General features: G+C 49.8%; 2 protein-coding genes and 1 long non-coding RNA gene across 4 annotated transcripts; 2 read left to right on the forward strand and 1 right to left on the reverse strand.

Annotated features, from left to right (window-relative positions):
* Positions 6,482 to 22,512, forward strand: PRELP (proline and arginine rich end leucine rich repeat protein). 2 transcript variants are annotated; one of them, XM_005656649.3, is made up of 4 exons: positions 6,482 to 6,663; positions 12,450 to 12,579; positions 14,820 to 15,804; positions 19,919 to 22,498. In XM_005656649.3, exons 3-4 carry the CDS (start codon positions 14,835 to 14,837, stop codon positions 20,092 to 20,094), a joined length of 1,146 nt encoding a protein of 381 aa, XP_005656706.1. In that variant the 5' UTR covers positions 6,482 to 6,663; positions 12,450 to 12,579; positions 14,820 to 14,834; the 3' UTR covers positions 20,095 to 22,498. The 2 variants fall into 2 exon arrangements, with proteins under 2 accessions (XP_005656706.1, XP_003130154.1); XM_003130106.4 differs by lacking the exon at positions 12,450 to 12,579 and having other exon boundaries at positions 6,486 to 6,663; positions 19,919 to 22,512.
* Positions 6,673 to 11,661, reverse strand: LOC106507842. The gene is made up of 3 exons (XR_001304135.2): positions 10,664 to 11,661; positions 8,758 to 8,800; positions 6,673 to 7,722 (listed from the first exon to the last, which is right to left on the reverse strand). It is a non-coding gene; the product is annotated as an uncharacterized LOC106507842 (long non-coding RNA).
* OPTC (opticin) lies at positions 26,981 to 36,486 on the forward strand. The gene is made up of 8 exons (NM_214008.1): positions 26,981 to 27,023; positions 28,464 to 28,701; positions 29,724 to 29,859; positions 32,447 to 32,611; positions 33,440 to 33,642; positions 35,012 to 35,107; positions 35,807 to 36,000; positions 36,276 to 36,486. Exons 2-7 carry the CDS (start codon positions 28,471 to 28,473, stop codon positions 35,975 to 35,977), a joined length of 1,002 nt encoding a protein of 333 aa, NP_999173.1. The 5' UTR covers positions 26,981 to 27,023; positions 28,464 to 28,470; the 3' UTR covers positions 35,978 to 36,000; positions 36,276 to 36,486.

Consider the following 70,456-nt stretch of genomic DNA (forward strand, 5'->3'; position numbering starts at 1 on the left):
AGAGGGGCGGGTCAGACAAATATGGAGCAGGGAGTGAGAGAGAGCGTCCTGGACCCTGATGGAGTCGTCAGCAAGACATTCTTCCAAGTGAAAATTAAAGTGCACAGTTGCTTGTACCTATCGCTTGTAGGTGCGTTAGATAGGTCTGGAAGGACACACGATGCTGGCATGCTAACTGTGTCCTGGAGGAAACTGGGTGATGGCGAGACAGGCAGGGGGAGAGGACATTTTCCTGGTACAACCTTTCCTACCTTTGGAGTTTGAATCATGAGAAGGTTTACCTCTTCATGTTTTAAAAATAATAACATTTTTTAAAAAGGGAGCGACAGAGAATCTCCTTATTCAACCCTCTTAAATGTGGTCAAACAGACTGCCACTGAGCACCCAGCGTGTGCCAAGCCCCAGGAGAGTGCTGTGGGTTATTCCGTGATGAGCAGGAGGCTGCCTCTCCCCACCGGGAGCCACTCACCCCAGACAACCCAGGCCCCCCAGGCTGGGCGGTAGGATAAGCAACCACAGGATTCCCACAGCTCCTCCCCGTTGCCTGTCTGTCCAGACCCCCAAGCACCCTGGGCTGAGAGCCTCAACTGGTGAGGGGTGAGGGTCTGCCCCTGGTCCACTGTGGCCCTGATGACCACGGAGCAGTATGAGCCAAAAATGCCCCTTCCTGGCAGAGTCTCCAGACGGGGCAGTGGGGAGAGGGGAGCCTGAGCCACCTCCCTATGGAAAAGATCATACACAATCGTGCCCTTTCTTCTCTTGCTTTAAGCACTCACGGCTTGGAACCAAGCAGCAGTTACTGTGCAGAGCAAATAAGCAGTGAGCCCTCGAGATGGGATTTCAACCTGGGTGGGAACTGTAGCTGTGATCCAACACATTGGAGAGCCAACCCCCGACTCCACCCCCCACCCCCCCATAATTTTCTGCCCCCTTCACCACGCTGCCCCCAGCCCCATCCTAGGAGTGGGCAACAACAGCCACCTGAGTAACTTGACTTCCACCACTTTCCCCAGCATTCACCTCATGTTGCCCTTGACACATCAAAAAGAGATAAATACCTCCTTTGGGGTGAAACATCAATTGGTGTCCCTAAAATTCCAGGAGGGAAAGCTCTTTCTGGAGGAGGCTAAGGTTCTGGCTGTATGAAGCTGTGAATCACAAAATGCTCTCCCAGCCAGTGCTTGCAGTGATTTTCTTGTTATCCTGGGAGTCCCCGAGGTCCTGGGAGTCCCCGAGGCAGGTTACTACCTTAGAGGCCCATATGTGTGAGAGAACCCCTCACCAGGCAGCTGAGAGCAGCAGGCCTAAAATTTTAACTGAGGTGTCCTGACCTCAGATCTCAGGCTCTCTTCACACTTGCTAGAAGAGAATTCAGACGTTACTTAGTACGATCTTGAATTTTCTTTTTTTTTTTTTCTTGTTTTTTCCTTTTAGGGCTGCAACTGTGACATATGGAAGTTTCCAGGGTAGGGGTCGAACCGAAGCTGCAGCTGCCAGCCTATGCCACAGCCACAGCAATGCCTGATCTGAACTGAGGCTGTGACCTACACCGCAGCTCACAGCAACACCGGATCCTTAACCCACTGAACAAGGTCAGGGATGGAACCTGCATCCTCACGGATACTAGTTAGGTTCGTTAACCACTGAAACACAACAGGAACTCCCCAACCTTGCATTTTCAAGTGACAAGCTGAGGACAGAACAGGAGAGGAATATTGCCAAGATCCTACAATATGGAAGAGGCAAAGCCAGGATTCAAAAACCAGCCCCCTGCCTTCCACTCTAGAGGTGGCTTGGTCCTCTGTCAGGGGATGTGAAAGGTAAGTTGGCTGAAATAGCCTGACACTGTCACTCTTAGTATAGCTCCTCGATTTGTCCCAACTCACTGCACTGCTCAGTTGCTGCCCCTAGACCAGTGGTTGTGACCCAGTCATCTTCAAAAACCAGCAGTGAGTAACTGAATGAGGTAGTCTATCTAGGCCCTCGACTCCAGAACAAGAAAGCATGGAAGGACAGTGACTGTGTTAAAATGGGAAGTAATTTCCCTGCCTAAAAGCTGCAAATTCAATTTTTAAAAATATCAATGTTTCAGGAGTTCCCATCATGGCACAGTGGAAATGAATCCAACTAGGAACCATGAGGTTGCAGGCTCCATCCCTGGCCTTGCTCAGTGGGTTAAGGATCCAGTTTTGCCGTGAGCTGTGGGGTAGGTTGTAGACGTGGCTCAGATCTGGCGTGGCTGTGGCTGTGGTGTAGGCCAGCAGCTGTGGCTCCAATTAGACCCCTAGCCAGGGAACCTCCATATGCTTTGTGTGCAGCCCTAAAAAAGCAAAAAATTAATTAACTAATTAAAAAATAAATGTTTCATAGTTCTCCTGTGGCTCAGAGAGTTAAAGATCCAGCATTGTCGTTCACTGCAGCACTATTTACACTAGACAAGACATGGAAACAACCTAAATGTCCATCGACTGAAAAGTGGATAAAGAAGATGTGGTACATAGACACAATGGAATATTTATCAGCCATTAAAAGGAACAAAATAACCACATTTTTAGCAACATGGATGGACCTAGAAATTACCATGCTAACTGAAGTCAGTCAGACAATGAGACACCAACATCAAATGCTTTCACTGACATGTGGAATCTGAGAAAAGGACGCAATGAACTTCTTTGCAGAACAGATACTGACTCACAGACTTTGAAAAACTTAGTTTCTAAATGAGACGGTTTGGGGGTGGGGAGATGAGCTGGGATTATGGGATGGAAATACTATAAAATTGGATTGTGATTATCACTGTACAACTATAGATGTAATAAATTCATTGAGAAATTAAAAAATTTCAAAAAAAAAAAAAGATCCAGCATTGTCACTGAAGTGGCTTGGGTCACTGCTATGGCACAGGTTCAATCCCTGACCTGGGAACTTCCACATGCCAAAGGTGTGGCCAAAAAAGCAAGCAAGACCAAAAACATGGGAAAAATCAATATTTCTCAATGTCTCTAATTATTAAAGAAATGCAAATCGAAACTAAAATGAGGTACCACCTCACACTGGTCAGAATGGCCATCGTTAATAAGTCTATAAACAATAAATGCTGGATAGGGTGTGGAGAAAAGAGATCCCTCTTACACCGATGGTGGGAATGTAAATTGGTACAACCACTATGGAAAACAGTATGGAGGTACCTCAGAAAACTAAATATGGAAATACCATATGACCCAGTAATCTCAGTCCTGGGTACATATCTAGACAAAACTACTATTCAAAAAGCTACATGCAGGGACTTCGCTTCATGGCTCAGCAGTTAACAAACCTGACTAAGATCCATGAGGACACAGGTTCAATCCCTGGCCTCATAGGATCCATGAGGATGCAGGTTTGATCCCTGGCCTCGCTCAGTGGGTTAAAGATCCGGCATTGCCGTGAGCCGTGGTGTAGGTCAAAGACTCGTCCGGATTCCACGTTGCTGTGGCTGTAGCATAAGCCAGCAGCTACAGCACCAATTGGACTCCTAGCCTGGGAACGTCTATATGCCAAGGGTGTAGCCCTAAAAAGCACAAAAAGGAAAAAGAAAAAAAGAAAAAAAGAAAGATGCATGCACCTGTATGTTCATAGTAGCACTATTTATGATACTCAAGACATGGAAACAACCTAAATTTCCATCAACATATGAATGAATTAAGAAGATATGGTAAGTATACACAATGGAATACTACACAGCCACAAAAAAAGAATGAAATAATGCCATTTGCAGCAACATAGATGCAACTAGAGATTCTCATACTAAGTGAAGTAAGTCAGAAAGAGAAAGACAAATACCATATGATATCACTTATATGTGGAATCAAAATGTGGCACAAATGAACCTATCTACAAAACAGAAACAGATTCACAGACATAAAGAACAGACTTGAGGTTGCCAAGTGGGAGGGGGAGGGGGAGGGAGTGGGGTGGACTAGGAGTTTGGGGTTAGGAGATGCCAACTCTTACATTTAGAATGGATAAGCAGTGAGGTTCTACTGTATAGCAAAGGGGACTATATCCACTTTCCTGGGGTAGACCATGATAGAAAATATTATTTTAAAAAATGTATGTATATGTATGCCTGAGTCACTTTGCTATAGAGCAGAAATTGTCACGGCATTGTAAATTAACTATACTTTTTATTTTTAATTTTTTCTTACAGTTGATTTACATTGTTCTGTCAAATATAATTTAAAAATACATCAATGTTTCAAAATATACCAGTGGGGTATATGACAGTGAGAGCCACAGATGGATCAAGATGGGTCATGAATTGGTAACTGTTGGAGCTGGGTATTAGGTACATGGGAGTTAGTAACACTATTCTGTATAAATGTGTGTATATTTAAATTTTTCCATAGTAAAAAGTTTATTAGTAGGCTATCTAAAAACACTATGTCCTCAAGTCATAGTAGTAGATCACCAATTAGTCAACTCTACTCTAGACATTTCTGAATATCCACCTGGTCGTCTCCACTCCTCCTTTCAATTCTCTCTGCATAGCCTCGGCCAGGGGGAAACTCTGGAGAGATGGAAGGACGCATCAGCTTAGAGTTGGTCATCATCGATGCCCAGGAACATAGACTCTGGGGATTCAGACAAACCCCACAGAAATGCATACAAATCATACTTCTGCACCCTGTCCAACCCCACCCACCCCCACCTTTGCTCATCCTCCCAGAACCTCATGGTATCTTGCTCACCTTTTATTTTTTTCTTTTTCTTTTTTTGCTTTTAAGGGCTGCAGGTGCAGTATATGGAAGTTCCCAGGCTAGAGGTCTAGTAGGAACTGCAGCTGCCAGCCTATAGCATACCACAGCCACTGCAACGCAAGATCCAAGCCACATCTGTGACCTACACCACAGCTCATGCAACACTGGATCCTTAACCAACTGAGCAGGGCCAGGGATGGAATTCAAGTCCTCATGGACACTAGTTGGGTTTGTTAGTGCTGAACCACAATGGGAACTCCTTGCTCACCTTACTTGAATGCTACTGACCACCTACCACACCAAGGGAAACAAGCAAAGCTAGGGTCTGATGTCCTCAGTCTGCAGAAGGGGACATGTACACTTTGGATGAAAAACTAAATGCATGAGTGAGTGTCCCAGCACACCCAGGGTCAATGACTATGGACAGCAGCTACACACTGTCCTCCAGCAAGACCTCACCAGCCGGTGTGGAAGGCACAAGATTTTGGGTGGAAGGGGGATGGGAAAAGAAGGTGCAGGTTTTATTTTTTCTTCCTTGTTTTTCAGTCTGATACCATTCATCATAATCCCCCTCCCAAAGCCTAACATCTTCCCAGGTTGTAAAATGCTTTCATATTTATATCATTTAATCTTCCCAACACTGTGAGGAAGGTATTATCCCCATTTTTTAGATGAGGAAATTGAGGCTCCACACGATCAAGTGACTCACTCGCCCAAGATCAACATAATTCATAAGAGGCAGAGCCCAGGACGGCTGATCCTAATTTTATTGTTCTTCCCTTTATTGCCAGATTGGGGAAGGGAGAAGGGAGTTCCCATCACTGGGCTCAGCAGCTCTCCAAGGACTGATGATAGAAAAAGTAAATCCCATTGAGTTTTTTAAGTAGTCAACTGAGGTCGCAGGAAGTTTTGATGGGCAGCTACTTAACACAGCTATAAGTGTGTTGTAGTTTTTGGTTGAGAGAACTGATAGAGGTAATGGTCTTACTTGAATGGGATGACATGGACAGGGGACCCTGGGATTCCCCCATATACTTTGTGTGATGACTATATGGCCCCCAAATCTCTCCTGAGTACAATATACATGGAGAAGCTGGCACTGTCCACATGGACAGTGACTTTAAGTCTTACAGCAAATTTTTACTCTCTTGCCTTTGCAGTATAATCCCAGGTCAGACTTTCCCTCTCTGGTTCTCAGAGCATCCCAAACCAAGGCTCAGTCCTGGGCTAGCTTGCACAGCAAGACTCCATTCCCTTAGCAACCTCTCAGAGAAGGCAACCTGGGGAAGAATTGTGTCTGCTTAAAGGAAACATCCCACACCCCTCACATCTGGGAATTGAACACGGGCAGTGAAGGGCATCAGAAGCAAGACAGTTGTTAGGAGGAGGAATGAAACAGTCTGGTGCTGGACCCAGCCATCCAGTCCTGGCCTGCACAGAAGTTGCTTTTCATTCCTTTTCCTCTGTTAATTTGGCTTGCTTTCCAAACATGGGTCAAACAATCTCCCTCCCAGAAGCAGCAGCAGAAGGAAATGTTATTAAAAACGAGTCCGTTAGTGGGCATGGTGTGTGGATGAAGTCTTTGGGAGTTTTGGCTGCTAAATAAAGACTTTATTGTTGTCATTCCTCCTTTCCCAAGCTCCCTCCCTCTCTTCTCTCCTCCCTCCCTCCTCCCCCCTCCCTCCGTCCTCCTCTCCCTCCTTACGATCTGGATCTGCCTGTCCCTCCCCCTAACCTAACCTCCCCACCCCAATAGGATCCAGTGGAAGAAAAGTCAGGCAAACTCGAGCACGAACACACCACAAGGAGATCAGAACTTCCAGCTGGCTCTCTGCTGCCACAGCTCCACCAAAGGGTGGGGGGAATCAGAGGGAGCCTTGCCGGACACTAAACCCAGAGCTGAGAGGAGAGGCAGGTGGTACAGGTAAGCCCAGTGGGAGATGGGGAGGAAGACTCCTGCCTCCAGCCAGTCTCCTGCTCCGTCCAACCTTGTTACTGATCTAGTCTCTATCTTTTCCTTCCTTCCTTCCACCCACCAAACGTCTCCCCTTTCAAAGGAACTCAAATTAATTCTTCCTCATTTGTTATTTCTTGTTATTGATCTAGTCTCTATCTTTTCCTTCCACCCACCAAACATCTCTCCTTTCAAAGGAACTCAAATTAATTCTTCCTCATTTCTTCTCCACCCTCTTTCTTCTCTTCATCATTCTCTATCCATGTCTTTGTTTTGCTGCAAAGTTAAACTTTCTTGGTACGGGTGTTGGTTGTAGGGCAGACAAACACCACACACAGCATTTCTACAAATCAGGTTCCCAGAGAAACCCTACTCTAGAACCCATTTCTCTGAACCTTTCACGTTTTGTCACACACCATCACAGGCATACACACGTGTCACACAGAGGCTACGCTTCCACTCCACATGCACACACACAAACTACACACACAGTACAAAGGCATCCTGTCCATTCACCTCCACTCTGGCTGCACAGGAGGTGCAGCGCTAGACCACATAGTGACCAGACACCAGGAGGGACACGCACACGCACACACAAACACACACACACACTGCCTCTTGTCTCTCACCCTCTCACACACCTCCCCAACTGTACAAGGAAAGGGAAAGTGCATTTTCCCACTGTGATGGTGGAGCCAAAAGAAATCATGTGTCCTGCGTCCAGCCTGAGCAGGAAGGGGATGAACGAGTGCAAAAGCTGGAAGGATGTCTTTGCTCTTTAGAACTTAATTAGGCAGGGGAGGGAAAAATAGCTTTCCCATCTGCACAGTGTCCTCCCTGTACCTCTGACTTTCTCAGTCTCACTGGTCCAAGCCACTTGTCTTTTGGAAAGAAAGAGAAGAAAGCAACCCCGCTCCCAAGCTTTGGAGGTCATAATTCTCAGCTCTGGGGGCAAAGCATTTCATTTTTATTGCAGGCATATTTCTTTTTAAAGCCACTTCAAAATCATCCCAGGTTGGCAAGAGGTCCCTGTGGGAGAGAAAAAGGGACAGTAGTTCCTTAATCAGTCAGGGAGGGGAAAAACTAAAGTGGGTAACTGAATGGAGCTTGTTTCCAAAGAGGGTGGACCTTTTCTACCCACCACCTCACTCCAGGAGAAAGAGCTGTCCCATGGCAGGCAGGGCATGGGCCAGATTAAGTTTTCTCAATACAGTTGATCTGGGGGCAGGGGTGGAGGAGAGGGGTGCGTACTAAAAACATAGACCCCTTGCTCCAGAACCACTGCATCGAGACCCAGGAATCTGTTGTTGTTTTAGGACTTGAGAGCATCTGAACCAGGGGCCCGAGGGAGTCCCATGTGGGACGGAAGAGCCCAGGACTTCTGGCAGTCTTATCTGGGCAGAAGGCCTATGTGGCATCCTGGACAAGGACTGTCTGATGGAGGAGCTCCAGAGTGCTCCAAACGGGCCACCCTCTTTTGCGGAGTAGAAGCAAGCACCTGAGGGAAAAGGGAAGCTCTCTTGTGAACATCCCACCTCCCTTCTCCAGGCAAGCATTGGCAGCCAGATAAAGGGAGAACATTCCAGAAAGAAAATTCCCTCAAAGTAGTTCCAAAGAGCTTATGTTTCCCCTTGCCTACTAATCTGCCTGCCCTGGGCCCCCATCCCTTCTGGATCCCCCCAAACAGCTGTCTGTTCTGGTGGCTCACACAGGGTAGAGGGGCAGCCCCATTTATGGGGCCCATGTGGGAGGCTGGAAGGGCCAAAAAGCCAGGTGCAAAGGGTTGGGAGGGGAAGTCATGAACCGCAGTGGGACACCATGGCCACCTGAGGAAATGAGACTGTACCATCCCTGGCCAACATCCTCTCACCTGCTGCAGGAAGGTCTAGTGTGGGGCTGGTGAGTTGGAGGAACAGAGTGAATGTTCCCCATTCCCCAAATGGCTGGGGACATCTATCTCTCTAATTCGTTGGTTCTGAGACCCAGGTGTCATATCACAGGCCCCGAAGGGGAAGAAGTTGCTCTGTGTGGAAGAGTTGGGGAAAATCCACGAGCTGTACCCACCTGCAAGGATCCTTGCCTTCCAGAGGGCTGCCCTCTGGCCAAGCTGAAAGGAAAGAGACTCTGTGATTTTTAAAATAATGTGAACTATAGCTTCTCATTCACTGAGCACTCATTTTTCACACATTTATGCATTTACTTCAAAATAAAATGGGTGTTAGGATGCCCATTTTACAGATGAGGAAGCTGAAGCTTGGTAGAAGTAAGAGATTTCCCAAGAGCACCCACCTAACAGCTAAAGAGTTGCAGGGTTGAGACCCAGGTCTACAAGCGCCCAAAGCACCAGAAGATTCTTACAAGCTTTCTTCAGAGGGTGGAGATGCTAGGGGATGGAAACAGAGAAAAGGATATGGTGAGGTGACAGCCTGTCGGCAAGCAAGAGACATCTCACCCTTGCTTCTTCCCCGGACCCTTGGAAAGGAAAACTTGCTCTTCTGGACTAGTGGCTTGAGGCCAAAAAAACATTCTGTTTACACTTGGCCTTGCGATAGACCCTGGAGAGACGGATGGTCCTTTCCTAAGAGTGTTATATTTATTTTTAGCACTTTTTGATCTGCAGCACATGTTCAAGTCACTTAACCCACTTATTTCTGAAAACAACTGGGTGAGGAAGAGAGGGATAGGGAAGATTTCATGACCCCCATTGTACAGATAAGGAATCAGAGGCTGAGAAGAGGGTCTCATCACTGGGTAGCAGTAGACGGGCCGAGACCCTGCGTGCCCTGCCTCATCTGAACCACGAGGCTCTCCCTGCCGCTGCCCCAATCAGGCTCAGCCTTATATTGATTTCACTCCCCAGGAAAGGGACAATTGCATCAATGATGTGTTGAATTTGTGACGCCTCCATTCAGCCCTTTCCTTACCCCAAGACCCCACCAGCCCCACTTGGAGGCCCTGGAAGAATCTCAGGCAGCCTGGGAGGACCTGCCTCACTATTCTGCTAACAAGAGAGAGAGACCACCTGATCTTCCTGGCTTCCAACCCCCTTCGGGGTTTCAGGAAGAGATCAAGGGAGGAGGATGGCTTTCAGAAGTCTGAGTTTAGACAGAAAGAGGGAACGAAAGAGGGTCATCACAAGGTCCAAGGGTGTGGCTCTATGGGAGGGGCAGCTCCATCCTCTGTGTGGGGTCACTGGTTGCATTAAGCCATGGAGGCTCAGGGTGACCAGCTAGATGGGAAATTTGACGAGAAAGAAGAACACCAAGAAGTAGTGTGGAGTCATCCTCTTCAACCCAGGGAAACACACCCAACCTCACTCCCAGCCCAACCCCAATCCCAGACTCTCCCCAAACTAAGCCAATTACCCTTAAATGTGCCCTAAGGACTTCGCACACCCGGCCCGTCCCTGAGGCTCATCATTGCAAGAGTCCCGGGTATCTGAACCTTAAATGAATGAATTGATGACCTAAACAGGGACCTGGCTATCTCACTTTAAAAATCAGTCTCTCTAGAGAATATGATCTTTTATACACGAACAATTGAATAAACAAAACCCTTGCCATTTGTAGAGATTTTATGCTCTACAGCATATGCCTTGATGTGTGTGATCTCATTGGATCCTCACATAGCTGAGGAGCCTGGGGCCTGGGAAGAAGTGTCAAAGCCAGGATCCAAGCCCAGATATCTAGTACTTGGAATCGAAATTTGAACTTAAAACTCTCTTAGGAAATGTTCTTAAATGAGAGAGTGAATTTGGGATTAGTCAAAGCAATTGCTTTTCCCCCAAGCATGAGCAGCTTTTTGAGAGCCGACTTAGGAGAACACAGGGCTGCAGGAGGCTGGTGTTTTAGCTGGGCCACGTGAGTTCATAGACCAAGCAGTGAGCACAGCCCAGCAGAAAGCTGAGAGGTGGAGAGGTATGCATGCAGAGGCACAAGAAATTTAAAAATCACACAAGCTTATAACCCACCTTAAGGGAGCTTATGACTGGACAGAAAGTTCTAGAAGACAGGAACATAAGACGGTGTGACTTCGGGCTTTGTGAGGAAGACCAGGGACCTCTTGTCTGTCATGATTCTGGTTGGGAGATTTAGACTCTGGGGGCTGCCCAGGCTCCAGCTGGAAGGGTGATTGCCCAATGAGAAAAGTCTTAGAAACGAGTGCAATTTCCTGAAAAAAGAAGCATGCAAGCATGCGCGCGCGTGCACACACACACACACACACACACACAGAACGGTTCAGCCTCAGGGCTAAGAAAAGGAGAATTGAACGGATCCAGTTTCTCCATAGAACAGGCCTGGGAGGCTCTCCTCGGGAACCTCCCCGCCTCAGCCCTGCCTGCTGCCCCCGCCCTGGGTTCTGAGAGGAGCCTGGCCGGCCCCCAGAGCTCTGGCGTGTAGAAGAGTCAGAGACTGGTGGGAAGAAAAGCTCCCCGAAAAGTCTGGTGCAGGAGATGGGAGTGAGGAAAGCCTGAGTTCACTGTGGGTGGAAGGAGACGGAGGCAGCCCTGACCTGTGACTTTGTCACCCCAGACAACAGGGCCACAGGCTGCCCAGGCCCAGAGCCACCAAGAAACGCCCCTGAGCAAGGGCCAGCTGCCTGAGTCATTCTGCCTTCCAGCGCAGGCTTCTGCTGGAAGCTCTGGACAAGTTTTGCTTGCTTCACTCAGGGCCGCATGGCACCTGGTGACAAAGGCAATGAAGGAAAAGGGTCCAGCCAGGCTGGGAAGCCTCTCGGGGCAGGGGAGAGATCTCTTGCTTATTGTCAGGTTTCTGGATGATGAGGAAATAAACAAAAGAAAGCCAAAAAATTCAAGGTCAAAAAAATTAGGGCTTTTAACAGTGTTTGTTTTTAGTATACTAATGCTTGAACTACTCCTTTAAAATCTACATGCAATATGGAGTTCCTATTGTGACGCAGCAGAAACGAACCCAACCAGTATCCCCGAGGATGTGGGTTCGATCCTGGGCCTGAACCAGTGGGTTAAGGATCTGATGTTGTCCTGAGCTGTGGTGTAGGTCGCAGATGTGGCCTGGATCTGGTGTGGCTGTGGCTGTGGCTGTGGCTTAGGCCCAGGCCCAAGGCTACAGCTCCAATTCGACCCCTAGCCTGGGAACCTCCATATGCCTCGGGTGAGGCCCTAGAAAGGAAAAAAATTTTAAAAAATAAAATAAAATTGATGTGCAATATGGCTGTGCTATTTTCAAGAAAATTACAGGACTCGTAACATGGTAATTCGTAGTTCACCCATTACGAGGGGTCTGGGGTCTGGCAATGAGACTCAAGTTTAGTTTTACAATGAATGCCTTCTCAGTCCTTTTGTTGTCTCCCCAAGACTAGGACATCCCCAGTGGAGGTAAAGCCAAGAATCTAACTGCGAGGTCCTTTGTGATGGGAAGCCCAGAGGGAATGGCACTCGGGGACCCCCTTGGAGAGGCATGCCTGGGAAGAGACCACCTTTGAGGAAGGTGGAGCAACAACAGAGGCTGCGAGGCGGTCTCCCCCTCCTCCCTCCTCATCTGTCTTCCTTCTTTCTTCCCCTCCTTCCTTCCCATGCTCAGTATACTCTCTAAGGACTCTCATGCACACAGGATAGGGGAGCATGCATCTGCTTGTGTGTAGGGTACCGAGACAGGAGTGTGGTGTGCAAAAGTGTGCAGACTGAGTGTCCAGAGGCTGTGTGGGAAGGTGTGAGGAGATGCCCTCTGTCCCTCGGGGTGAGCTCCACCCTCTCTCCTGTTTCTTGCCGTATTCAGCTCCTCCCAAGCACTTGACTGAGGACCAAGCAGCTGGTGAGGGGCCACTACGGTCTTCCTTTGAGCAAAGTCAGCAGGAAGCTGGCACTGGGTCACACAAGGCAAGAGTCTAGCTGGTGTGAGTTCCAAGGTAAGAGGGTGAGGTCTGGGATGCTGGGGACACACTCCAGCCCACTCTCTCTCTCAGGGACCTCCCCCAAGGAGCCTGCATCTCCAACACATCCCAGAGCCCAGGAGGGGGAGGGGCAGGCCACAGCTATGGTGAAGCAGGAGCTAAGGAGGCTGGCGGAAGCAACGTGGGAAGAGGGACCCTGGAGGGACACCAGAGGGCTGTCCCCGGGGATGATGGCCATGGGGAGGAGAGAGTGCAGGCAACCCCTTCCTGGGGCCGTCCAAGTCAGGCCAGGGGAGGAAGTCCATGGGAAATGCCACTTTCTGCCTGCAGCCCCGGGTCTGCTGCCATTTCCCCCAGCTTAATTCCACTCAACGCATAGCCTCATCAGGGTCATTAGGCCCATGGAAAGGGCAACCCTAAAACATCCTTCGGCAACTTATTCCACTATGTCTCTGAGGCTAGCAAGAAGTTCTTGATGTGAAATGGAAGTGGGTTTCCCACAGCTTTTTTTTTTTTTTATTGAGGTAGTGTTGTACAATATTATAGAAGTTATAGGAGTACAACATAGTGATTCACGATTTTTAATGGTTATACTCCATTTAAAGTTTGTTTTTTGTGGTTTTTTTAGGGCTGCACCCATGGCATATGGAGGTTCCCAGGCTAGGGATTGAATCGGAGCTGCAGCTGTCGGCCGATACCACAGCCACAGCAATGTGGGATCCAAGCTGCATCTGTGACCTACACCACAGCTGACAGCAACGCCAGATTCTTAACTCACTGATCAAGGCCAGGGATCGAACCTGCATCCTCATGGATCCTAGTCGAGTTCATTAACCACTGAGCCACAAAGGGAACTCCTCCATTTAAAGCATTATGAAATACTGGCTATTTTCCCTGTGTATATATATCCTTAAATATGTGCTTATTTTATTTTTTTTAATTTATCATTATATGGTTTTTTGGTTTTTTTGTTTTGTTTTGTTTTTTCAGGGCTGCACCAGTGGCATATGGAGGTTCCCAGGCTAGGGGTCGAATCAGAGCTGCCGCTGCCAGCCTACACCACAGCCACAGTGATGTGGGATCTGAGCCACATCTTCGACCTACACCACAGCTCACGGCAATGCCAGATCCTCAACCCACTGAGCAAGGTCAGGGATCGAACCTGCATCCTCATGAATGTTAGTCAGATTCGTTTCCACTGAACCACAACAGGAACTCCTATACATGCTTATTTTAAACATAATAGTTCGGACCCCTATATTACTCTCCCTGCTTCCCTCACCTCACTGGAACCGCTAGTTTGTTCTCTACACCTGTGGGTCTACTTTTTTCTTATATTCACTGGTTTGTTGTAGTCCCCACAGCTTTCGGCTTCTTCCTTGTTTATTTCCCCAGGAACCTCCACATCTGGGAAGAAATTCTTGGTCTGTCTCCTGCTGGCAAAGACCAGCATTCTCCAGAGCGGGAGCGCCGGGGGTGAGGGGCCAGCAGGGGCAGACACAAGGGATCTGCAGCACTTTCTTCTTTTCCTTCTTTTCCAAGATCTCTTTGAGCCCACGAGACCTGGGCTTTGTCCTGCATCTGCTGTTCAATAGACTCCTGGCCTTGGCAAGCCACTTCTTTCCTCCAGTTCCCAAGTTTTATAAATAGCAGAGTCTGGACTTGATTGGTGGATTTCAAAACAGTTTTAGCAATGCGACTTTTTCTTTTCTAATGAATGCTTTGGCTGAAGTTCAGTACATATAACAGATTCAAGAAAACACAGAGCTGCTCGGGTTGGCAGGGGAGTGGGTGGGGGGTACCCCAGAGCCATCCCCTTGGTCTCCCTCCATCAGGGGGACTCCACAGAAATGGAAGCAGAGTTTGAAAACCACTGAGTTATGGGATCTCTAAGGAAGCTTCTAGAGGTAAAACCCCAGGACTCTATGGCCACTTATAAGGGGAGGAATGATTTTCTCATGCTGCAACGGGGAGACAGAGGGCTAAAGAGGTTAAGGATCTTCTCCAGGAAAGCCCAGGACTCCTGATTCACAGCCCAGTGTGCTTTCTGCCAGGCAGGCTCAACCCATTCAGTGGCCTGGCCTCTGGGCAAGGGATCCAGACCTCAAGCCCTTGTTACTTTGTCACCTGCAAACAAGGAGATGCTTCCACAGATCCCTCCCACAACTGCCTCTGGAGCCCGTCTAGCTGCAAAGACCCATCCTCTCATTACTGAGGCCCAGCAGGCTGATGATTTCCTGGGTTCCTCCCTACAGGTGCGTCCCTGGATCATGAGGTCATCCCTCTGCTGGCTCCTCCCACTTCTCCTCATCTTGGCCTCAGCGGCCCAAGGCCAGCCAACAAGACGACCAAGACCCAGACCAAGGCCCCGGCCAAGACCCAGACCCAGGCCGACACCCAGCTTTCCTGATCCCCATGAGCCATCAGAGCCTACAGACCTGCCTCCTCCCCTCCCACCGGGCCCGCCATCTGTCTTTCCTGACTGTCCCCGGGAGTGCTACTGCCCCTCTGATTTCCCATCTGCCCTCTACTGTGACAGCCGCAACCTTCGAAAGGTCCCTGTCATCCCGTCCCGCATCCATTACCTCTATCTCCAGAACAACTTCATAACCGAGCTTCCGGTGGAGTCCTTCAAGAATGCCACAGGCCTGAGGTGGATCAACCTGGACAACAACCGCATTCGCAAGGTGGACCAGAGGGTGTTGGAGAAACTGCCCAGCCTGGTGTTCCTCTACATGGAAAAGAACCAGCTCGAAGAGGTGCCCTCAGCCCTGCCCCGGAACCTGGAGCAGCTCAGGCTGAGCCAGAACCAGATCTCCAGAATCCCGCCCGGCGTCTTCAGCAAGCTGGAGAACCTGCTGCTCTTAGATCTCCAGCACAATAAGCTGAGCGACGGCGTCTTCAAACCCGACACCTTCCAGGGCCTTAAGAACCTCATGCAGCTCAACCTGGCCCACAACATCTTAAGAAAGATGCCGCCCAAGGTCCCCACGGCCATTCACCAGCTCTACCTGGACAGCAACAAGATCGAGACCATCCCCAATGGATACTTCAAGGGTTTCCCCAACCTGGCCTTCATTCGCCTCAACTACAACAAGCTTTCAGACAGGGGACTCCCCAAGAACTCCTTTAATATCTCCAACCTGCTCGTGCTCCACCTGTCACACAACAAGATCAGCAACGTGCCTGCCATCAACAACAAGCTGGAGCACCTGTACCTCAACAACAACAGCATCGAGAGTGAGTGGGGGGGTTCGGGGGGGCCAGGGAGGAGGGATTGGGGCCGCTTATGCCTCCACAGGAGCCTCATGGTTGGACATGCAATAAGTACCCTGTTTGGCACTGGCCTCCAAATCCTGGTCTTAGTGCTTACTCTGTGTGACCTTGAAGATATTTGACCTCTCCGGGAAGTTTCCACATCTGCAAAATAAGAATGGCAGTAATGCCCTCTGTCACAAAGTTGATATGAAGAGTTAATAGTTTAATATGGATCAAGTGCCCGAACACCATGCTTTGAGGGTAATAGCTTTTCTTCCTCCACCCCTTCTCATCAACCCCAGTGTCTTTGCCCTCCAGATATACAGGTAAGATAGACAAGGAATAGAGTCCCGAACATTATCCTAAAAACAGAACAGTGGCATTTAAATGCCCACTCTGAAATGTCCTGGGCCTATCCAACGCAAAAGCTGGCAGCTGTGAAAAAGGGGCTTCTTCCCAACCCTGAGCCTCACTTTTTTAAAGAGTCTGTAAAAAGTACACACAGAGAGGCAACTATATACTCAGGGTATACAACTGATAAAAGTATGGCAGTCAGGAGACCATGGCAGGTCCATAAGCAGGCATTTTCTCAATCTACCTGGAAGGCTGAAAGATTTAGTCAGAATTTGCCTAAGCTACATGTACAGGCTTGAGGTAAAAAGTGCAAGCCAGAAAAGAGGTTGGAAGTCGTAGTTTTGCTTCAGTCAAAATGTCAATTCTGGGAAGTTCCCTTGTGATGTAGCGGGTTAAGGATCCGGCATTACCACCTCAGCTGTGGCACAGGCCACAACTATGGCACATGTTTGATCCCCGGCCCAGGAACTTCGATATGCTGCAGGTGCAGCCAAAAAAAACCAAAACAAAACAAAATAAAATGCCAGCTCCGAGTAAAGCATTGGCAGAAGAGTTTAAAAACAAAAGAAATTTTTTTTTTGAAATAATGCCATTTATTTTGTTTTTGTTTTTGTTGTTCGTTTAGGGCCACACCCAAGGCATATGGAGGTTGAATCGGAGCTACAGCTGCCAGCCTACACCACAGCCACAGCAATGCCAGATCCTTAACCCACTGAGTGAGGCCAAGGATCGAACCTGCGTCCTCATGGATGCTAGTCAGATTCGTTTTCACTGAGCCATGATGGGAACTCCCAAAAGAGAATCTTATCTGGTCCTTGGACAAAACCAGGCTACATCCACACAAGGAATGCAGCAGATGTAGGGATGAAGGAGACTAAGGGGAAGGAGAAGCACTCCTAAAATAATATTAGAAATCCATAGTTTTCGAGCCAAAGGATCGGAGGAAGATTTTTTTTTTCTTTTTAGAGCTGTACCCACAGCATATGGAATTTTCCAGGCTAGGAGTCAAATTGGAGCTACAGCTGCAGGCCACAATCACAGCCACAGCAACATGGGATCCAAGCTGCGTCTGTGACCTGCACCACAGCTCACCGCAATGCCAGATCAGAGGGAGATTTTTGAACTTCTGTAATCTTGAAACAAATGGATAGGAAAACAGGCTTGTTCACTCATCTGAGATAATGGCACGAAGGTAGGGGAAGGCTTTTTTTTTTTTTAATCTTACAACAAACAAGTTCTGGAAAAGGGAAAACTGTCTAATTTTTACCCTGCGGGTGGCAAACTGATAGAACACATTACCCCCAGGAAGCTGTATAGGCCCAAAATCTAGAGAGAAAGGAAACTTTGGTTAATAAATAGCTCCACTAGATTGTGGAAGACCAGGCTACAGGGGGGTTATCCAGGCTTCTGAGGTTGGGGACAGAAAGATCATATGCCCCTCTCACCATTTCACAGATTTGAGCATCAGGTAGGTAAAGCCCAAAGTCACAAAGGTCACAGGAAGAAAGACCATCTATGTCAGGGCTCTTTCTGCTACTCTAATGTTGAAGAGAGGAGAAAGGGGAGAACAAAGGCAAACGAGGAGGAAGAGGAAATAAAGAGGAGCAACCACAGGGAGTTCCCATTGCGGCTCAGCGGGTTAAGAACATATCTAGTATCCATGAGGATGCAGGTTCAACCCCTGGCCTTGCTCAGTGGGTTAAAGGGTCCAGCATTCCTGCTGGTATAGGCCGGCAGCTACAGCACTGATTTGACTCCCAGTCTGGGAACTGACATATGCCACTAAAAAGGTTCAGCCCTTGGAGTTCCCGTCTTGGTGTAGTAGAACAAATCCTACTAGGAATCTTGAGGTTTCAGGTTCAATCCCTGGCCTGCTCAGTGGGTTAAGAATCCGGTGTTGCCGTGAGCTGTGGTGTAGGTCGCAGACTCGGCTTGGATCCTGCATTGCTGTGGCTGTGGTGTAGGCCAGCAGTAACAGCTCCAGTTAGACCCCTAGCCTGGGAAGCTCCATATGCTGCGAGTGTGGCCCTAAAAAGACAAAAAAGACCAAAAAAAAAAAATTTTCAGCCCTAAAAAGCGGGGAAAAAAAAAAGGGGGGGGGGAGAAGAAGAGCAACCACAACAATCCACAGACGATAAAGGAAGCAAAGCTTAGGGAGAATAGAAAGCTTTATCAGAAAATGACATAACCTCATGTCATCTAGTAAGAGGTGAAGAAGAGGGAGTTCCCGTCGTGGCGCAGTGGTTAATGAATCCGACTAGGAACCATGAGGTTGCGGGTTCGGTCCCTGCCCTTGCTCAGTGGGTTAATGATCCAGCATTGCCGTGAGCTGTGGTGTAGGTTGCAGACGCGGCTCGGATCCTGCGTTGCTGTGGCTCTGGCGTAGGCCGGTGGCTACAGCTCCAATTCAACCCCTTGCCTGGGAACCTCCATATGCCGCGGGAGCGGCCCAAGAAATAGCAACAACAACAACAACAACAAAAAAAAAAAAAAAAAAAAAAAAAAAAAAAAGAGGTGAAGAAGAAAATGGAAACTCATTTTCCATTTGAAAGCCGACCACCATTTGGCCATAACTTGCCTTTCCAGCTCACTTTCCCCAGAATCAGTAATCACTTCAGAATCAATAGGTCCATCATGTTCTAGGGCCACATGCCATCCCCAAGCCCCCTTTCCTCTTTCTGTCATCCCTATTTCAGCTAAAGTAAACATCTTCCTCCCATCCTTGGCTCTCACATCCTATCCATAGGAAAACCTCCAGAGGAATTCTCCCATCCACCTGCTGGCTTCAGATCTTGCCTCCCCCTCCTCGTTTCTCCACACCGTGGCCAGATTCATCTTCCTACAGCATAAACCTGATCATAGACAGGATCCTTTCAGATTTAGCGCTCCATTCAGGATGCTATGGTTCATATACCCTACCATACTCTCCTAGCAGCAGTCCTGCCAAATGCCATTCCTCAGACTGGAAATCAAAGCTCCCATCCTGAATGAAATATTTGAAAGCCTACCATAATCGGTGGCCTCAACTTATGGCCACTGATTTTTCTTGTACATTACATTGTGCTATTTACTGTTCTTACACTCTGCCAGGAGCTTTTTGGGCTCCACAACATCATTCAAATAGGCCACACCATCAGAACACCATCTCTAGGTCTCTACCTGTTGTAATCCTATCTTTGATGGTTCAGCTCAAAGTTTACTTCCTCCAATATTCTTTACTTATTTATTTTGTCTTTTTTGAGAGCTGCACCACAGCATATGGAAGTTCTCAGGCGAGGAACAGCTCAAATCAGAGCTGTAGCCACCAGCCTATGCCACAGCTACAGCAACGCCAGATCTGAGCCACCTCTATGACCTACATCACAACTCGCAGCAGCAACACTGGATCCTTAACCCACTGAGCAGGGCCAGGGATTGAACCCACATCCTCATGGATACTAGTTGGGTTTGTTACCATTGAGCTATAACGGGAACTCCATAACTCTTTAGAGTGAGTTTCCAACAACAATCGTTGATCAGTTCCAACTTAATTCACTTTACAAATGGATAAACAGAATCTGGAGGTTAGGGTTGACTCATTCAAGGTCACAGGTTCCCAAAGTCAGCAGGTTCCAGAGAAGAGAATTAAGAGTCCTTAACCTCGTCCACCCTCTTCTCCCTCCTTGTCTTTGCCTCCAGCCCTGTCTGGCCTGACCCCTCCATACACACACCCCTGCTGACTTCTCCCCTCCTTTCTCCATAGAAATCAATGGGACCCAGATTTGCCCCACCGATCTAGTCGCCTTCCACGACTTCTCCTCGGATCTGGAGAACGTGCCACACCTCCGCTACCTGCGGCTGGATGGGAACTACCTGAAGCCGCCCATCCCACTGGACCTCATGATGTGCTTCCGCCTGCTGCAGTCCGTGGTCATCTAGGCCTTCCTCTGCCCCTGGAGCCCCTGTGACCACACTTGACCCAGGAGCCCATGCCCACCATTTGTTTTCTCTGTCTCCTATACTTGCTCCCACCTTTGCCTTTCTTATCCCACCTTCCTGAGGCAGGGACAGGCCACATACTCTGCTGCCCCTGCAGCTTCTAGAGCAAGACGTCTAAAGGCCGTATTTGGTCCACGCAGCTCAAAGACACACACCACACACCCAAACTCCGGGCCCCAGAAGCAACGCTATGTGTCTAGAGATTTTTATCTTCTCTTCTCCCTCCTCCTCCCCTCAGCCTTCCTGGGTAAGTCTGGGCCATGGACTGACATCTGGATCTTGGTCTTGGCCAGAGCAAGCAGAAGATGGTCAGGGGCAGCCCCGAAGTGGGGTTTGGAAAGTTCTGCTGGAAAATGCTCCATCTTCCAATAGTGCTGCTTCACTGCCCCATTCACTGGCACCAGACATCACACTGGCTCTCTGTCCACCTCTGTTCCCCAGAAAGGAAGGGCAAGGGAATGGCTGAGGGAGGGTGGAGGGTCAGAGATTTGCACAAGGGCCTGCGTCAGCTGTCTCATCATAGGGACCAGATGGAGCCCTCCTCCTCAGCACACAGCTTCCTGGCTGGGACGCTCTACTCCAAGAGTAAGAGCAGGGAGTCACAGTCAAGGAGAAGAATGGCTCAGAAAACTAGGAATCAGTCAATGGAGCCCTTAGGGGTGCAGATGGGTCCTACAGCCCCCTTGGCCACTCTGGACAAGGGGCCCAATGCCCTGGGGAACACAGTCTCCACAGTGGAGGGTATGGAGCCTTCAACCCCGACCTGCCATCTGTTCTCTATCAGTGGGAATGGCCCGGTCCTTTCCATTCCCCAGAAAAATTCCTGAGAAACTGCTCAAGAAGGGGCAGAGCGCCTGGAAATCTCCCAGAAGCCTCTTCCACTTGTGCAGATTAGCCTCGCCTCCTAAGACAAGACACAGCAGTGACACCTGGTGGCTGGTGCTGGTCATGTCTCCCCCCACCCCCCCACCCCCACCCCCGCCACCCATGCTCCTTCTCTTCTCTCTCTGGGATGATTTTCCAAGGTCAAGGAGTTGGCCTTGGGTTCCAACTTGACGAGCCATGGGCAACATATGTGGTCACTCTCTCCTTTGGGATCTAAAGGGCACAAAGGTATGGAGGCCCCCAGTTGGAGGGCCTGAGCCCCATCTTGAATCAGCACAAGTAGGAACCTTGAGGAACCCAGGTGAGGATATGATTTGTTCCCATTTGCTGCCTGACCTGCAGCCCTTTCTGCGCTCAGCTTCCAATGGTAAACCAAGGAGGTGGATCAAGTGCCCTTCCAAGGACACTTTCGTGCTCATGTTCCTGCATGCAGCTCCATCTTTCAGACCATGCTCTATGCAGGACAAGCCCGAAATAGCATCCCTCTCTCCTGCAATAATTTATTCCCTATATGGACCGTCCTTCCCTCAAAGTACCCATCCTCCCTGCCTGGCCCAGATAAGCAGGGTGACAGGCCTCCAAGGGGAGCCTGGGCGCCACAAGGCTGACTCGCCTTCACCTTCCCCTTAACTTCCCCTAGGGCATGCTGCCCCTCTACAGTCCCTTCAGTGTATGTTGGGGGTGGGGGGGAGGAATAGTCTAGAAATAAGTAGGACACAGTGCCTACTCTCAAGTTTGGTTGAGCCAAGTTCCAGAGAGTTTTAAGAAATTGGATTAAGCTGGGTCCCAAGGTCAAGAAATTCCCACTATACTCTTTTTTCTTTTCACTCTTCTCTGCTAATTTACAGAAAATGGGGCCCATTTCATCTCCTTCCCCCATGTTCCCATACAACTGGTTCGTTCTTCCTAGCTGCAGCTGGTTTCTCCAAGGCTCCTGCTTAAAGTCAATATATTATTGTGGCTGTAAGCAATCTGGTGCTATGGCCTGGATAAGCCCCCCCTTCTGCACCTTATTTCTTCCTTGCGCCCTCAGCCCTTCTGGGCAGCACAACTCCCAGGGCTCCCTGGGCGGGGAGGGATCATGCCCCTGCTTCTGCAAACCTGAACTGTTTTGTTTTGGCAGCATTACATTCATCATCATCCCATTGCCCCATCTGGAAGATGCCTGCTTCCTCCCCTGCTGCCTGCAGCTGTAAACCAGAGGATATTAAACTAGTTTTACACACACACACACACACACACACACACATATTTGTGGTCATTTCCCTTGGGATTAAGGAAGCCCCCTCCTCCCCACACACAAATTCATTCCCTCAGTGCTGCTGGCATATGCATACACAGATGTGTAAGTAGGTGTGCATGTGTACTCTGTACATATAGCTATTCTTTCCTGAAGACCATGCTAACTTTATGAAACTACTTTCACATTCCAATGTGCTTCACAGCAGAGGAAATAAAGTGATATGAAAAATACCCTGCTTGAACTTGACAATGTGAACAGGTGAGAATCATACCTTAAAGTCATCTCACCACGCTTCTCCCCCGACCTCCCACTTTTATTTGGTCTGAGAAGACTGGTGAAGAAAGGATCCTATTCATTTTTTTTCTTCGGCTGCCCCACGCCATATGGAGTTCCTGGGCCAGGGATCAGATCCAATCCGCAGCTTATACCGCAGCTGTGGCAACATCAGATCCTTAACCCCACAGCGATCAAACCTGCATCCCAGTGCTTCAGATGCTGATCTCACTGCGCCAAGCAGGAGCTCCAAAAATCCTATTCTTAAGAAACTCTAGGAGGAGTTCCCGTCGTGGCGCAGTGGTTAATGAATCTAACTAGGAACCATGAGGTTGCAGGTTCAATCCCTGCCCTTGCTCAGTGGGTGAGCTGTGGTGTAAGTTGCAGACGTGGCTCAGATCCCACGTTGCTATGGCTCTGGCATAGGCCGGTGGCTACAGCTCCGATTCGACCCCTAGCCTGGGAACCTCCATATGCCGTGGGAGCGGCCCAAGAAAAGGCAAAAAGACAAAAAAAAAAAAAAAAAGAAAGAAAGAAAGAAACTCTAAGAAAATGATTCCAAAACCTTTTCTTGGTGAATTTCCCCAACACTCACAACCCTCGGAAAAAAAAAAAAAAAATCCCTAAAGTCAGACAAGAATTCTGACAGCTATATTTGAAGCCCAAAGCTCCAAGTTCTCTTCATCTCACAGATTCCAAATTGTTAAGGGTCTCCCAAATGCTCAGCACTGAGCTGGATACAGAAAAACACAAAGCAGACACCATTCCTGACCAGATAAAGCTTTCAGGCCAACTGAGGACAAGAAGTGTAAGATACACAAAACAGTGACATAAATACATACAATAAGGCTGGAGAACAGGAGTTCCCGTTGTGGTACAGTGGAAACAAATCTGACTAGTAACCGTGAGGTTGTGGGTTTGATCCCTGGCCTCGCTCAGTAGGTTAAGGATCCAGCGTTGCTGCGAGCTGTGGTGTAGGCCGCAGACATGGCTCAGATCCTGAGTTGCTGTGGCTGTGGCATAGGCCAGCATTAGTTCTAGCCTGGGAACCTCCATATGCCTCAGATGTGGCCCTAGAAAGCAAAAAAAAAAAAAAAAAAAAAGGTTGGAGAACAAAGGACCAGCCGAATTATCTGGAATGGTCTACAGGCCATGCAGATGTTCACAGAGGGGAAAGAACAGAGTGCCCTGGAGTCTCTCTTCAGATATAAGCTTGGTTCCAGAACCAACCCTGTGATCTTTCTGGCCTATGCCACCTTCTTTTGGATAAAAACTGCCAGAAGTGGCCCTACCCCTCCCATCCGGTCTCCTAAATTCCTGCTTCAGTTCAATTCATCAAGTTTTCCACGGATATCAACTATGTGCAAAGTTCCTAGCTAAGAATTTGAGGATAGGTACTACATAGCACACACCCTTGAGGAATTCATAACTTGGTAACGAGAAAAATCCATGACATAGTAGGTGCATGTCTTAAGTGTTTGGAACAATACTGGGTACAAAGAGAGTGGTGGAGAGGGCTTCTGTCTCTGCCTGGGGGAAATGAGAATGGCTCTGATCATTTCAGCTGGATCTTAAGGTCTGAATCAGATTTTGCCAGGTGGGAAGAGGAGGAAAAAGTACAAAAGCCAGAAAGGAAGCACATGAGAAAAAGGTAGGAAGATATGGAGCCTACTCTGCATGGGGTGTGTGGGAGTGGGGTGTTTCTGAGCGAGGGAGAGGAACATGTTCCAGTCTCGGACTTTGGCGGCTAAAAGCCCTCAGCAGGGAATATATCCCTGTTGTCCAAAAAGCAGGAGGGTTCCTGAAATCTCCACCCCCGCCTCCTCTCCCTGCCCAAGAACGGGGCAGCAACAGGGTCAGCTGGCCAGACTTCTGTCCCTATGGCCTGCCACCTCCATTCCATCATCACGCCTTGTGCTTCTCCTAATGAGATTCGAATTAGACCGCATCCCCGCACCTTCTGCCCCCTTTAGCAGGCTCTCTGGCAGCTGAGCTGCCTGAAACACCAGCACGGTGGTTAGACAGTGCCCACTCGGGTCACACTTACGTATCCCATGGACCATGGGACCAAGAGCCTGTGACACGTGCGCTGGAAATGTAAGAGTAGAAACTAGGCGATTGTCTAGAATTCGCAGCTTGCGCCAGAAGCTGCTCTGTTGGCGGAGGAGTGGGTGGAAGGAAACTGGCGCATGCGTGTGAGGCAGGCTGTGCGCGTGACCGCAAAGCGTGCAAACCTCGTGTGGGAGTACTGATTGCAAGGGCCACTGAGCTTAGAGCCTGGAGGGCAGGAGTGCTGACGGCTGTGCGTCACCGAGAAAGCGAGAGAGAGTGGGAGCAGACTGCAGGGGGAATGAATGAAGAGTCGCATTTGCATTCTCGGCAAGGAAGAAATAGTGTGGGATGGGAGGGGGTGACTGCTGGGTAGAGGAGTGTGGAAGGCTTTTAGCTGCGAAGCCCAGGCTGGCTGCAGAAAGTAGGAGGATAGCCTGCCATATATGCCTTCTGATTCCTGGGCACCTCCACCCAGCAGAGCCCTTGTTTGTGTCTCTCCCCAGGTGGCCCGCGGTCCAGGGCACAGGAACAAGTGTTGCTCTGGTGACCAGGTTCTTGGGCTGGGGAAGCTCCCTCCACACCAGCTGGTGCCCAGCAGTGCTGCAGGCTAAGCACTGTCCTTTCACCTAGTGTGCCAGGGCAGAGATGAGTTCTGCCAAAGCCATCTGTTCTGAGGGCATGGAGACACATGGCCTCAGGACTTCAGGGTGAGGCCAAGAAGGGGAGGAGAAACTCTCCCACCTGAGAGCTAGGAAGTCTAGGACCTGGCCCTGGCTCTGTGTGACCCTGGGCAAGTCACCTCACCTCTCTGGGCTTGGGTTTCCCCACTTGTACAGGAAAAGGTTTGGATTAAATGATCCTAAGGGGAACCTTGTACCTGGGGTCAGTATCTGGTCAGTGGGAGGAAGCAGGGAGAAGGAGCATCGCTTAGGAACCTGGGCAAACAGGTACGCAGGATGGCAGAATCCTGAGGACGTCTTAGTCCCCTACCTCTGCCTTCAGCAAGGGCTTTCTCCTCAGCAGCCAAGGCACCAAGGAAAGGAGAGTCTCTCCTGATAAATAACATCTTTGGTAGGGACCGTGGAGGGTGAGGGGCTTGTCCTCAACCCTTTAAGGACTCTGCACAAAAGCTTTCTGGTGTTTATAATCAGGAAGGTTTTTCTAGCCCATCCTAGTAGATTTGGAGAATTTCCTGAGTTTTCATCCCCATCACCCTGGGAGAACTTGAAATCCTACCACATCCCCTATTCACCTTCTTTCTCTTTCTCTTTTTTTTAGGGCCGCAAGTGTGGCTTATGAAAGGTCCCAGGCTACCTGCCACAACCACAGCAACAGCAGATCCAAGTTGCATCTGCGACCTACACCACAGCTCATGGCAACACCAGATCCTTAAGCCACTGAGTGAGGCCAGGGATCAAACCCATGTCCTCATGGATGCTAGTTGGCTTTGTTACCAATGAGCCACAATGGGAACTCTGAATCACCTTTTTTTTTTTTTTTGGTCTTTTTGCCTTTTCTAGGGCCACTCCCATGGCATATGGAGGTTCCCAGGATAGGGGTCCAATCGGAGCTGTAGCCGCCAGCCTACACCACAGCCACAGCAACTCAGGAATCGAGCTGCATCTGTGACCTACACCACAGTTCACGGCAACACCGGATTCTTAACCCACTGAGCAAGGCCAGGGATTGAACCCGCAACCCCATGGTTCCCAGTCGGATTCATTAACCACTGAGCCCCAACAGGAACTCCTGAAACACCTTCTCTTTAAATCCACCCCCTCTCCGCCCCCCACCGTGGTGATTTTTGTTCGGTTATGGTCCTGTATTGGAGGTCCAGGTGCTGGACCAGTGGTGGTGCTGGTCAGAATGCCTCAGCTCAGCCTCTTTTAATCTTTGGATTCCGTCTATGAAGCCAAACCCTCATCCCTCTCCAGATGGAGAAAAAAGCTGGAAAGGCAAACCCCTTCCCTACATATACCCTCACTGCTGCCTTGGCTTCTTAGAGTACAGAATCTGAGGGGCAGGGCGACCTTTAGAGGGTGGTAACTGCCTGCCCCCTCAGAGAAGGTGGGCCAGAGAAAGAGAGAGGCCGCAGACTGAGAAAGAGAGGAAACGATGAGGAGGGGAGGTGGGGAGGGGTGTGTGTGTAGGGAGCTGGAAGGGGGGGTGGGGAGGGAGAAAAAGTTCTCTCCAACCAAGCAAAGGTGTGGAATGGGAGACCTACTGAGAAAAGAGGAGGGGACACAGCTGGACAGCAGGAGAAAGAGAAGTCTGATTGGCCAGACGCTCGCCTTGGCTGGCTCCTGTCCTGCCCCAGACTATCCAGGCCCCTCTCTGTGGTCGTGACTTTTCCATCTGAGTCTTCACGTCTCTGGAAGCTGTGAGGCTCCCTTTGGAACCCAAAGAGAATACAGGGGTAAGGTTAAAGGGTTTGAGGTATTAGGCTCCTTGGGATACAAATGAGGGGAGAGTTGGGGTGGGGGAGGATTGAGGTTGGGGGAGGCAGTCAAATAGCTCAGGAATTTTTCCTTCAGAGTTTTTTGATTATATACTTTGATTTGACAAAAAAATGTATATACATAATTTGATTTGGAGTAAGGTGTGAAAGGTAAGATGAAGAGACACCTCTCGCTTCCTGCCTTGACCAGCTAAAATTAAGAAATGGGAGAAACAGGAGTTCCCACTGTGGCTCAATGGTACTGAACCTGACTAGTAGCCATGAGGATGTGGGATCCCTGGCCTTGCTCAGTGGGTTAAGGATCCAGTGCTGCCATGAGCTGTGGTGTAGCTCACAAACTCACAGATGTGGCTTGGATCTGGCTGTGGCTGTGGCTGTGGTGTAGGCTGGCAGCTGCAGCACCAATTAAACTCCTGGCCTGGGAATTTCCATATGCCATAGGCGCAACCCTAAAATAAATAAATAAATACTAGAGAACCTACTAGAGACTTGTGAGCTGCCTTTGGGGAGCTGCATTATCAGAAATACCTGGGTACCTCACACGTACACTGCACCATTTCTTGACCCACCTGTGCATTCATGGATGAACTTGCAGGAATATTTCAATTCACCAGCACACAGATGCCTAAGGAACTTTCTGGGTGTGTACACACTCCCACAAAGAGCTCTTTTGTTTCTGTAATGGTTTGTTTCTAAGAAACTGCATTTATAAGTGTATTTTAAAATTGGCATTCTTTTTTCCATTGTCATCAATTTTCAAGCCCATTGTTCCTTAAATGGACTAGGTGTTCCTGGAACTAGGCATGCCTTATTTATTTCTGGGCCCCAGAGACAAGTCCAGGACCTGTAACTATTAAGATACCCCATAAATGTTTGTTGAGCAAAAGCATGAATGAATCTTTTTTAAAAAACTATAGGATCCATTGATGGTGCTGTTTCTCTAAATCTAGTTCAGCGGCTAATGGTTGGAGCCCAAGTGACTATGAGAGAACATCTGTGTAAATGCGGGAGCGTGTGCCTAGTTAGTAGGCAGGTGTGTAGACAAGGGATGGTGCAGGAGTGTGTCTGTGTTGAGCCTTTGCCGGGCGCCTGCACATACGTGCCTAAGCGAGTGAATTTCGATGTGTGGATGAGCGTGTAAAGAGACCAATGTGGAGTGGCAGTGAGGGGGGCTGGCAGGAGATACACACCTAGACTTGGCCCCTGCCTTGAGAGAGCCTTCCCACGCAGCAGAGGCATTGAGTGCCTGACGAACGGCTTAAGAATCTGTGAGTGTGGGGGTGGGAAGTGGGGTGAGTGTGTGTGGAGTTCCCACAAAGCTGTCCTCCTTCTGCCCACTCCCCGGGGCTGGCCACAGAAGGGATGCAGCCCCATTCTCATCCCGTCTCCCACCTGCAGGGCCCCCATGAAGCTCCTGGCTCTCCTGAGCCTGCTGGCCCTGATGCTGCAGGAAGCGGGCACAGCATCCCTCCCAGAGAAGGAGAGGGAGAGGGGAGAAGACCGCCTGCACAGGGAAAGCGATTCTTCCACAGCTCTGCATCTGGGGGACTATACCCTGAGCCCGGACAGCCACGATGGGGTCCTTGACCTGAGCAACTATGAAGAGCTCATGGACTACGGGGACCAGCTCCCGAAGGTGAGGGACATGCAGCAGAGGACTGCGTTCCCTGCGACAAACAGGGCCAGAGGCTCCTCTCCGCCTACCCCAGAACACAGGTGTCTCAAGCCTCCATCTTTCTCTAGGAGGTAGAAATTCTTCACTTAGATAACACTAAGAAAGGGGACACAAGGGTGCATTTGGGTTAAGGATCGGGCTTGTCTCTGCAGCTGCTCAGGTCCCTGCTGTGGCTCGGGTTCAGTCCCTGGCCCAGGAACTTCCACATGCTGCAGGCAAGGCTGAAAAAAGAGAACGAGGACACAAAATTTCAGTTCCTTTGTCTATAGCAAACTTGGTGGGAATTCCCGTCATGGCTCAGTGGTTAACGAATCCGACTAGGAACCATGAGGTTGCAGGTTCGATCCCTGGCTTTGCTCAGTGGGTTAAGGATCTGGATCCGTTGCCGTGAGCTGTGGTGTGTGGGTTGCAGACACAGCTCAGATCCAGCATTGCTGTGGCTCTGGTGTAGGCTGGCGGCTATAGCTCCAATTGGACCCCTAGCCTGGGAACCTCCATATGGAAAAAAAAAAAAAAAAAAAAAAAAAAAAAAAAAACTTGGTGGGACTTCCCTAAGAAGTCATATCTCCCTTGGAGTTCCTGTTGTGGCTCAGCTGGTTAAGAATCTGATTACTGGTAGTTCCTGTCTTGGTGCAGCAGAAATGAATCTGACTAGTATCCATGAGGATTTGGGTTTGAGCCCTGGCCTCACTCAGTGAGTTAAGGATCTGGTATTGCCACAAGCTGCAGTGTAGGTTGCAGATGTGGCTTGGATCTGGTGTTGCTGTGGTTGTGGTATAGGCCGGCAGCTTCAGCTCTGATTTGACCCCTAGCCTGGAAATTTCCATATGCTGTAGGTGCAGCCCTAAAAAGACGAAAGAAAGAAAGGAGGGAAGGAAGGGAGGGAGGAAGGAAAGGAGAAAAAAATGTTCGCTGAAGTTCCCAGAATCCAAAGTTAAGTCGCTCTCATGCAAAAGCTGGCTTACTGTGTTCTGTGCCTCCAGGTTAAAGGGGCCAGCCTGGCTTCGCCAACCAGGGCAAGTTCCACTCAGAGCATGAAGCCTCCAAGGACACCCCCTTCAAGCCCCACAGTGGCCAGGCCTACTGCACTGAGCCCGCCGGGTTCCCCAACCAGCCATGGTAAGTTCACAGGCACAGGTCTCAGTATCCACAGGTCATGGACCATGCAACTGTGACCCAGCGCCAGGGGAACCAAAACGGAGTGTAGTCAGGCCTGCCCTGGAGACAGGAAGTGGAGGGTCCAGGGCCCTTACCAGCAGGGAGAGGAGGGGAAACAGCCACGGGGAGCGGGAGGGGGGGGGATCACAGAGAGTGTCTGTCTGGCTGTCCCTTATGCTTCTGCCTGAGTGCACAAGCCGGATGGATAGGAGGCAAAGACATGCAAGAACTCCGCTGTGCCTAGCAAAGCCACCTACCTTAATTAACAACATCGCTGGGGGAGCAGGTTGAGTGGTAATTAGATTAGAGACAATTAAAAGCCTGGAGAGAAGAATAAATAACTTTGTGGATGTCATTTGGCATGGGGGCAAATGAAGCAGTCATTCTGCTGTTCAGCTTGAATTCCCTCCATAGCAGCTCTCCCCTCCCCGAGGCCCTCCTAGAGACTGGCATGCTGGCGTATCTGGCAGCAGGGGGTGGCACTCTGCTGGGGACCAGAATTAAAGCAGAGAGGGAGGCAGTTCGTTCCTGACTTGCTTGCTCTCAGTTCCTGTTCTCCTCTTGAGATGTTTGCCTGGGGCGTGTGTAGGGTTAACGAGGCTTCAGTAGAGAAAACACTTTAGTCAGGAATCCATGACCTCCCAGGCTTAAGGAGACCAAAAAGGGCTTCAGTTGGACCTGCCATTTGAGGCCTGGGGATAAGAAAGATGCTAGGACCCTCTCTGCTCCAAGTACACTGTCTGGTCATGACAGGTGAAGAAGAGCTGTCTCTTTATCTTGGGTCCGTGTCACTACCAACAGACTTCTCCCTTGAGTGGGACTTGCAGTCGCCTCCAGTAATCTCTGTCCTTTTTTTTTTTTTTTTTTGCTTTTTTTGCTTTTTAGGGCTGTGTCTGCGGCATGTGGAAGTTCCCAGTCTAGGGGTAGAATTAGAGCTTCAGCTGTTGGCCTGCGCCACAGCCACAGCAATGCAGGATCTGAGCTGCATCTGCAACCTACACCACAGCTTGCAGCCATACCGGATCCTTAACCCACTGAGCAAGGCCAGGGATGGAACCCACATCCTCATGGATCCTAGTCGGTTCATTAACCATTGAGCCACGAAGGGAACCCCACCTCTGTCCTTTCTAATAGTGAGGGATGGAAACCTCTTTCACTCTTCAGTAAAACCTTCCCCAATTTTTTTTTTTTTTTTTTTTTTTTTTAGTATTTTTTTGACCAAGCCCATGACATGCAAAAGTTTCCAGGCCAGGGATCACACTCATGCTACAGCTGTAACCAGAACCACAGCAGCAACAACACTGGGTCACTAACTGCTAGGCCACCAGGGAACTCCAAAAGCATCCCAATTTTTTTTTTTTTTTTTTTTTTTGGTCTTTTTTTGCTATTTCTTGGGCCGCTCCCGCGGCATATGGAGATTCCCAGGCTAGGGGTCCAATCAGAGCTGTAGCCGCCGGCCTACACCAGAGCCACAGCAACGCGGGATCCGAGCTGCGTCTGCAACCTACACCACAGCTCACGGCAACGCCGGATCGTTAACCCACTGAGCAAGGGCAGGGACCGAACCCGCAACCTCATGGTTCCTAGCCGGATTCATTAACCACTGCGCCACGACGGGAACTCCGCATCCCAATTTTTTAAAGCCAGTCTGAAATCAATGACCTGGCCTAAGTTTCATGTCCACTTGTCGTGGACCGAGAACAGCAGAGAGCTGTTTCCCAATAGAAAACTGAGATGCTGAGAATTCCTGTTGTGGCTCAGGGGAAACAAACCCAACTAGTATCCATGAGGATGTGGGTTCAATCCCTGGCCTCGCTCAGTGGGTTAAGGATCCACTGTTGCCCTGAGCTGTGGTTAGGTCTCAGACTCAACTTGGATCCCACGTCACTGTGGCTGTGATGTGGGCCAGCAACTGAAGCTCCAATTTGACCCCTAGCCTGGGAACTTCCACATGCCCCGGGTGCGGCCCTAAAAAGCAAAAAAACGAAAAAAAGAAAAAGACAAACTGAGATGCTGATACTGTAAGAAGGGGAAATGAATCCTGAGCAGACAGTGTCCACTCCACCTTGGCTTTATAATCCTTTTTGGAGCCACACAGAACATGCCTAAGTCCTCGCCCACAAGGCAGGTAGCAGAGTCAAGAGCCACTGGCCACTCCACTGAATTCTGGCTTTATTCCATCTTCAGTTCACCTTTTGGGATCAGTGAGGAGCTTTATGGAAAAGAGATTGCAGAAGTCCTAGAAATACCCACATAGGCCCCAGAAAACCTACACAAGACCAGGGTCTGATGAAGGCACTCATGGGCTTGGAATGTTATGGGTAATAACTGAGGGCAAATCTGCTCCTCTTAGATCAAGGGCTGAGTGCCAGGCTGGCAGCAGCCAACAGCACTGCATTGTGACAGTCAGTCTGGGCAACAAACAACCCAAGAGGACACAGATGACCATGGCTCAGACACTCTCTGGGGTGGGGCCATTGGTCCCAGAGGCTGAAGAGAGTCTGACGGGGTTGGGGGGGTTGTCTCCCTCTGTTCTGTCTTCCACCAGCACCAGGCCTGCCAACCTGTCTGGTGTGCGTGTGCCTTGGTTCCTCCGTGTACTGTGATGATACAGACCTGGAAAACATTCCTCCTCTTCCCCAGACAACCACCTACCTGTACGCCCGCTTCAACCGCATCAACCACATCCGAGCTGGAGACTTCAAAGGGCTGAGTATGCAATGTGCTGGCAAAAGAAAAACATGGTGGCAGAAGGGATTCCCCAGGGTTCTTCTTCCCCTTGCCACCCGGCCACATTGAACCATCACCTGCATTGGCCTTTTCCTGTTAGCTTTCGGTCTTTGCAGCGATCAAGTAGAAATAGCCCCAAGTCTAATTCCTTTCCTTAAAGATTTTAGATGGCAGAAGTGACCTGATCTTGTTTGTTCTCCTCCAAGCCGTGAGACGCTGGGGAGGAAGTGCTCACCCCTGCGTTTTCAAGATGTCCCTGTACTGTCCTGGCCTCTGGACAAGGCCATGCTTAGACTTAGTGTCTCTCTCTGTCTGTCTCTCTGTCTCTGTCTCTCTCTCTGGCCATTCCTGCAGCATGTGGAAGTTCCTGGGCCAGCGATCAAACCCACACCACAGCAGCAACCCAAGCTGCTGTAGTGACAGTGCCAGATCCTTAACCCACTGCACTACAAGAGAACTCCAAGACCCCATCTCTTAGTATAGAGACTCTACCACTAATTACTGTCAGCCTCCCTGAACTTCAGTGTCCTTTTACATAAACTAATAGATGGGAGTGAGATGGATCCAGGGATTCCTGTTGGTTTTACCCCTAAAAAAGGCTTCTTCCAAGCCAGTCCACACAGGACAGAACTCCAGTGGAAAGGATTGAAGACTCCCAGGGATTTTCCAGGATAGTGTAAGGTTATTCCTTCGGGTTTGGACCTGATGCAGGTGGAGCTGGCTAGCAGCTCCTGCACTGAGAGGGAGGGCTCAGGCAGGGACCCAGGAAGATGGCGAGTCCCTGTTTCTTTGTTCTGCCCTGTGCCTTTAGCAAAACTGAAGAGGATTGACCTCTCCAGCAACTTCATCTCCTCCATCGACGATGATGCCCTCCTCCTGCTGCCTGATCTGCAGGACCTGATCCTCATTGAGAACCAGCTGGCGGCACTGCCTACACTGCCCACTGCCATTGAGGTCCTGGACGTCCGCCTGAACCGGCTCCGGAGCTCCGGGATACAGCCTGGAGCCTTCAGGGTGAGCCAGGGAAAATTAAATCCCATTTTTTTTTTCATCTATTCTCATTTTTAAAATAAAAGTTCTTTTTGTTGCAAGAAACTAATTCTAACTCAAGAAAAGTGTATTTTCCAATACGCCATCCCAAGAATCTCTGTGAAAAGAAAGCTCGGCCTCTTGGGCCTGTTACTGGGAAGGGGGGCAGGCAGTGTCAGAAAGCCTCAGCAGATCTCCCTGTCTCTTTTTGAGGCACGTGGTCTCTTGGCTTGATTCTGTGCATTCACCTCTCTGCACACTCAGCTTCTGCTCCCCTAAACTCAGCCTTACATGTGACTCGACTTACAGTAGTACTGGCTCCAGCCCTAATTCCTCCACACTCTTTTTTTTTTTTTCTTTTTGATCTTCTTGTCTTTTAGAGCTCCCACAGCACATGGAGGTTCCCAGACTAGGGATCCAAAGAGAACTGTAGCTGCTAGTTTATGCCAGAGCCACAGCAACACGGAATCCAAGCTGCATCTGCGACCTACACCACAGCTCATGGCAATGCCAGATCCTTAACCCACTGAGCAAGGCCAGGGATCAAACCCACATCCTCATGGATGTTCGTCGGGTTTGTTAACCACTGAGCCACGACAGGAACTCCTCCTCCACCCCCTTATATTTCCAATACCCACCACTTACTGACTGATCGCTGTCTTCCTATGATATTCACTAGGGGCAATCTGATTGGTCACTGATCTTTCTGTAATCAAATGTTTGAGAGAGACAATCTGATTGGTCACTGGCCACATCTGATGAGAAAGGCTAAAGATGGCACAAAGATAGCCCCCTGTGCTGCCCACTCAACAGGGCCAGTTCCAATGAGGAAATGAAGACGGGTGTGTGACACCCCCAGCTCCGTCATGCTGTATAGGCACTTTATGTCCCTTGTGCCTGTGGCTCTCAATGTGCTGGTCCAAATATTTCCAGAATATGCTCTCCATAGCTGCTCCAGATTTAGCAGCAGGAGACTTTTCATTCAGGAAAGTCTCTTCGGATAGCTGAGATGTTAAGGCTGGGCTGAAAGGTCCCCTGTCCTCCTTCACCACCCCCCACCACCTCCTGCCTCCCCACCCCTTGCCTGCTCCTCCCCACATCCTCACTGACTCGCCCCAATTCCTTCACACTCCCCCAGCTGCTAGCATCTCAGCCGAAGTGGCTTTTCCTTCTGCATCCAAGGGGAGGTCACGCCTGTGAGCTCCTGAGAGGCCAACCTCCCCCTGAAGTGCCCAGAGTGGAACCTGACCTGGGACTGAGGCCCAGGAGGCTCTGAGAGAACAGACAGGGTCACGTGGGGCATCCAGGGCCCCCAGCACCCACCAGCCTCCCACACCCTCTGCCTCCTCCCCAGGCATTGGAGAAGCTGCAGTTCCTCTACCTGGCTGACAACCTGCTGGACTCCATCCCTGGGCCTCTGCCCCTGAGCCTGCGCTCTCTGCACCTGCAGGTGAGCGGCTTCCCAGGAGCAAGGGAGCAGAACAGCACGGAGCTCAGACTGCAGGGAGCATCCTTAAGCAGCAGTGGCCTCCGTCACTGAGAGGAGTTGGGGTCATGGGCTCTTTCAGATCATTGTCTGCAGCTTCAGTTTGATTTCTTCCCCTTCCTTCTCTTTCAAACACTCCTCCCTCCATGTCCTTATCCCATCTCACCCTGTCGCATGTTCCTTGTCCCCCTCCTTTCTTCCCTCTGTCTCCACTCTTCTCTTCATCCCACTTTTTTTTTTTTTTTTTTCCTTTTTAGGGCCGCACCCATGGCACATGAAGGTTCCCAGGCTAGGGGCCAAACCAGAACTGTAGCTGCTGGCCCACACCATAGCCATAGCAACACAGGATCCTTAACCCACTGAGCAAGGCCAGGGATCGAACCTGCATGCTCATGGATGCTAGTCAAATTCATTAATGGCCGAGCCATGGCTGGAACTCCTTCCCTTCATCCCTCTTAATCTCCTTTCTCTTTCCATCCATCCTCCATGGGTCTCCTCCCCTCCCTCCCCCTGTAGCTCAGCCTTGACCTTATGTGCCTTGGTTTCTCCAGTTGTAAGAGGGAGGCAGCTGGTGGGGCTGGTAGATTGAGATGCGCCTGCAGTGCTGCCTGAGGGCAGACTCTCCAGGCAGAGCCTCAAAGCTGTCTGGTGTGTTCTTTCCAGAATAACATGATAGAGACCCTGCAGAGGGACACCTTCTGTGACCCTGAAGAGCACAAACACACCCGGAGGCAGCTGGAAGACATCCGCCTGGATGGCAATCCCATCAACCTGAGCCTCTTCCCCAGCGCCTACTTCTGCCTGCCTCGGCTCCCCATAGGCCGCTTCACCTAGCTCACCCCTTCCACTCCTCCCAGGTAAGATCAAGGGCAAGGGCCTCCCGGGCCATGCAGCTCAGTCCTTGTCTCTAAACAGTGGTCTTTCATCCAGGCATTAATCAGCCTCATGATCCAATTGCAAAAATTCCTGCCTCCCCCCACCGGCCCCCCCAACACACACTGAAATGTCCTTCAGGAGCCAATTTGCATTTCTCCATCCTCTCTCCTTAACACATTATGGCTCCTGGCTCATAGAATAGAGACATCTGCAGCAAAGCTCTTTCCCATATTCCCCATCCCTCCTACCCATACAGAATGCCAAGAAAACCATGTAAGAGGAAGAGGAGAAACAGAAAGAAGAAGGGGGGATGGAGGAGAAGCAGTGGTGTGCTGGAGCCGGCTCTTACTACTAGGCTTGCAAGAAATGATTATTAAATTTTCCAGAATTTTGCAAGCCAGCTCTTTAAAAACAGTCATTATTAAAAGTTGAATAAATTGCAATTAAATATGTGATGTTGAAACTTATCACTGCCCAATTGTGGTTTTGCTATGCTCCATGCTCTTGAACTTATGTCCATGGTATCTGCATGGTGGAAATACTGTATAATGACAGTATTTCTATGATCCATGCTCTTAAACTTATGTACATGGTATCTGCATGGGGGAAATACTGTATAATGACATGCTACTACTGCCCATCTCTTCCCAACTCTGCTCTCAGTGGCATCACATTGGTAGTTTGAAATTAGCCATGATGGGAGTGTTTATACCATGGAAATCAGTAAATGCTACACGTTTGGATTTCTTTTTCTTTTCTTTCTTTCTTTCTTTGTGTGTGTGTGTGTGTGAAAGAGAGAACTCGTTGTTAAGCATTTGACAGCACACCACTGAGGAGAAAGACCAGTCATTTAAACTAGCCCTTCCCCTGGAGTTCCCGTCATGGCTCAGTGGTTAATGAATCCGCAGGTTCTATCCCTGGCCTTGCTCAGTGGGTTGCCATGAGCTGTGGCGTAGGTTGCAGACACGGCTCAGACCCCATGTTGCTGTGGCTCTGGCGTAGGCTGGTGGCTACAGCTCCAATTAGACCCCTAGCCTGGGAACCTCCACATGCCACTGGAGCGGCCCTAAAAAAGGCAAAAAGACCAAAAAACAAAACAAAACAAAACAAAACTAGCCTTCCTCCTACCTCCAGGCTACCCCATAGGGGATAGGGTAGAGATTCCATAGGGCTTTTCAAAATTTCTTGCTTTTCTTAAGCCAGGGCTTCCTATTAGATTTGGAGGGAGCCATTCCTAAGGGTGGAGAACTGATATGAATCTTCACCTGGATGCCCTTCCTGTAGAGCTTACCTATGCCAGACTCAATGACCAGCCTCTGAGTGTGGATGGCTCAGCCCCTGGTTCCTGGATTTGCTCTCTTCCATGTTTAACCACCAGAGGGCAGCCTTGTGCAAAGATAAATAAATACAATTACTCACCTGCAACCTTGGATCTTGGGTGCGGCTTGCTGTGCTGGGAGGATGAAAAGAAGGGTAGCTATGATCTAGCCAGCTTGTTCCTTGAATTTTAATGGAAGGAGCAATGTCACCCTTCTCCTGCTCCTTATAAGGACATGTTGGTCATGGAAGGTGTAATAGATGAGTATCAGGTGTTGACTGAATCATGAAAGAGGGGTGAGGCAGGCAATTCATACATTCATTCAGCAAGGATTTTACTGAGCACCTACCTGCCATGTGCAGATGATTTGCAACAGACATATTCCTTTTCCTTGTGGCGCTTAGAATCTAACGTGGAAGATACCCGTTAAATAATCATACAAATAACTATACTATTCAACTCGTGATAAATACCATAAAAGGGATATACAGAACACTATGAGAACTTACAAGTGGGGGACAAGTGTAAGGGTCCAGGAGACCCTGAAGAATCGATGTCTAAGCTGAAGTAAGAGGAGTTAGCCAGGGCAGCCACTCAAGGTCCCAGGTGGTCTCCAAGTCTGGGTTGACAGGTGTGTCTTGTGGCTCGTGTGGAAAGGAACCCATTCATCTGCTTCCCCTGCCTCTGCTTACCACTTGTCCAGGCACAGTGGAGCCTCAGGACAGCCCTGTAAGCAGACCAGTTTGAGAGTATTATCATTTGAGAACTAAAGAAGATAAAGCAATTACCTCCGCTCACATGGCTGGCTGAGGCTTGGAGCAAGACCCAACACACAGGCTGCAAACTGAGAGTGGGAATTTCTTGAAGGTGGTGACAGGGGCCTGGCACAGTTGCTACCATGCCTACTCCTGCTCTCCTCAAGGATCCAAGGATTCCAGGAGCCAAAGTGAGCCATAAGTCACTCACGCTCCATCTCTCTCATCCTCCAGTTCCATCCTCTTCCATATCCTGCTTTATTCAGTTCTGACAAGGCCTAGACATGCAATAGCTGAAAGCCTCAAGATCCCCAAGGGCGAGAAACCCTGACCTGAAATAATCCAATGAAAAAATCAGAAGAAATTTTCCACAACTGGGCCTCTTGGGTACTAGAAGCCACATCATACCCACATGCCCCAGGGTTATGTGTGCTAAGTACAGGAAGTCATCTGACCCCAGTTCTACTGTGGGACAGAGGGATGAACAATTTCTAATAGAAGCTCTTATGCACATCAGCTCACCCAATCCCAACCAACACCCTAGACAATAGGGATTTCTTTCTTTTTATTTTATTTTATTTATTTATTTATTTATTTTGTCTTTTGTCTTTTTTTTTAGGGCCGCACCCACAGCACATGGAGGTTCCCAGGCTAGGGGTCTAATCAGAGCTACAGCTGCCAGCTCACACCACAGCCATAGCAACACCAGATCCGAGCCGCCTCTGTGACCTACACCACAGCTCATGGCAATGATGGATCCTTAACCCACTGAATAAGGCCAGGGATCGAACCCGCAACCTCATGGTTCCTAGTCGGATTCGTTTCTGCTGTGCCATGACAGGGACTCTCTTTTTTTCTTTTTATTTTCTTTCTTCCTTTTTTTTTTTTTTTTTTTTTTTTGGCTGCCCCACAGCCAGGGATTAGATCCAAGCCACAGTTGCAAGCTATACCACAGTTGCGGCAAGGTCAGATCCTTTAACCCACTGTGCCCGGCCCGGTATCCAACCTGTGTTCTGGCGCTGCTGATCTCGTTGCTCCACAGCAGGAACTCCAATAGTAGGGATGTTTAGCCCCACACTCCCACACTGAAGACAAGGAAACGAACTTCTGAAAGGGAGGTACCCAAGTTCACACAGCAAATAAATGGCAGGATTCAAACCCAGGTTCGAACCTAGGTTCCTCTCACAGCTCACTTCAATGTAGGCACCCCTTTCAAGGCCAAAGGAGGCAGATTCTTGACAGCTGCTTCCCTGAGGCCACGGCTGTGCTGGGTAGGATTTCCCCAAGGGCCTGCTGCCTCTGCAGCTGTCTCCTAACTAATCCCCCATTTTCGGCTAAGGAAACCCGAGGAATAGAAAGAATGCCCTTTTTGGCTGCTTCCCTGAAGACATTCTGAACAGAGCATCTGCCCCTTGGCCTCTCCCTTGATCCAAGGAGTAGGGCAGAGAGAGAAATTCAGGAGGTTCCCAGCAGCTGTTGCATCTTGACATGAGGGAGCTGGGGCTCTTGATTCTCAGGGGCCTGAAGAAATTAGGGTGGACACCGGGCAAGGGAAACAGAGCATCTTTATCCAGGCTGAGGGTCTCCTGTTCTGAGGTAAGGGTGGGTGTGACCCAGTCCCGGGGAGAAAAGGGAGAGCAGAGAAGGGGGCTGTGGGGGTCCAGTCAGGTGTGGGGAAGGCCTCACTGCTGATGCCAGAGGGCAGTGCTAGCTTGGCTTTATGAATTCATTTAGGCTTTTTAGGGTTGCACCAGTGGCATGCGGAGGTTCCCAGGGTAGGCATTGAATCAGAGCTATTGCTGCCGACCTATACCACAGCCACAGCAACACCAGATCGGAGCCGTATTTGCAACCTCACTGCTGCTCATAGCAACACTGGATCCTTAACCCACTGAGCAAGGCCAGGGATCGAACGTGCGTCCTCATGGATACTAGTCAGATTCATTTCCACTGAGCCATGGTGGGAACTCCCAGCTCTAGCTTGGCTTTCAATCCATCTCTTCCAAGAGCCAGACATTCCTAGCGTCACTCATCCAGGTCCTTAGTGGCAGTCAGTCCCTGTGCTCGACCTTGGCGACCTTGGTGAGGACCCTTGCTCTTGGGCAGCTCCCTGGTGGCCCTCCTGTGGGCCCTGAGGGCAGGGGAGTGCCTCCCCTCTTTGTAGCACCCCATGGCCCTCGGGAGGGTTCTAGTTTCCAGTCAGGCACCCTGACCAGTTCTGTGACTGTCGTGGGAGGAGGCAAAGAGAAAGAGGCCAGGGTGAGTTTGCAGTGACTGCCCCTCCACCTGCCCATCCTCAGCCCCACCGCCAGGTCCAGGGCAGGAGGAAGGGGCTGCTGGAGGGGCTGGACCTAAATCCGCTCAGGAGCCAGGGAGTATTTCCTCACCCTGACCTTGCCTAGATGTCCTCCCTGCTGCCTTTTCCCTTTAGTTTCCTCCCTGAATAATCATCTCTTATCCTTATGTTGTAAACGTGCACTTTACAGATCTCTTTGACATATGGGCTCGAATTTATAGTCCCAATAAGTCTGTGGGGAAGGTATTATTTTCCCTACTTGGGAAAATGGGAGGCTTCGTGATTCGTTCAAGAGAAAGATGACTTAACATATCGAAACACGAGAGCGGGGGAGGTGGAGGGACAGCCATCATTTCTTGAGAATTCCTGTGGAAGAACTGGAAATCCCATCCCCAGCTGCCGAAGCACTGGATTAGTACGCCCCCACCCCCCCCCCCCGCCATTCCCCAAGAGCTCTTTGAAAAGCAAGGAGCAGGAAAAGCATCTCTCAGGCTGGAAGAATGGGCAACACCCACAGAGCTGTGGACCTGCATCCTGATGGGCACGGGAGGTGATGGGGCCAAGGCAGCTGCTGTGAATTTCAGCCCAGGCAAAGCCCAGGGCTCAAGGACACACTGCCCCCCAACACCTGCTCTGCCCCCCACCCTGGCAGGCACGTGGACTGCCCAGCAGCCACATGCCCCCATCTATGTCCTTCTTGCTTCTGGCCAGAAGGAGAGAGGCAGACAGAGGAGGTGGCCTTGGCTCCGCCCCGCCCCTCCCCTCGGCTGTCTGGCTCTCAGCTTTTCTCCCTCCTCCTGCCTGCCCCTCCCCTCTCCCCCACACTAGACTCCAGCTCAGTTTGGCCTCTCTTCTCTCTCAAGGTCATCTCTCTCAGCTGGGCCGGCTTCACGTCCCCCAGCAGCCACCATCTCACCGTCTCACATGCCATCCTCCCATGGTTGCCACCTGCGTGAAGGCGGGTCTCCAATAGGGAGAAGTGATACGATTCTCTCCCCCATGGTCCCTGTGGGTGATGAAACAGGCAAGGGACCACCTCCTCCCTGTCTCACTGCCCACCCCCCGAGACATAGGCCTCCTTCTTATTGTCACACCAGCGTGTCCATCCCTGCCAAGTGTGGCCAAACCTGTGGCCAGGACACGCACGCGCACATCCTCCCCATAGGCACTGGAGAACACGACCTCCGCTGTCTTCTTTCCTCCCCTCTGCAATCCCAGTCTCCTTTCCCTGCATCCCCTGCTGTGCCCCCGGCACCAGAGCCTTCTCCTGGCACTGCTGGTCCAGCCCCATGGCCCAGAATCCTCGCCTCTGGTGTGTGTCTCACACAGGGTTCACACACAAGAGGAAATGCCATGTTCCACTGCTGCAGCCACCTGCAAAGGAACCCTGGTGCAGGGAGTGAGCACTGGAATGAGAGTCCAGGGCCCTGGGTCTGCCCATCCCAGGACCCAACCTGCTGTGTGGCATGTGGCAAGTCATGCCAACGCCCAGCACCGCACTCCATCTACCCTCTGCTTGGGGCCAACTCAGCCCAATTCTTGGCTCTCCGTATTAAGAAGCCCAGTGGGCGTGGAGTCTCTCCCCACCCCTGTTATATTTCTAGGCTAAGACCAAAGACCAGACCCTCCCCACCGTTCCTGGAAGTCCACACCAATGTGGACAAAGAGACACCTGATGGTAAAAGAGAAGAAAGGGGAGCCAGGACAGAAAATACAGACCACACGGATTCCATCTGGGCCCTGAAGGCCAGGTTCCAGGCCCCCTATCAATTGCACCCTGACCTGAAACCTGGCTTAGCTGCAGGACTTCCTGCGCCCCCCACCCCCCGGTCTTGCAGAAGAGGGAACAATTCAAGCTCTTCTCGTACCTTGGCCCAGGAACCTGGATAGGGACACAGGTCCTGACCCCTGTTGACACCAGAGACCACAACTCTTGAATCACATGTTGCCCATGATCCGTATCCAACCACCAAAGGACCACCAAGAGGAGAAGGGCTCCCTCCCCCAGAGGGGCCTCTGCAGCCCAGGACAGACTCCCGGAGCCCAGCGCCTGCAAGGGGAGCAGCACCTCTCTTGGGGATCTAAGACATCTCCACAGAGCCCTGTACCAGGAGACAGGCAGGATGACAGGTTTGAACCTTGGGGACAAGTGATGGATGGCAGGTGAGCCTATGGCCCGTAGGGGAGTGCCGGGGGGCAGGGGAGGTGGGATCATGGCCATGAGCAAAAATGCAAGGCCAGGGGGTTCCCATTTTGTCTAATCGGGCTATGAACCAGACTAGTATCCATGAGGATGCAGGTTTGATCCCTCGCCTTGCTCAATGCGTTAAGGATCCAGCGTTGCCATGAGCTGAGGCGTAGGTTGCAAAAGGGCTCGAATCCCACGTTGCTGTGGCTGTGGCAGCTGCAGCTCCGATTTGACCCCTAGCCTGGGAACTTCCATATGCTGCAGGGGTGGCCCTAGAAAGCAAAAAAAAAAAAGAGAGAGAGAAAGAAAAAAGAAAAATGCCAGGCCAGAGAGATGTACACGTCCCCATGCGGGAATGCTCTGCTAAGTAGGAAAGTGTTAAACAGTTACAAAGGTGTTTCAACCAAAGCACCCTGCTGAAGAGGGTCTTTAGGGATTCAAGTCTTCCAGATCATCTGTATGATTGGGTTAAAGTCACCCAGCCCGAGCAGTTGCCCTTAGAACAAGTCAGTCTGAAAATAGGGTCCATTCGTTGTTGTTGTTTTCACCACACCCACAGCGTGTAGAAGTTCCCGTGCCAGGGACTGAACCCACAGCCACAACCAGAGCCACTGCAGTGACAAATCCAGATCCTTAACCCACTGAGCCACCAGGGAACTCTGAAAGTAGGGTCTATCTTAAGGTCAGAAGATCAGGCAGTCCCATCACGGCTCAGCAGAAACAAATCTGACTAGTAACCGTGAGGATGCAGGTTCAATCCCTGACCTCCCTCACTGAGTTAAGGATCCGGCATTGCCATGAGCTGTGGCATCTGATCTATGGCTCAGATCCTGTGTTGCTGTGGCCATGGCATAAGCCAGCGGCTATAGCTCCAATTTGATTCCAAGCCTGAGAACCTCCATGTGCCACAGGTGCGGCCCTAAAAAAAAGACACAAAAAAAATATTTTTAGTCAGACGATTGGGACATCATTCCTGTAGAGAATATGGGAAGTAGAGAAAGACAGAAAGAAATTCAGTGTTCCAGGAGTTCCCATCGTGGCTAAGAGCTGTGGTGTAGGCTGGCAGCTGTAGCTCCAATTCAGCCCCTAGCCTGGGAACCTCCATATCCTGCAAGTGCGGCCCTAAAAAAAGAAAAAAAGGAAAAAAAAAAGAAAGAAATTCAGTATTCCAAAGGCCTTGAGATTCCTCAGACTCCTTCGGTTCAAGCCCCCTGTCCAGGCAGGCCTTGACCTAGCGCAGAAGGTGGCCTCCCCAGCTTTTAAGTAAGAGCCAGAGGTCCAGGCTGCAGAAAGCTCCCCAGCCACCATTTGCGGGACACCATGCCAGGCCTTGGCCTGCCCTTTGTATTGCATGCATGGTTACATTTAATGCCCAGAGTAGCTCGATGAAGTGAGCACTACCCCAGTTTTATAAAAGAAATCTGAGAGGTTAAGTTCTTTGTTCAAGGCCACACAGCAAGTAAGAGGCAGCTTTGAGTGGAATTTCAAACTTGGCCTGACTGCAAAGCCCTCCAGCCGTCTTGCTGGGTATCTGACATTTCTGATAAATCACAGGTCACCTCATGCTTCCCATAGGAGCCTTGCATGTGGAACGTAACCAGTAAACGCCATGCAGCCAGCTCCATGGCCTGGGTGGGGGGTGAAGGAGAAGGAGGAGGGAAGGCAGACTTCTGCAGACATCTGACCATATATGACTCCTTTTCTGCCCCCTCCCTACCCCAGTGGTGGTACCCACACATCTGGATTTCTCCTCCAAGCCTTTCCAGTCTAGCTCTCCTTTCCTACTCCCCCTCGCTTCCTACCCATTGTCTCTGAGCCCACTTCTTGGCTCCTGGGCTCCTATTTCTTTCCGCTCCTTTCACCCTGAGTACAATAGGCTCCTTCCCGGTGTTGGTAAACAGAATCACAACACCCTGAGCGGCTGTGTTTCAGGCCAGGTTGGAATTCCTCAGAGTCCCTCATGCTACAGTCTCTTCCCAGTGGGGACAGGACCTCCTGGACAGGTGGCCTGGCCTGGCCCACATCCTGCCTCTCTGCCATTGCAGCTTCGGGGCCAAGCAGTGCAGCGCCAAAGGTACTCTTTTTCCGCAGAGCCCAGGAACTGCTCACTCAGCTCCCGCCTGGAATCCTGCAAGAGGAATGGGAAGGGGAAAGTTTTATTTTTCATTTGTTTGCAGCCATCACCAAGCAAGCTCGCCCCACCCCACCCCCAGGCTGAGGTCAGGTGGGTGGGGGAGTGGTGTTTTTCCAAGTAACCTCTGTGACAGCTGGAGGAGAAGTAGCAATAAACAAGGCAGAGATGTCAACACCAGAGGAGGAACACACACCCACCTGAAGAGAGCAGGCAGCCACAGCGCATCCATCACGGATACTCTTGGGGATCCCCTAATTCTGGACCCATGTGGATCCTGAGCCTCAGTTTTCTTTTTTTTTAAAAAAAGTTTTTGGGAGTTCCCGTTGTGGCTCAGTGGTTAACAAATCCTACTAGGAACCATGAGGCTGCAGGTTCGATCCCTGGCCTTGCTCAGTGGGTTAAGGATCCGGCATTGCCATGAGCTGTGGTGTAGGTTGCAGATGCAGCTTGGATCCCGTGTTGCTGTGGCTCTGGCGTAGGCCAGCAGCTACAGCTCCGATTTGACCCCTAGCCTGGGAACCTCCATATGCCATGGGAGCAGCCCAAGAAATGGCAAAAAAATAAATAAAAATAAAAATAAGCAACAACAACAACAACAAACAACAACAACAAAAGACAAAAGACAAAAAGACAAAAAATAAATAAATTAATTAATTAATTTAAAAAATAAAAAAGTTTTTATTTTTATTTGTTTACTTATTTATCTTTGCTTTTTAGGGCCGCACCGTGGCATACGGATGTTCCCAGACCAGGGGGTGGAACTGGAGCTACAGCCGTCAGCCTGCACCACAGCTCATGACAATACCAGATCCCCAACCCACTGAGCGAGGCCGGAGATCAAACCTGCATCCTCATGGATACCAGTCAGATTCATCTCCTCTGTGCCATAACCGGAACTCTGAGCCTCAGTTTTCTGAGCAGGATGGAGAAGGAACCCCTGCATCTGCAAGGCCCCATCTACCAAGAAATTCACATAGAACTAGGCCCCCCGCAGCTTTAACCATCTGCAGTGTCCTTCATTGATCCTTTGAACACATCTTTATTAGGTGTCAAGCATCTAGGACATCATAATAAATAGACAGATAAGGTCCCTGTTCTCAGTAGGGGTGGCAGGCAGTAGTGGAAAAAAACAAACAATAACAGATCAACAGTATAATTCGGACAGATGCAACAAAATGAAGGTGAGGTGGCCAAGGTTGGTATAGCGGCCGGCAACACTAGAGAGAGTAATTAAGGAAGGCCTCTTGGAGTTCCCGTCATGGCACAGCGGAAACGAATCCAACTAGGAACCATGAAGTTGCAGGTTTGATCCCTGGCCTTGCTTAGTGGGTTAAGGATCCGGCATTGCCGTGAGCTGTGGTGTAGGTCGCAGATGCAGTTCAGATCTGGGCTTGCTGTGGCTATGGTGTAGGCCAGCAGCTATAGCTCCAATTCAACCCCTAGCCTAGGAACCTCCATATGCCACGAGTGTGACCCTAAAAAGACAAAAAAAAAAAAAAAAAAAAAAAGCCTCTTGAAAGTGGTGATGGTTGAGCTTGGATCTTCATGATGGGAAGGCAGCAGCCAGGCAAAATGTGAGGAGAATGCCCTCCAGACAGAGAGGAGAGAAGGAAGAAAGACCCTAAGCAGAACCAAGCGTGGCGCATTTGAGGAAGAGAGAGGAGACCCATGTGGGCAGCCAGAGCCGGGAAGGAGTTGGGGTGGGAGGGGGGACGGGGACATGGACCCTGAACATGACGCTCTTGTAGGATTTTATGGTAATCGTGATGGGTCCTTCTCCAAGGACCTCGAACACCCTCACCCGCTTGTCTCTCTGTTAGTGATGCTAAAAACATAAGGAAGAAGGGGAAGGAAGCATGATTCACTGAAGATGACAGTGACCAGAGCCAGTATAACCATCTAGGGAGGAAGGATCTGTTGCTTGGCTACCAGGCCTGGGAGGGGAATGGGTGGAAATAGGGAACCCGAGTGGAGCAAGAAGAGAGGCACCAGGAGCTGGGGGAGGGGGAAGGTTAGGAGCAGAAAATCCCACTGGGCTGGAGCTTAAGGAGGGAGGGGGGCATGAGCAGCTCCCAGGAGCTGTGGCATTTTGAGGAGAGGGGGACAGAATATTTTAGGAAAGTTTGGCCCTCATGCCGTGTAATTTCCCTTTGATCTTTCTCTCAAGAAAGTCTTCTCTTTTTTTTTTTTTTTTGGTAATTTTAGGGCTGCACCTGCGGCATATGGAGGTTCCCAGGCTAGGGGTCTAACGGGAGCTGTAGCCACTGGCCTATGCCACAGCCACAGCAACACCAGATCCAAGCCATATCTGTGGCCTGCACCACAGGTCACAGCAACACAGATCCTCAACCCACTGAGTGAAGGCAGGGAGCCAACCTGAGTCCTCATGGATGCTAGTCAGATTCGTTTCTGCTGAGCCACATTCGTGGTACAGTGGTTAACGAATCCAACTAGGAACCATGAGGTTGCAGGTTTGGTCCCTGGCCTCACTCGGTGGGTTAAGGATCCAGCGTTGCCGTGAGCTGTGGTGTAGGTCACAGACATAGCTCGGATCCCGCGTTGCTGTGGCTCTGGCATAGGCCAGCGGCTACAGCTCCATTGGAACCTCCATATGCCGTGGAAGTGGCCCTAGAAAAAGGCAAAAAGGCAAAAAAACAAACAAACAAACAAAAAAAAAAAAAAAACAAGAACTCCTCTCTAGAAAATCTTGTGTTAAGAGGGTCACCGTGTCTCAGAGCTTTTAGCATCTGATGTCGGCTCCTTTTGGATCTGTCTCTGGCTTGCAGTGCACCTCAGGAGAAGCTGAGGCCCGGTACTGAGTGCACTGCTGAGATTGGAACACAGGTGGAAAGGGCCCTGCTTGGACACTCACCTGTTGTGTGGCCTGGGACAAGTCGCTTCTCTTCTCTGTTTCCTTCCTTTCTGGTCATGAGATGATTGAGTTAGATGATCTCCAGGGTGTGAACAAGCTGGGACTTCAGATGCCACATGTCCTTTTATTTTCTTAACAGAGACGTGAGAAGAAGGGTCTTTGATGCTTAGAGTGAGCCAGTGTGTACCCCGCACAACTCCAGCAAGGTTGTCTCACCCCTGCAGCAGGCCACCCTGCTGGCCTTAGTGCCAGGAGAGGACAGTTTTAGGAGCATGTCCACCCCCCCCCCACCCCCACACACACTGCTCAGGGACAGCCTCCTCCAACAGCCTCCTCCAAGCCCCTCAGAGATGGGGACTCCCAAGAGCTTTCATCAGCAAGGCTGGGTGCAGCCCTCCGGCAAGGCAGAGAAAGGGCCCCAGGGACCATGTCAACCCCTCCCCCAGGAAGGTAGCTATGACCTCAGTGGGTGAGAAAATCCCTGGAGAACAGACCCTTTCTGGAGAGGACTTGGGTTGACCTGTGACCCTGGCCAAGAGTTCAGGCCCTCTCTCTTCACCCTTCTATTTCAGGATCAAATAGAGTCTCCCAACTCTGATCAGCCCTCTCTTTCCTGGCTGCTTCCCTCCATCTCAGCTGCAGGAGCGGGGCAGGGCTGCTTTAGCAGGCTGCCTCCTTTCTCCTGCACAGCAAATGCCTCCCGCAGAACCTGCAGCGCTTCCCCCCCCCACCTTAGTAATCAGCGCACGTACCAAGAGCTCTTCCTCGCCTCCCCCTTCTCTCAGCTTTCCTCCCTCCTCTCTGTCTCTCCCCCGCCCTCTTCCTTTACCTTCTCCTGCCTCCTCCTCACCCCTCGGAGCCACCGCCACCTCCTGGGAAGCCGAGAGAGGGTTTATCATCAAATCAGGATTTGTCATGAGGAAAACAGTTTTATTTTCCTCACTTGGAGAAGGAGCAGCTAGGGAAAGGGTGTTTTGTATATTCAAAGCATCCATGTGTCTGTCCATTCATCCACCCCTCTCTCTGCCCATTCCCCACACTCCCTCAGTCCCAGGGTAGAATCTGGCACTGTTTTCTCATCTTCCTCAATGGCTGCGCCTCTGACCTGCCTCTTGGGTCCCCATCTTATTCCTCCCCGTGAGCCTTTGCCCACAGGACCCCTCTACTCCTCACCGTTTCCTTCATTCAGGTCATTTCGCTCCTTCAGGAATTTTAAGAGATTGCTTTTATGTACCAGGGGCTCCAGATGCTGGGGATACGAGACACCTGGGAGTGCGGGGGCGGGGTGCACAGATGCATGAATAAACCATTAGCGCATGCAGCAGCAACTGCAGCAGCAGAGGTGGCACCCAGCATCCCGGTGGGGCAGCGACAGCAAAAGACAGAGGGGCGCTGAAGGAGAAGACAGGGATGCCAAAGCAGGAAGCCTGAGGCCAAGTGGATCATGGGATCAACGGCTGGGAGAGAAAGTCCCTCCAGGGCCGGCTCACAGCCAATTGCCTCTGGCATGAAGGAGCACTGGGGCCAGGGCGAGGGGTGGCAGGAGCAGAGCAATGCTGAGGTGAGGGTGTGTGCAGAGGGAGCAGGGGCGGGAGAGGGGCTGGGAGAGGCACATGAAAGCAACCCCCGCTGGGTTTCACATGGAGGGTCAGAAGGGTCAGGGTGGTATTTCAGAAGTTCTGCAAAAGTTGCGTTTGAAGCAGACAAGCCTGGAGCCTGGGTGAGGAAGACTGGTTAAGAGGCCAATGCCATGGGAGCTGGAAGTGAGTTCTGAGTTGAGAAGGGTGAAGGAGACGTCCCTGGAGCCATTAAAGAAAGATCCCGCCAGAGTTTCTGGATAGGACCTGGGTGTGGGACTCTCCAGCAGAGGGGGAGCTGAATCCAGGAGAGGGCAGGAGCTGGATTAGTGAGCCCACTTGCGAGGGAGCCCTGAGAAGGACAGTGAAGGGGCCGAGAGCCCTGCCCGTGGGAAGAGCCCCGGGCCAGGTGGGTGCACAGGCAGAAAAGCCAGAGAGGTGAGAGCGGCAGGCAAGACTGGCGTCACAGACGGGAAAGAAGGGGTGGAGGGCAGCTCTGGAAGGAGTCGGGCTTCCCTGAGAGCAGCGTGTGGGAGCAACCTTGGCCGTGGTGACCCCTTTGAGAGCAGTCTGGGCTCATTGCAGCTTCTCCCCTCACCTCTGGGCTCTTCCTGGAGACAACCTGTCTTTGTTCTGTTGCCGCATCATCAAGCACAGCGAGCACTGGTATTGAGCACCAGTCAGCAGTCCGGCCTTCTAGAGGCTCTAGCGGGTGGGAGAGGCACAGCCCTCACGCTGAGAGAGCCCCTGGTCCAACGCAGAGCAAATGCATTAAATCCCTATCCGTTAAAAAAGCAGCCAACAGGGAGTTCCCGTTGTGGCTCTGTGGCTAACAAACCCAACTTGTTATCCATGAGGATTCGGGTTCGATCCCTGGCCTTGCTCAGTGGGTTAAGGATCTGACATTGCCATGAGCTGTGGTGTAGGTTGCAGATGCAGCTTAGATCCTGCATCGCTGTGGCTGTGGTGTAAGCCAGAGGCTATAGCTCCAATTAGACGCCTAGCCTGGGCACCTCCCTATGCCACGGACGTGGCCCTAAAAAGACAAAAAGACAAAAAAAAAAAAAAGTAGTCAACAAGTAATATCAATCAAGAACGCGCCTAAAGTCAAATGAACACATGTAACAGAGATGCCCAAGAAAAGAGGCTGACTCCGGAAGGAAGGCAGGGACATCCCCGCTGGCAGTGGAGCAGCGGAACTGACTGGGATGTGACGTCCATAATTCATAGCCGATCAATCCTGGAGAACCCAGTGCTCTGACCCCTTTGGAAATCGCTCTCTTCACTGACAGCTGAGCCCTCTCCTCGGAGGCCCAGGGCAGGAAGGTTTCTCTGCGAGATGTACTCTGGTGCCCTGCAGCCAGAATGATGGATGAGGAGGCAAGAGCTGCTCAGGGCAGCTGAGACCCCTGGGGCTGAGCAGGGAGAGAAATATAAAGGCAGAGCAACTCAGAAACAAGAGAGACACTCGGGCTGGATGGGGGTGGTGGGGAGCTGCATCCTTCTCTCAGCCGTCTCATTCACCTGCCTGCTTCTCCAACCAGGTCCTCAGTTCTGAGACACACAGGACACAGAGAGGTTAGGGACAGCTGAGAGGGGAATGTGGGAGAGTGAAAGTCCAAAGGATTGTCTCTTCCCTCTCTACAAGGTCATGTGTTGGGAAAGCTCTTGGATGTACTGAGGAGAGGCTGACCCGGCCACTGAGTCCTAGTCCCTGTCCCAGTGCCCCAGTGCCCCAGAAACAGGCCCAGCCCCAGACTCTCCTGGCAGGGAGTCAAGCTCCCGTTCATCCTTACTCCTTCAGGCATGAGATACCGGGGCCAGCAGCTAGCAGAGGGCAAGACATATCTCCTGGGATTCAATCCAGTCCAGACCTTATCCCAGGGTCCAAGGTCCCATAGAAATGCAGCCAATCTCTCTGGGAGCTGAATGTACCATTTAAGCAGCCTGGCCAACTCCACAGTCCATAGATGTGATGGAGAAGGCCTCGGCCAACTCACCTCCAGTCTTTGCATTCCATTTGTCCAGGCCTCTGGCCTGTATTGCCACCCGTCCATGTACACACAGGACAATAGGGAGCCAGCAGCTTACCACTGTCCTCCAGCTCCCCATCACCCACTGGATATGGCAGGATCAAAGAACCAAAATCATGGGATCCACCCTTGCCAACAGCTGACATGAAAGGACGCTGCGCACAGGCGGAGGGGTCCTGGGGCTGTTGCCCACCCGACAGAAAGAAAATGGCTGTATTATTGGTTGGGTAATTGAACTCTCTTTTCTGGAGGTGAGCACGGGGCAGTAAGAATGAATTACAGAGCTTCTCTACCCTGAGTGCCCTTGTGCTTCCCTTGCTCCTGGGTACGAGGGTTCCACTGACAAATCAAACATGGAACCTACCCTGGGGAGTTTACTCTGGAGGTCAGAACCATAGGCAGTAATACTAACAGCGTGAGTCATGGAAACTCGGGGGGAGGAGGGTGCCTTGGGCTGGGGTCCACTGGAAGCCTGCATGGAGGAGGCGGCATGTGAACTGGCAAGGCCCCTCCTCACTCCCGCAGGGAGAGCTGCTCAGTACAACTTCTGCATGGCAAGGACAGGCCTCAACACAGTCCACGCACAGTATATATTTATAGAAAGCATAAAAGACTGCTGACAGTGGGAGTGTCTCTGTAGGTAAGAAGCATGAAGAGGCCCTCCTGGAAGGCTGACCTTTGCCACTCCCTCTTCCACTCCTTCCTCCTGAAGTGCCATCTTCTCCCTGACCCCTCCCCATATCTATCCAGCTCCCTCCTGATCTCCAGGTAGACTCCTGTCCAGTTCCAGAACATCTCCTGGGTCCCTGAGGGAGAGAACAGATACTGCCCCCCAGCCCCACTCCCGTGGCTCTCACACCCGGGTGGAAGCTGCTGCCCTGGACGCACACACAAAGCTCTGTCTGCTTCTCCAGCCCAACCCTCATCAGGCTCCTGGAGCATGGAGGCAGCACTGGTTCCTCAGAAAGCTCCAGAGGCGCCCTGCTTTGCATAGCTTCCATCCGCCCTTCCACCTCACCTCCCACCCTTCCCCCCTCGCCCCACCCCGAGCCCTGTACCAGGAAGGCTGATTTCTAAGCCTATACCAGCCAGGCTCCCTAGACCTCCAGCCTCCTGCAGGATCAGCTGTTGGGGCCTGAGGCGGGAGGAGGCTGTGCAGTCTTCTGCCTTCACACTCCTTGCCCTGGGGCCTCCACTGCAGTTGCAGCTCACTCCAAGTCCCTTAGGCTATTTCACCCTCCCTTGCTGGTCTCCCGTCACCCTGCTGGGGTATAATGCCATCTCTCTCCTGCTGGAGCCCCACGAATGCACATGTCGTCCTGCTCACCTCACCAGTGGAAAACAGGGAGAAAATATGCCTTAGATCACAACCCCAGAACAAGCCTCAGGCTGGTTAACTTGGGGATGAATCTGGGTTTGAATCTTCGCTCTACCACAAGTGAAGTTATTTTTCTTGCGCCTCACTTTTTCAAATGTTATTATTGATTGATTGATTTTTAAGGCCACACCCTTGGCATATGGAAATTCCCAGGCTAGGGGTTGAATCGGAGCTGTAGCCACTGGCCTACACCACAACCACGGCCACGCCAGATCCCCAAAACCCACTGAGCAAGGCCAGGGATCAAACCTGCATCTTCATGGATACTTGCCAGATTTGTTTCTGCTGAGCCACAGCAGGAACTCTGCGTATCACTTTTTTCACCTGTGAAATGGGAAAACCATTCCCTCTCAGGTTGTTATGAGGGTTAAGCTGAATAACATACACACATAGTGCTTACTGTTGTTTGGCACATAGAGCTTGACAAGCAGAAGTGACCGTTTACATGTAAGGATAACTTGATCCCTTTGCTGTACAGTGGGAAAATAAAAAAAATTATTAAAAAAAAAAGTGACTGTTATTGTGCTTTTAAGAGAAGTGTGACGTGTCCATTTAGCTCCCCCTTTGAGCTCCCTTTGGGCCCATCCAGCAGTCATGGTGACCAAGACACGGAGCTGCATTGAGGCCTCTGAGAGACCGAAGGACTATTTCTGAAACGTGGCTCCCAGACTCCCCTTCCTTGAAAGTTTACCTTCCCAGGAGACCTCCACCCTCCCTCTGGCAGCACAGGAAGAGCCCAGGAGGAGCAGGTAGGAGTGCGGTGGGGGTGAGGGGAGTAATAATGACTCTTTGCACTAGAATCCCGATCCACAAGGGCAGGGATCAGGAGAAGCTTGCCTCTCTGACGCAGGTTTCCAAGTTTCATGATGCTCGTTTTCATATCGAGATAACAGCGCTGGCTCCGCTCACTCCCAGGCTCTGGGCTGCCGTGACTCATTCCAAGTCTCAGGGTGCACGAGGAGCCAGTGAGGCTGTGCCTACCTAGTTACATCACATCTGGGAATGGGAAGCAGGCACCAAAGCCTGAGGCCTCAGGTGACACAAATGAGGCCAAGATGATGGCAGCTCCAGCGAGGCGCTGAATGACTCCTTGGCCTATCATGTCCCTGCCCCAGGCAGGTGCCAGAAGGACACAAGTTAGCTCATGGGAGGAAAGGGGAATGGGGAACTAGGACTGATGGACACCCCTATGTGCCAAATATAGGGGTGGGCACTCTATACCCACTATCCAATTTGACACATACTTTCAATAATGTATACCTGGGAGCTGGAGCCGCTGGCCTACACCACAGCCATAGCAACGTCAGATCTGAGACACATCTGCGACCTACACCACAGCGCACGGCAACGCAGATCCTTAACCCACTGAGTGAGGCCAGGGATCAAACCCACAACCTCATGGTTCCTGGTCAGATTCGTTTCTGCTGCACCACGACGGGGACTCCCAATAATGCGTATCTTATTTTACAGGTAAGAGAAATCTGAGGCTTGGAAGGGCAGCATTTGCTACATGACACACAGCTATTCAATGGGATTCTAGCCTTACTCCTCCATCCACCCAAGCTGCATCTTCCTAGGGAGGAATACGTCCTCACCAAGAGCATGTTGGGTGGTTGGACGGCTGCATCTAGGGGTTCAAGCAGGGGGTGATGGAGAGCAAGCAGTGTGAAGCTTGGTGTGCTGGTGGGGTGGGTGGTGGTTGGACCTGAATAGCAGGGACCCTGAACAGCACAGGGGTTAGGGGCTGGGGGCTGAGGACAGTCAGCACCAAAGGCCCCTTGGGTAAGGAGCTGGGCCCAGGGCACCTGTATGGTTCTCTGAAAGATGGGGGTGGGGGAGTGGCAGAGAGAGAGGCACAACTAATTTTTTTTTTTTTTTTTGTCTTTTTTGCCATTTCTTGGGCCGCTCCCATGGCACATGGAGGTTCCCAGGCTAGGGGTTCAATCGGAGCTGTAGCCACCGGCCTACTCCAGAGCCACAGCAACAGGGGATCCAAGCCACGTCTGCGACCTACACCACAGCTCATGGCAATGCCGGATCCTTAACCCACTGAGCAAGGCCAGGGATTGAACCCACAACCTCATGGTTCCTAGTTGGATTTGTTAATCACTGAGCCACGATGGTAACTCCAAGGCACAACTAATTTAAAAAAAAAAAAAAAAAAAAAAAAAGGACTTCCATTGTGGCTCAGTGGGTTAAGAACCTGACTAGTATCCATGAGAATGCGGGTTTGATCCCAGGCCCCGCTCAGTGGGTGAAGGACCCAGCATTTCTGCAAGCTGCAGTATAGGTTACAGATGCGGCTCAGATCCTGCATTGCTGTGGCTATGGCCCTAGGGTGGCAGCTGCAGCTCCAGTTCAACCCTTAGTCTGGGAACTTCCATATGCTATGGGAGCAGCCCTAAAAGGACAAAAAATAGCGCCAACTCCAATGCCAAAAGAGACTCAGCATGGGATCTGGGGCTGAGAGGGTTGGCTGAGGCTGGGGCTGCCCTTGCTGAAGTGAGAGCAGGGCCAATGGCAATGTGTGCAGCCTCACTGGAAGCACAGGGCCTTGCCTGCAGCTCTCCCAGTGTGACCTCGGAGATGACAGCGTCACCAGGTTCGAGCTAGACCCTGAGGCAACTGGGAGGGGGTGGTTGAGAGGGAAGCCAGGGAGACAGGGAGGGAACAGAGCTCTCCCACACCCTGAGGGAAAGAGGGACCTCTCCCAGGTCAGGAGGGTGCCCTGGAGCCACTTGTGCATCCTGTCCTCTCTGCAAGTAGAGGGGCCTGGCTGTCAAAAGATCGCTAGAGCACAGCTCTGTGCAGGGACAAATCCTTGCTGCAGGATTTCTACAATGTTTCCTATACAGGCACTCACTCTGCAAATGTGTGTCTGTGACCCGTCCTCCTGGCCCCCCCGCACAAGCAGGCCCATGGGTGGGGCCCCAGAAGGTCCCAGAATTCACCAGGGTCAACCACAAAGGCCTGCAATCATTTTTAACTGTTAACACCTAATCCGCTTAATATTTTCAGGAGAACTGAAAAGTGTTCACATCCATTTGTGAATGTAGGAAACCATTTTCATAATGTTTAATATTTTTGATTTATTGCGTTTTCACTTGCTTCTTATTGGCCGCTCTCCCCCTCTGCACTTGCTGCAAGAGCTTCACAGAGCCAGGCCATGCATCACACAAATTCAGCCAGGAGAGAATGGCTCCTGGGTGGGGGGAGAGAGCCAGGTGCCAGCCTGCAGCAGGACCCTGGGACCACGAGGGCTCCCGAGGCAATGATGGATGAGGGCTTCAGCCCACCAGAGTGGCCTGCCCCTCAGCACACCAATGGACGAGGGGTCCTGGGGCGCACGGTGGGAGCCAGAGCAGAAGCCTGGGGTGGGGGCTCTCCTAGGACAGGTCTCATTCTCTTGGGCTCCTGTGTGTGATGAGCCTAAAGCCCCTTGAGCATCCTCAGTGCCTGCCTGCGCAGAACAAGGTTGAGCTGTGCAAGACGGACATCAACAAAGATCTAGAAGATTCTGCCACCACCTCTCTCTGGAATGGAGTTCCCTCACCTACAAAATACAAGACCTAGAGTTCCTGTTGTGGTGCAGTGGAAACAAATCCAACTAGCATCCATGAGGATGTGGGTTCCATCCCTAGCCTTGTTCAGTGGGTTAAGGATCCAGCATTGTCATGAGCTGTGGTGTAGGTTACAGACGAGGGCTCGGATCCCACATTGCTGTGACTGTGGTGTAGGCCGACAGCTACAGCTCCGACTCAACCCTTAGCCTGGGAACTTCCATATGCTGCGAGTGCCCTAAAAAAACAAACAAAAAAAACCCAAGACCTGAGTCCAATCCCAGTTTCACCCCTCCCTAGCTGAGTGACCTTTAGCAGGTCACTCTGATTCTCTAAGCTACAGTTTCCTCTATAAAATGGTTTTAATAATGTGCCATTGGAAAAGGTGATGTGAGAATTAAATAACACAGGCAAAGCCCCTTACACTATGCTTGACACAGAGTAGGAGTTCAACAAATGTTCATTCACTCTCACCCCCACCCTCACCCTGAAAAATCATCCCAGTGTCATAGCCACACCCACCTCACCCCCATCACTGCTCCTTACTGGCTCTGCAGACACCCAAACACTATTCAGTTCACCCCATGCAGCACCAGGAGGTCAGTGGCCAAGGAGGGAAGCAGGAAGAGAAGGCACTCTGGTTAGTGGAGGAGTTGGTGGTGTATCTGGCCACCAGGCCCCGGCTGAAAAGAACTACCTACTCGCATCCACGGAGGAAAACCCGGGGGGTGCCATTACCCTTTCTGTACCCGCACTTCCCTGCCACCAGACTGAGGCAGCGTGTTTCTGGAATAAGTGCTCTGCCTGACTCTGGAACCCTGGGGACCCCACCTGCCTGGCTGAAAAGGTCCCCCAGTGCCCAGCTCTGCATCTGTCCTGGGGTCCTCGGAGGCTTGTGTTACCAACAATAGCTGCAAATCCCTGATTAAAATGCTGTGGCAGGGAGAATCAATATCCATTGGCAGCTGAGCCTCTAATAAGTATAATAATCACCATTAAGGGAAAGAGTCAGGGAGTGAGTGGGGTTGGTAATATGGTGATTATATTAATCTGCCTCCATCCCAATCTGTATCCACCTGCTGTTGGCATGTCCTTGCCTGGAGCCTGCCACGAGGAGCAGGGGCTGCCAGGCAAAGCAGGCAGCCTGGCTTCACCCGGTTCCCAGTCTCTGTGGGCTCTGCAGGCCCCAACACCCGCTTCATTCACTGATCTGGAAAAAAGTTCCCTGCCTGGCTGCGGGGAGGCAAAGTGAATCTTGGTGGGGGAGGAGCAGGTGGGCGAGTGAGCAAGGGAAACTGTTGTTTGTTTTCACTCTCCCTTAATGCAGCAGGAGCCCCGGAAATCCTTACCTGAATTTTCCTGTCTGGCCTCTTACCAGTTTCTATTGATTAACAAGGCCAAGAGCCCTGGACAGTAACAGTTCTGATTCAATATCAAGAAGACATGTCTGTCATGTGGTGCCACTGGGCATCTCATACATAGCTCAGTGCCAAGTACGTAGGAATTTGTTTCAGGATAGGAATGAATGAATAAATGAACAGGTGTTCTCCTTGTTCTCGTTCACTCGCTCATATCCCAGACTCCAGGTGGGTTCTATTTAAATGAATTGGGTTTTAGGAAAGAGAATTTTTAAATGTCTTTTGGGTTTTCTTCAATGCACTTTTTTTTTTTTTTTTTTTTTGGCTGCACCCACAGCATGTAGAATTAATTTCCCAGGCCAATGATTGAACCTGTGCCACAGAAGTGAAAATGCCAGGTCCTTAACCAGCTGAGCCACCAGGGAACTCTAATAAACATGTTTAATTATATAAGATATATATAACATAAAATTTACTGTTTAACCTTTTTTTGGGTGCTTTTTAGGGCCACACCTGTGGTATATGGAAGTTCCCAGGCTAGGGGTCGAATCAGAGCTGTACCTGCCTGCCTACATCACAGCCATAGCAATGTGGGATCCGAGCTGCATTTGGGACCTGCACCACAGCTCACGCCAGATCCTTAACCCACTGAACAAGGCCAGAGGTTGACCCTACATCCTCATGGATATTAGTCAGGTTTGTTACCGTTGAGCCACAGTAGGAACTCTCTGTTGACCATTTTTTTTTTTTTTGTCTTTTTTTTTTGTTGTTGCTATTTCTTGGGCCGCTCCCGCGGCATATGGAGGTTCCCAGGCTAGGGGTTGAATCGGAGCTGTAGCCACCGGCCTACGCCAGAGCCACAGCAACGCGGGATCCGAGCCGCGTCTGCAACCTACACCACAGCTCACGGCAACGCCGGATCCTTAACCCACTGAGCAAGGGCAGGGACCGAACCCGCAACCTCATGGTTCCTAGTCGGATTCGTTAACCACTGCGCCACGACGGGAACTCCTGTTGACCATTTTTAATTGTATGACTCAGTAGCTCTGAGCACATTCACAGTGTTGCAAAGCATCACCACCATTCATCTCCAGATTTTTTTCTTCTTTCCAAACTAAAACTCCATACCCATTAAATACCAGCCCCCCATCCCTGCCCTGCACAACTCCCGGTAAATTGCCATTCTACTCTCAGCCTCTATGAATTTGACTAGTCCAGGGCCCTCATAACTGCATATGTTTGGGTTAACCTTTCTCTTAGGATTGATCATACAGATTGTTTAAAATTTTTCCCTAGTATCAGCAATGCAGCCCCAAATATATTTGAGCAAGATTTTTCTTGTGTGTATTTAGGATTGTTACCTTGGGTGTGATGGTCAAAATTGAGAATTACTGGGGAGAAAAAATAGCTTAAACATACTTCTGTTTTTGACACATATTGTCAGTTTTCCTAAAGGATTTTAGGATTTATTTTCTATATCTTGGAGTTCCTGTCGTGGCTCAGTGGTTAACGAGCCTGACTGGCATCCATGAGGATTCGGGTTCGATACCTGGCCCCACTCAGTGGGTTAAGGATCTGGCGTTGCCACAAGTTGTGATGTAGATTGCAGACACGGCTCAGATCTGGCATTGCTATAGCTGTGGTGTAGGCCGGCGGCTACAGCTCTGATTCAACCCCTAGCCTGGGAACCTCCATATGCCATGGGTGTGGCCCTAAAAAAATACAAAAAAAATATATGTTTGCTATATCTTAAACATTACACCAGCCAGGTTTAAGTGTACCCATTTCCCTGTATTCCTATATTCCTACCACCACTGGATTTTTTAAAAAATGCATTGTGAATTTGTTAGGCAAAAATCTATATGTCATAGTTAGACTAAAAATATGTCATGACAACTGGAGTTTAGTGGAAACAGGGCTGAACTCAGATCTATTTTTGGAAGCTGAGTATAAAGCTAAATGTGCCCTGGACTGAAAAGAAAACAAATAGCTGCTACCACTTTTAAGTTGTTAGGCCTGAAGTGGGGCTGGAGGAAGGAAAAGCAAGGGATGAAGGAAAACTCAGCATCTGTATACTGGGCACTACATACAGCTTTAGCCGCTGGGGTGCCCACGTCAATAAGGCAGTCCCTTGATCTGCTCACAATTCAAGAAATTTTTTTTTTTTTAGGACCGCACCTGTGACATATGGAGGTTCTCAGGCTAGGGGTCGAATCAGAGCTACAGCTGTCAATAGACTTTGTTTTAATGGCTGCTCCCCTGCCATATGGAAGTCCTAGGGCCAAGGATCGAATCTAAGCTGCAGCTGTGACCTACGCCACAGCTGCGGCAATGCTGCATTCTTAATCCACGGCCCCTGGCCTGGGATTGAACCTGTGCCACTGCAGAGACAACACCAAACCCTTAACCTGCTGTACCACAGCTGGAACTCCTGAATAGACTTTTAAAAATTCCATTTTACAGATACAAAAACTAAAGATGAGAGCCGTTAAATAACTCTTGCAAGGTCATCAGTAATAATAGAACTGAAATGTATAGAGGGCTAACTAGACACTAGACACTATTAAACACTCATTTATTCACTGTCTTCCCAAATCCCCTTAAAGCTGATACCATTTGGTCCCACTTAATAGACTTCCCAAGATCACAGAACCTGGATGCCTGCTCCTGGAGTCTGACCCCCAGCCCTACCTGCACGTAGACACCATCATCTCTCAGCATCAGGTACCCCCTTTCAGATAATTCATGGCTCCTTAAAATTTCTCCCCTTTGCTCCACTTTTCTTCTTCCTGGATCCTTAGAAGACCCATCTGCATCTCCCAACCACCCCGCCCCCCACAACATTTTCCGGTTTGGCTAAACTATTCGTAAGAATCAGCTCAGGAGTTCCCACTGTGGCTCAGCAGAAATGAATCTGACTAGAATCCATGACGGCACAGATTCAATCCTTGGCCTCACTCAGTGGGTTAAGGATCCAGCATTGCCGTGAGCTGTGGTGTAGTTTGCAGATATGGCTTGGATCTGGCTTTGGTGTGGCATAGGTGTAAGCTCCAGTTCGACCCCTAGTCTGGGAAACTCCATATGCCACGGGTGCGGCCCTAAAAGGACAAAAAAAAAAAAAAAAAAAAAAAGAATCAGCTCAGACTCAGCCCTGACCTCCAGCACCCCCACCCCACCTCTTGCCCTCATTAGTGGATAACCTATCACAGCCCTTATCACCCTGTATTGTATCTGTGTATGTGTCTGTCTCCCCAGCCAGGTCTTTAATATTTCCATATTCCTTTACCTGCATCCCAGTACACAGTAGGTCTCGATCATGCTTTGCGAATGAATGCATTCTCTGCCATTCACACCCAGCTTTGGCCCATTCCCAGGGCTTTCCAGCAAAGGCAAAAAAAAAAAAAAAGCAGGTGGGAGGAAGCTCCCAGGCTGGATTCTCCCTCCCAGGGTGACTCTGACATCCCCTGGGCCAGCACCATCTTCCCATTTTCCACACCTACACCTTGACACTCTCTTAACCAACCTGGAGTGCTCAGGAGGGAGGCTCTGTGCAAACACAGAACCTTCAGCCTGGTGGAAGGGCAGTTATTAAATTTCTCTGCTAACAAGCTCATCCCGGAACAGCCTCCCCTCCAGACTGGTCCTCTGGGAACAGAGACCTGGCTGTTTTCTTTTCTGCAGCCAGAGCCAGTCTGACTGGAAGTGCTGGTGGCCCAGGAAGCTGCTGGCACACAGGGGAAAAGAAATTGGGTCTGGGGGTGGGGAAGCTCTCCATGTCGTCTAGAGCCTGGGACTGACACAGCTTCTCCAGGGAAGCCGGAGAAGTGCCTAGGATTGCAGGCCACCCGGCAAGGCTCAGGGATTCCAACCTCTGCTCAGAAACAGACCTGTCCTCTCACCACACCCAGCGCTCCAAGACTTTTTGGATGCCCAGCAAAGCAGGCACATCAAAGGACAATTCACGTGACTTCCTGCTTGACATTCTGTTCATCATTACGGGAAAGTCAGAACTCTTTGGGGGTTCCTTAACTTAATTTATGTTTCTTTTCTTTGTATTGTTTTATTTGTCTTTTTAGGGCTGCACACGCGGCATATGAAATTCCCAGGCTAGGGGGTCAAACAGGGCAGAAGCTGCCGGCCACAGCCACAGCAACTCAGGACTCAAGCTGCATCTGTCATCTATACCTCTCATGGCAATGCCAGACCCTTAACCCACTGAGCAAGGCCAGGGATTGGACCTGCATCCTCATGGATATTACTTGGGTCCATTACCACTGAGCCACAGTGGGAACTCCCTCAATTTATGTTTCATTTTCTGTTATATGAGGCTACAGGGGCAGTTGAGCATGCACCATCATTTTTTGAGACTCAGGACTTCCTAAATATTTTCCCCCAGCTCTAGCAGGCCCACATCCAAGGTCACAGGAGTCCTGAGATTTAGGAGGGGTAGGTCTAGGAGGACTTTCTAAAGCAGAGTGTGAAGAGAGCAGTCTAGGTGGGTCCCACTGAAGTCAAGGCCCATGAGACTTGGTCTGCATCTCTTATTTGGCCTGGGATGGTCCCCCTGACCTGCCTTCTGTGACTAGGCCTCCACACCAGGGGGCCCCTGGGGGCGGGGGCGGCTGCCCTTTGCCCAGCACAGCCTTGTGGGCTGGTGCATCATCATAGCTGTGAGCCACATCTCTACTTCCCGACATTCCATCTTTGGAGAGGAAAGTTACCAGAGGGGGAGGGGGGGGTTGGGAGAAGAGGGTGGGAGGAGGGAGAACTGAGTTCTGCCTTGCAGGATTATTAGTCTTTCAGCATCGAGTGTTTAAAGATCAGGCTGAAAATTTAAAAGCAAAAAACAAAACCAGCAAGGCAATTACTCTAAAGAAGCTTCCCTGAAAGAAAAGGGGGAAAAATCAATATTTAATTCGGACTTCATTGATTTGCAATTTGGGTACCACACTCGGCACTCGATTTTGCTCAGATTTCTTGGTGAGAGATTATTATGGAGTTGCTGGCAATGGATACTTAGTGCCTCAGGGAAAGGCCGTGAAGGGAGACAGAGAAACAGGGGAATTTCCCTTGAGTCAGCTTTCCCTGTCTGCTCCCCACTCCAGCTCCAGGTGCCTCCCCTCCCTGAGAGCGGGGGGACACCCAGGCTGAGCATGAGATGGCAGCCGCCAAATCCAGGAGGGATGTGAGGAGAATATATATGGGTCCGTTCTCCTTGCCTCAGATTAGGGCGGTATCCAGTCCTCCCAAAGAGAGCTGCCTGCCCTGACACACACACACACACACACACACACACACACACACACACACACCATCACCATCACCATCACCATCTTCATCATCAAAACATCCTAAATTTTTGGAGATAGAAACTCAAGTAATTAGGAATAAAAAAAAAATTTGTAGTATCTGTAATCTGCTGTAAAATGCTTCAGAAAAAAAATCTTCTAAGAGAATTCTCAAAACTTCACAGTCTTTCCCTTTTTCTTTCCTCGGGCCTTGCAGCTAATCTAATCTAGCCTAAATCCATGTTGTTGCAGATAAATCCTGTGCCTTTCTGTTCTAGCTTTGGCTGGCATGGAAACTCACTACTAACCTGTATCCCACCCCATCCCAGGCCTCCAGACAGAGGCAGTGACTCTGTGCCCAAAGAAAAACTGGATATCAACACACACATACTGTCAAGCTCTCCATCACTCAGTCACTCAGCAGATGCTGTGGCACAGCAGCTCTGCAGAGCAGCTGGAGGACGGTGGGGGGAAGAGAGGTGGGAGTGGAACAGGAGTGGGAGGAAAATGGAAAAGTATGATTTCGGATCTTCTCTGCTACCGTAGGATCTAGAGAAGACGTATACCCGGAGCACCCAGGATCAGAGATCTCCAAGACAGCAATAAGTGACATATTGCTGCAGGTGGGTTAGTGTTTTTAAAAAAATAATAATAATTAAAAACAAAACCACACACAAAATTCTCTCCTAGTCCTTCAAAATTTGTTACAATTTTCAGTGTTCTTTTATTTATTTATTTATTTATTTATTTATTTATTTATTTATTTATTTATTTTGCTTTTTAGGGCCATACCCGCGGCAATATGGAGGTTCCCAGGCTAGGGGTCTAATGGGAAGCCCACAGCTGCCGGCTTATATCACAGCCATAGCAACGCCGGATCCAAGCTGAGTCATCGACCTATACCAGAGCTCATGGCAACTAGGATCCTTAATCCACTGAGCAAGGCCAGGGATCGAACTGGCAAACTCATGGTTCCTAATCGGATATGTTTCCACTACGCCACAACAAGAACACCCCAGTGTTTTTTTTATAGCTGTTGACTTCAGTTGGTTCTTGTTCAGAATACTGGGAAATGGTTAGGGTTGGAATCATTTGTCCCCGTTTTACAAAGGAAGGCACTGCAGCCAGGAAGTCGTATGAATGAGCCGCGTAGATTCAGTTGCAGCAGTGCTGGGACCAGGACCCAGGCCACTCCCCACACCACTGCTCTTTCCAAAGCCTTACTGCCTGAGAGGGTTTCTGCACGTGCCTCGGGAATCCTGAGTCTGCACTGGACAACCTGTGGGCCATCTCCTCCAGCTTTCCTCCTCCCTCAGCCCAGCAGCTGATCCAGCCAACGCCCAACTACTCAACTCATCTCAGAACTTCTCTGAAAGCTCCCAGAGGTGACCTGCCACTGAGCTCCTCCATCAGGTAGGGGTCGTGACGATGCAGCGCTTGTGTGGGAGGGTGCGGTGTGGTGACAGGCCCTAGCTTCCCAGTCTGGCTCCACGTAGACACATGCAGGTGGCTGAGCCACTGTGAAGCCCCAGGACTCTTGATCCCACCAGCTCCCATGTTCTCACTTCTTCCCAGCCTCTGGAATGTACCGGAGACTCAGTCTGCCTACTTTTTCCCTAAAAAAACTGCCACCTCCCAGATATCCTTTGGGGTTCTCCTTTTCCCATACAGTTCCTGTTTCCTTGCTGTCCACCCCCCCCCCAAATATGCAGCTAGGTGATTTTCCTTATTAGGATTTTATTGTTCTTGGCTCAAGGGAATGGGTGGGAGATAAAACTGTCAACCAAGGGGAAGTGACAAGGATTCCAAAGTCTATAGGCCGTTATACGGTCTTGGCCTCTCCTGTCTAAAGCTTTGTTCTGAGGTTCTGGGAAAAGATAGGGGCCTCACCTTCTCCCACCCTCTGAGTATATTCTCCACCAGCTCCAACAAGCCCTGCATTTTAAAGGCCACAGCGATTCCTTCTTCCAGGTGGTCCCTCTTCTCAGCACTTGGGCTTGAAAAGGCAGCTAAGGCAGCCCCTCTGGGTGACACTCATTAGCCCTCTGTCTTAACCAAAAACAATTCTCTCAGCTTCCCCCTGACCCCCGCCACCCCAAGCTATGTGGCTTTGGCCAAGCCACCTCACCTCTCTAAATGGTGAGGTAAGATGCGGCCAAACATACCTCCTTCCTAGGGTTGAGATAACGGCCTTGAAAGTGACTTATACATTACAAAGGACTGTTCTATCATGAGCTATTTATTGTGGCTGAGTAAAAAAAAAAAAAGAGGCTGCTCATTAAGAGTTAGAATTTATTGAGTGCCAACTAGATGCTACTTAACTATATTTAGTGCTTTGATACATTACTTCCAAAACACAAAAGCAGAAAGGAAGGCATTGACTCCACTTTATAAATAAATTGTCCAAAACTTCAACTGAACATTGGAGTGGAAATTGGAGCTTCAGTGTGTCTTCTTGCACAGTCTGTATTTTTTCTTTCCCGGGCTGCTTTATAAACAAAAGCTTACATCACACACAAGCATGCATCGCCATGTTTATTGCACTGCATTTGTAATTTGTCTGTCTATACATTTTTCTCCTAGAAGACCACAAACTTGTGAACAACTGAGACTGTACATCTTGGTCATTTTGGACCCTACACCTTGCCTCTATTTCTGTGATTGTCAAATAGTAGGCACCCACTCAGTGTTTATTGATTGACTTTACCATATGGCTAGTCACCTAATCCCATTTCCTTCTAAATATCTTCAGAGGCCCATAGTGAGAGTGGAAGGGTGGGGGTTAAAGACTAGGGCAAACAGGCCCCCTGCCATTCTCTGCCTAGGGGGCTCTAAATCCAGGCACCTATTCCCGGAAGCCTGCCCCTTCCCAAAGTTCTAAGAGCTCATACATATTCATAATGGGAGAAAACACTGAGAAGAGATATTTATTCTGTTTATTAAACTGGTGTCTTGGCAAATTTAGAGTGGAAAATGAATAAGTCTGTTTCCTCCTGTGCTTTCATTGTCTGAGCATTGAATTAATGATGCCTCTTAGCTTGGCAGTCAAAGGGAGCAAGGAGATCTGGGCCATCACCCAGCCAGAGCAAGCCTGGAACAGCTCTTAGGGCAAAAACAGGCTTCACCAAAGGGAGAGGATGCCCGCTGGAGTTTGGGAGGATCAATAAATTATACCCCCCAGAGTTCCCATCATGATTCAGGGGTAATGAACCTGACCAGTATCCATGAGGGCCCAGGTTTGATCCCGGGACTCAGTGGGTTAAGGATCCAGTGTTGCCCTGAGTTGTGGTGTAGGTCACAGACGTGGCTTGGAGCCTGTGTCGCTGTGGCTGTGGCTGTGGCTGTGGTGCAGGCCAGCGGCTGCGGCTCCAATTCAACCCCTAGCCTGAAAACTTCCATATGCTGCAGGTACAGCCTTAAAAGACTAACTAACTAACTAGCTAAATAAATAACACCTCTCTTTTTTCCTACCCAAGTGCAAAAGAAAACAAATAAAGCAAAAGAGAGACTCCAAGGACTCACAAAGAGGGAAATGTGGCAAAAAAAAAAAAAAATTTAACCAAATGTTCAGATGTGCTGTGCTGACTAGGACCTCCTCCCTTGGTACTGAATTTATCCCTTGTTAAAAATTAGCCAGCCAGAATTACTAAAAATTTGGAAATAATGCAAAAAGATGACTGCTTGTTCTTTCAATGTTATACTGGACCATTGTCTAACAGCCCCACCAAGATTTATTTCCCTAGAAGAAATTAGTCTTTTTGTGACTTTCATTCACTACGTATTAGGGCCCAGATTCATCAACATTCACTAACATTACATGTTAATACCAGACAAAACTCTGATAGAGATGCAAATGATAGCTGTTTAATTGAAAAGATAACTGCAGAGACTATCATTCTCTTGCATGGGAAGATTAGCTGGTTTTTCATCTCATTTAATAAACTTATTTCAGCATTCCTTTCCTGACTAACTATATAAATGTCTTCATCAAATGTTCTTAAGAACCAGCTTTAACATTTTCTCACTAATGAGTTAACTGATCTTTGACACCTACTCGTTCTATATCTGTATGGAAGTAATGTTTTTAACTTTTTTGAAAATTATGCTTTGACCCACTGTCCTCTGCCCTCAGCAGCACACCTGTCCTGAAGAGTCAGGTCGTGCTCGCTCAGCTCACCCAGAGGAGACGGAGCTGTTCAGAGTGCAGATTGCAAGGCAGACTCCAGGAGGGCTGACCTGGATATTCAGCTCCTTCCTCAAAATCACTCATTGAGTAAAGTGATCCCATTCTCCTCGGGTGTAATGAGAGAGACCAAGAGTGATACCCAGGAGAAGTCCTTACTCATGGAAATGGGAAGAGTGGTCACTGTGTCCCCACCTAACGGGCCCACATGAGGGACAGCCATAAGCCCAGTGGGAAACCAGCCACTTGGCTGGTGGCCAGTGGAAGAGGCAGGCAGTGGACCTTTCCCAGTGAGGCCAAAAGGACCACAACCCCAGAGTCTCGGCCAATGGCTATTTGCTTAGAGGGTGAGCCTTTTGGGCCCAGGGCTGGAGGATGGAGGATCAGGAAGGGAAACAGACGATCCAAGCTTCATCACTACCTGGAGAACCCTAAATATATCCTTCCCCATGATGTTACCTGGGTTACCCACAAGTTCAGGAAACTCTCGACTTGGTCTCATACTGGGGAATCAGCCTAGCCACATCTCATGACCATGATCTTTCATTCAGACCCAGAAAAAGGCTGTATTTCAGCAGTAATCACAAGAGGAGAAGAAAATAAGATTAATGGAGGGCCTTTCATGTACGAGGTACCAGCTAAATGCTTCTGTATATTTCACAAACTGTAATTCTCATGACAACCCTGAGAACTAGATAAAATAAAACTGAGAGCCTCAGTGACTTGTTCAAGGCCACAGAGCTAATTAAGATAGGGATGGAATCAGATTTTAGGTATGGCACAAAACCTATGTTCTTAACACCATTCTGCCTCATTCAAGCAGGTAAGGCAACATCTCAGTGGTCAGAAGTCTGCAGATCCAGGCCTCAGCATTTCTCCACTGTGCAACCTCAGATAAGTTCTGACCTTGCTTCTTTTGCATGATGTTCACCACCTCTGACCTCTCCTACCACTTCCATGGAGAATATAAATTTAAATATGGTCCCAGAACCTCAATGTCCTTGCAGTTTCTGTTGGAATTGACTTATTTTTTTGGCCTAAGAAGTTCTCATAAGAGCTAGCTGCAGTCACAAGATTGTTAATGACTGGAGCAGACTGAAGTTCAGATGGTCATTTGAGAAACCACAGATCAGGCTGTGTCACCCTGTTGGCATCCCAGAAGTCTGGGGTGATAACTCCCTGCTCTTGACTTATCAGTCCACACCCAGTGAAAACTCTCCTTGGCCAAGAGGATCCTCTTCTAGCCATAGAGATAATGTATATAGAGGAATAGTCTATCTTTTTCTACCCCCGTCAACCCCAGCCCAGGAGGGACCAGAAACAGCCCTCTACCCCAGATAGCCCACCTGTAGCAAGTGGCCCAGCCAGACAAGGGGCTGTAACTTAAGTAGGAGGCCTTTTTTTTTTTGGCCACACTCGTGACATACAAAAGTTCCTGGGCCAGGGATCAAATCTGAGCCATACATTATCCAGACAAAACTTTCCTTTAAAAAGATATATGCACCTGCATGTTCATTGCAGCTCTATTCACAGTAGCCAAGACATGGAAACAACCCAAATGTCCATCGACAGATGATTGGATTAGGAAGATGTGGTATATATACACAATGGAATACTACTCAGCCAGAAAAAAGAATGAAATAATGCCATTTGCAGCAACATGGATGGAACTAGAAACTCTCATACTGAGTGAAGTAAGTCAGAAAGAGGAAGACAAATACTGTATTATATCATTTATATCTGGAATCTAATGTAAGTCACAAATGAAACTTTCCACAGAAAAGAAAATCACGGACTTGGAGAATACATTTGTGGTTGCCAAAGGGGAGGGGGAGGGAGTGGGGTGGATGGGGAACTTGGAGTTAATAGATACAAACTATAGCCTTTGGAATGGATTAGCAATGAGATCCTGCTGTGTAGCACTGGGAACTATGTCTAATCATTTATGATGGAGCATTATAATATGTGAAAATAGAATGTGTACATGTACGTATAACTGGGTCACCATGCTGTACAGTAGAAAAAATTGTATTGGGGAAATAACTATTAAAATAATAATAATAATAATAATAAAAGACAAAAAATAAAATAAAATATAATAAAATAAAAATCTGAGCCATAGCTGTGACAATGCCAAGTCCCCAACTGCCAGGCCACCAGGAAACTCCAAGTTGGAAGTTTTAATTGTTACATTAATTTCTAAATTGGGACAGTTTGACAACATGACCCAAAAGGTTTATTACATAACTAAGAATGATCACAAAATCCCAAGACTATGTGAGTGAGTTTTTGTATAAGAGCAGAGGAGGAAACTTCCCAGCTCAATAAATTTTAAAGGGAAGTAGGAGACAAAATAAAATCACTTTGTGATTATAGCCTTTGAGTCCTGTGTGTACAACACCCAAGAATCACTCTGCCAAGGCCAAGTGTGATCTGTGCTCTGCTTCTGGGCCTTTGCTCTAATTGTTCCCTGCAAAGACTGCCCACCCCACCCTCTTGCCCTGTCAGAGTTCTATCCTTCCATCAAAGCCAACATTTTTCTCCTCCACAGATGTTTGGCAACCAGTGGCTTAGGCTTTTTCATATCAGCCCCCTAAACCCACAGCGCAGTCCCAGTACAAAATAAGCCATCATGCCCCCCAATATTCATATATTGAAATCCTAATTTGCCACCAGAGAGTGTGACCTATTTGTGGAGATAGGATCTTTAAAGAGGTACTCAAGTTAAAATGAAGTCATTAGATGGGCCTAACCCAATAGAACTGGTTTCCTTATGAGAGGAGGTAATTAAGACACACCCTCACACCGAGAAGGAAGACTATGGGAAGACACAGGGAGAAGATACATCTCCAAGCCAAGGAGAGAGACCTCAGAAGAAACTGACTCTGCTGACACCTTGATCTCAGACTTGCAGCCTCCAGGACTGTGAGAAAATAAATTTCTGTTGTTACAGCAGCCCTAGCTGACTAATGCAGCATCCTCTATCCATATCTGCTGCCTTGTTTTTGAATAATACACACTTTAAGTATCATTTTTAAGTATCTTTCTAATACTTCATTATCTAGATGTTTCATATTTTATTTAACCAGCTTCTATTGTTGAATGTTTGATTGCTTCCAAATGCTCTCTACTCTATGGAACTCCTCGATGAACACTATTGTTCCAAGAGCATTTGGTGTTCATTGAATTATTTCCTTAAAACATAAATTTTCAAGAGCAGGATTACTTGTCTAAGCCATGAAGATGTTTATGGCTCTCAAGGCCCACACCGACTAGGAACAATGTCACCATTGAATGAGCGCACCCATTTCCTGAAAGCCTTACCAGACAGGAATTTATCAGCGGAAGTCACTGCATTCTGAGCCAGAAAAACTGCTTTTTCCAATCCCTTAGCTATTGCTCTCCCATACCTCAGGGGGCCTCCCATGTGCATTGCCAACGCTATGAACACTTCTAAATCCTGATGAACGTTCTCTCCCTCCAGGAAACCTGTCCTC

This window comes from Sus scrofa, chromosome 9 (assembly GCF_000003025.6).
Source record: "Sus scrofa isolate TJ Tabasco breed Duroc chromosome 9, Sscrofa11.1, whole genome shotgun sequence".
NCBI lineage: Eukaryota > Metazoa > Chordata > Mammalia > Artiodactyla > Suidae > Sus > Sus scrofa.

What these genes read in the sequence shown, in the direction of transcription:
- PRELP (XM_005656649.3), top strand. Translation starts at nt 14,835, where the DNA reads ATGAGGTCATCCCTCTGCTGGCTCCTCCCACTTCTCCTCATCTTGGCC. An exon ending in CAACAACAACAGCATCGAGA is followed by an intron (nt 15,805 to 19,918) that starts GTGAGTGGGGGG and finishes CTTTCTCCATAG; the next exon opens with AAATCAATGGGACCCAGATT.
- OPTC (NM_214008.1), top strand. Translation starts at nt 28,471, where the DNA reads ATGAAGCTCCTGGCTCTCCTGAGCCTGCTGGCCCTGATGCTGCAGGAA. An exon ending in ACGGGGACCAGCTCCCGAAG is followed by an intron (nt 28,702 to 29,723) that starts GTGAGGGACATG and finishes CTGTGCCTCCAG; the next exon opens with GTTAAAGGGGCCAGCCTGGC. An exon ending in TGCGCTCTCTGCACCTGCAG is followed by an intron (nt 35,108 to 35,806) that starts GTGAGCGGCTTC and finishes TGTTCTTTCCAG; the next exon opens with AATAACATGATAGAGACCCT.